This window comes from Halichoerus grypus, chromosome 3 (genome assembly GCF_964656455.1).
Source record: "Halichoerus grypus chromosome 3, mHalGry1.hap1.1, whole genome shotgun sequence".
NCBI classification, from domain to species: domain Eukaryota; kingdom Metazoa; phylum Chordata; class Mammalia; order Carnivora; family Phocidae; genus Halichoerus; species Halichoerus grypus.
The window spans coordinates 129,956,456-130,028,544 of NC_135714.1; the positions used below are offsets into that span (position 1 = coordinate 129,956,456).

The 72,089-nt window shown below is 43.7% G+C and overlaps 1 pseudogene; it reads right to left on the reverse strand.

The window, feature by feature from the left end:
• Positions 1-28,781: 28,781 nt before the first annotated feature.
• On the reverse strand, positions 28,782-29,304 carry LOC118535638 (small ribosomal subunit protein eS24 pseudogene; annotated as a pseudogene).
• Between the last annotated feature and the right edge of the window lie 42,785 nt (positions 29,305-72,089).

Sequence of the window (72,089 nt, forward strand, 5' to 3'; positions counted from 1 at the left end):
CATCCCATCCAGACTATAAAACAAATGAGTGCCATTTAAAGAAAGGGTTTCAAAATTCTCCAATCATATCGACTCATTTACTCCTCATTTCCAGGCTTGTTAAATAAAGCAGAATGCCATCTCATCACATTTGAAAGTAGTTTGGGCAAGATCTAAAGAAAAATATTTCCTGGACATTATTCTTTATATGATTTTTTTTTAAAGTGCCAAGGGGCAGAGAAAAATAGAAAAACCAGAGTGTATTAGTTGGCTGTCAGTCCCCTCCCTCATCCCTAGCTTTAGTCTTGCAAGTTTCATCCTGTATGGTTTAGGGACTTCCCTAAGAGATATAGTCTGGGCCAATGGGCCTCAGATGCAGAAACCTCAGGTCTCTGAGGTCAGAAAGATACTGATCTGCCCTTCCCAGACTTTGGTTTTCAAGCTTCTCATTTGGCACCCCTGTCCTTTTCCATGATAGGGCCCCTTCTTTCCTATGCTATTTTTCCAAGTCAAAGCCCCAAAAGCATGGATCCATAAAGCCAAGGACAAGGCTTGAGCCTGAGATGGATACATTAAATTCTCTCTGTGTCATGGGCACAGAGTGCACCATCTTGGAAATCCCATTATTTCAGAAATGATGGAGTGAGCACTTGGTGGGTGAATCAGAAAAAGTCACCTTCCTGCAAAGACTATTTATTTTTAAAATCAAGTCCAAATCCCCAAGTAGAATTGAAAAGACATACTATGATCTGGCTTTGGTCAATATTTCCAGCTTCATCTTTTATCACTCTCTCATGGACCCTGGGCTCTATCCTTGCTGATGCACTTGCAGTTGTCAGAACGTTCCATGCTCTTTCTTTTTCCTCTGACTTTTACATATGCTGTTTGTAGTTTCTGGGAATTCCTCAAGGAAGTGCAAATGTCTTTTCCTTTGGGAATCACGTACTAGGCAGCGTTAAGGGCTTCCACCTTTGTGCATCCATGGTACCTCAAAATACAGTTCTTTATACCATATCCTATTTTATGGAATTTTGTGTTCACATCTTTCTCCTCCACTAAATTGGGAGTTCCAAAGAGGGGACTGGGCTTGGCACAATACAAGTGTTCAACAAATGTTTATAAATGGAGGATTCAATTATTAGAGATACAAAGTTAAGTGCATTTCCTAAGGATAGTGGGCTAGAAATCTTATCTTTTTTGCATAATTTTATCCATGAGCCTTAGATGTTCATGCTATAGATCCTTCAACTGTTAAGTCTGAGAGTCTGCCAATGACTCTTTGGAATGATATGGACATAGTCTTATAAATTTAGTAGAGAAAAAAAACTGTTAAAATTTCCTATGGAAAAGTATTTCAAATTACTTTATATTTGTATATAGCAAATCATATTAGTAAAATTGTACACCATTTTGTTTCTGTCCATCAATGAGAGGTTCTGGGTGAGGGTGAAGTAAATTGATGCTACTACATATGGTTTTTTTAAGCTGAATATATGGAGGAAAGAATGTTCCTAGATGTGTTATTGCATGATTTATAATCTTCTCAGTCCTAAGAAGCAAATTAAGGTCTAGCAGATAGTTCTCTGAAACACTGTAATGCAGTTTGTCTGTAGCTATAGTTACATGTTTTAAGACTTAGAAACATCTTAGTAAATTGTTATTGAATTGTAGAGCTTCTCCAAGACATGGAAAGTCTTCTCCACCCAGAAGCACTGGCCAGAGAGGATGTGTGATTCGGAGGCAGCAACCTCTCCAGCTCATTTCCTGGCAAGTATTTTCCCAGATGCCTGAGGCTGTCCTTCCCAGGCAACTCTTGTCTCAAGGAACAAACCACGTAAGTAGTCTTTGTCCCATTTGGTGAATGAGGCTTGATGTGGCATAACAGATTCCCCTAGAGTGTAAATTCCATGAGAAGATAGGTTTTGGCCAGTTTTGTCCATAGAAGTACCCAGGCTCTAGAATAGTCTTGGTAGATAGTAGGCATGCGCTGTGAATTGGGCAAGACTGTTGAATCTCAGATCTGTTCCTCTGAAACAAATAATGCAATATATGTTAAGAAAAAAAAAAAAAGAAGAAGATAGCAGGAGGGGAAGAATGAAGGGGGGGAAATCAGAGGGGGAGACAAACCATGAGAGACGATGGACTCTGAAAAACAAACTGAGGGTTCTAGAGGGGAGGGGGGTGGGAGGATGGGTTAGCCTGGTGATGGGTATTAAAGAGGGCACGTTCTACATGGAGCACTGGGTGTTATGCACAAACAATGAATCATGGAACACTACATCTAAAACTAATGATGTAATGTATGGTGATTAACATAACAATAAAAAAGATAGTAGGCATGCAATAACTGTTTGTTGAATGAATGAATAAATGAATGAATAAAAGATTCTGATAGTCTGACCTCTTGGGGATGACTCTGTGTGACAATTGTGTTCCTGTAGGTTCCTTGAGCACTGAGAAATTTGTGTCAGGAGGGATGGAATCATTGAACCCCCGGGACTGAGTTCTATAGCGTACCCATCTGCTTTTCTTTCCCCACCCAGTGCTCAACTTGGTTCTTGCCTAGATCCCCATTCAAGTTTCATTCACTTGATGGACGTCCCTACACTCTTTTTAGCCCCCCAAGAAAACTGTTTGCTTCAGTATGGCTGGAGACAGCTGTTTTGTCTACTCAGTGAACTTCTATATTACACAATGTATACCTCCTCTGTGGGGTATAATGACAGGTCCTGGTCCTTCCTCAAAGCCCTGGCTCCCTGTGAATAAACAGCCATCCTTATTCAGTAAGCCCTGAGACATGATATGTTTTAAGAGAAATTATGAGCCCACTGATGCCCTGGCACTGAAGCAAATGAGGTCATCTGAAAGAATTATGGATGTGTCTATAATTGGACACTTGAGCTATATCTTCACATCCGTTGGTATATTTTTCTGATCCAGGCCTCCTTGCTTGAGACATAAAATCCCAAGCCCCAGAAGACTCCAACTTCTCTTTTTCAATGGTGCTTTTCAGACAGGACCCTTTAGAGATTACCAAGGGTCATTTTAATCAAAATGAAAGACATCTCTTATTATGATGGCTTTGCTGACAAATAATTAAGATGAATTACTAGCATATACTTGTCCCAGCTGCCTCATTGGTGTCCATTTGGAGTAAGCATATGAAGCTCATAGTCCATGCCTTAGCTCTTTAAAAGCAATTTATAACCTAACTCACCATCCTAACTACCTGAGAAGATTTTAATCCTAAACCTGTCACCACCCATTATTTTCACAGGGTCCTGACAGTTCTACATTAAAACAGTTTATAAGTAAAAGTTAACAAGGCCTAGAGAGAGTGATTTATGTTTCAGTATGTGAAACAGTCAACATTCTTTCCCTGGCCAAAGATAGCCCAGAGCTCTCTGTGGACTGAAAGAAAAAAATTATCTCAGAAGGATGAATGGCCCGTGCCTTTGGGCAGGTGGCTGATGTGTGGTCCTGGGCTTGAGGCCCAGGCATCAAGCAAAGCTTATGAATGTTAGGAACAAAGTACAGCACTCCCCTAACCACCTCCCCCCTTGCACACACACACATTCCTTTCTGGCATCACCATCCTCCTGGGGCCACGTCACTTTTCAGATATTTGGCAATATGAAAGAAGTGTAAGCTTTTGTCTTTATAAAATGATGACTCAGAAAGTACCCTTGCTTCATTAAAGCCAATAGTGAGGTGTCACAAAATCATCTTGTTTGCCACTGACAATGACAAATATGGATAGTTGAGTCAGAGGAGGTAGGAGAAGTGTTTATGAAGTCGACACCCCTGTCCCCCAGAAATCCCCCACACTTCAGGGATGGTAGAACAACTGAGGTTTTCTTCATCTTGACCTCCTTCCCCAATGTATTGACTAACACACCTTCTGAAAAGCTGTTCTCTCCATGAAAGGATGCCTCACTCCCACCCCAGATGGGTTGGTTGGCTAGGGCTACCATAACAAATTGCCACAGATTGGGTGGCTCACATGGAAGAAGTTGATTTTCTCACAGTTCCAGAGGCTAGAAGTCCAAGATCAAGGTGTTGGCAGGTTGGGTTTCCTCTGAGGTCTCTTTCTTCGGCTTGTAAATGCCCGCCCCCTTGCTATGGCCTCACATCATCTTCCCTCGATGCACACATCCCCCAGGTCTCTCTGTATGTTCTAATCTTCTTTCCTTATAAGGATACCAGTCAGACTGGATTAGGACCCACACTAGCGGACTCATTGTAACTTAGTCACTTATTTAAAGGCCCAATCTCTGAATAAAGTCACATTCTGAGCTACTGGGGGTGAGGGCTTCAACTTAACGATATTGCAGGGAGACACAATTCAACCCATAGCACCAGTCAATTGTAAGAGCACTCCAGCTGAAAATACCTCCAGAGGAAGTATATTGAGGTTTCTCTAATTCTCAATATGGCCAAGATAATCCCATTTTGAGGAATGAAGGACAACTCATCTTGCAAAAAAGAAAGGAAAAAAAAGAAATGCCATCTAAGGAAGCTATCAAAGCACTTACAAATGGCTCGGCCAAACAAACTCCTCCCAAAGACATTAATTATGTTTCCTTCCTTTGATGCATCATTGATCAAATCTCTCTCTTTTCTTTTTAAAGAAGAAGGGGGCATGTCCTTTCTCATTTTATTCAAGTATATCATTAAGCCGACATCCTCTCTTTGCCACAACTGCATTCCATTTTTGGTACCCAACTTTCTAAATGTGAACAGAAACTAATTTAGAGTCGTTCAGCCTGAAGCTGGTATGGTAGGTATTTCTCCATCCATTATTTCAAGTTATAATAAGCAGGCGTGATTGGAGCTACTCCCAGGATAAGCAGGGCCATAATATTTTCACTGTCACCATGATCACAGACTGAGATAAGAGGCAAACGTGCTATTTTTACTCCCTATTTTTTACTCCTGGTGTTAAATACAAGGAGAACAAGTAAAAAAACAAACTGCCTCACAACCCCTGCAACAGAATACAAAATATCCAACCTCTTCATTTTTCTCAGGCTGGCCCGATGTTCCCCAAGGATGACATAGATACTATTGAGGTGATCTGGTGCTGAGGAGATGCCTCTTAATTGTGTTTGCCGCTCAGAGCAGAAAGCATGCCCATTCGAGGTACTTGTTGTATCATTTTTAAATCAAGGCCATCTTTTTCTCAGTGGTAAACGTGAAATGTTTTTAAAGGCCAGACTTAGCATAAAATCTATTGGTTGCCATGGATACCACTTACCACACAGGACTGCGCTCTGTGTTCAACTGTGTGATTTTCTCTATTCAAAGGTTCAGCATTGTCAAAAAACAAATCACTTTTTCTGTTGTTTATCTCAAAGTTCATTATGGGGAAGGCAATAAATAAGAAGATATTCTCGTATGGAGGGGAGCGATGTGGGGAGTCACTTGGGTGCTACGCCTTAAAATTCAGTATTCCACAATAATTATAGCCAAATTGGCTATTGTTAGGAAATAAAATGCATTTTGATCTTTCTTTTTGTGTATGTGAATATAAAGTAAAGCAGGTACTTGGAAGTCTGCTCCCTACAAAATTACATGGTAATGAGGCTTTTCACACCTACACAGCACTTAGTAACCAAGCTCTGAAAGAGCGAGATTTAGCTCTGGTAGGTTTGAAACTTGGTACCTGAGGCTCGTGGCTTTCCTCTTTATGAGAGAAAACGTGGGTTCAGGACCTCGTGCTCGCTGAATTATTCATGCCGTCTTTCCACCACATATCTTTAGGGTTGAAACCTGTTGGAGGGCTATTACTGAGCACGCGGGTCCACCGGACTCCCAGACTCCTGCCCCTCTGCCGGCAGGTCACAGCGCCCTGCTAATTAGCTTGAATATTTGCATTTGGCAACTCCATCCAGGTCCCACCCCTTCTTCCATCCCACCTCCCTTCCTTAAGGAAAAGTGGGGGGGGAAAATAAGCCCCACAAAGTATTGACAGGAGGAGCGAGAGGGAGTTTCTCACATTACTGGAGGGTATTCAAAGATAATTTGGTGTCAGCAAGATCCCATTGGCTGAAGCCTGTAGCACTTTGCTATAACTCCCAATTAATCAAGGAATGCCCTGAACACTGACTTGCTACTTATTTAAGATGCTCTCCTGTCACCTCTCCACCACTTTTTAGACTCCTTGATTTGGGCTATTTGCATGACAATGAAGTAAAGGGGGAGACCTTAATGAAGGCATCTGTTTGTGAAAGTGCTTGTTGGTATTGGATGCGTGTAATCATAGCCTGAGGGAAGATAGAATTCTCATTTGGGTTCACCCGAGAGCAGTACACTGATGCCCGCTAAATATGCAAATTCCAACTTGTCACCAAAATGATGCAGAGCTGGTGGAGTTGTGGAGGGTGCAGAGCAATAGACAAATCGCTGCCCGGGCATCACCTACTTGCAAGATGCACTGGCAATGAATTTACATATTGCAAGCATAAAAACCAGGCAAAATAAAAGTGAGGGTGCCCACGGAGAGCACAAGCCGTGTTGATAATCTCCTCACCCGCACTCGCCCTTGTGGGAAACTCCGCTGAGTGCGACCCAGAGTTCCAGGCTGCCCAGGAGCAACTGAGGGAAAAGTCCTGAAAACCAGGAGGTTTGCTCTTAGGAAATCAGAGGAGGTGGCCATGAAGTAGAGCTCAGCGAGGGCACGATGTATCCCTGTGCCTAGAACATTGGCTGGCACCCAGTCGATGTGCAAGAAATCTTTGTCATTGGGTCAAACATTAGGTGATTGATAAGAGGTAGCTGTATCAGGTGTGTTTTTCTTGCAAGCAGGGACCACCAACTTTGGTTAGCCGAAGCAGAGTAGGTACTTACAGCAATGCCATGGGGAGAAGTGGAAAAGCCAGAGGAGAATTAGGGCAGTTCCAGGAGTCCACGTGGCAGAAATCAGTCGAGGATCTCTTCAAGATGCTGCCACTGGGATGGACCGGCTCCAACAATTTTCAGTCTTTTCGCCACTCTGTTCAAGATTCAAATTTCTAGGGAGCGTGTTTGTGGGAGAGGGTCCCTTACCTTAGTTAGCTTGGATTATGTGCTCACCTTTTGCCTAGAGCATGGCTGGAACACAAGGGGCCTAGCTAGAAACTCTAAGTTCCAGTCTCGCTTGCAACGAAGTATAGCTAAGTGACCAAGTTCATGCCAATGGAATATGACTTGAAGTGATATGTAGCCACTTATAGGACTGGCACTCCTCCATGCTTCCTTTCCATCATGCTGGGTGGAACTGGCAAAGATTGGAGCAATGTTGGAAACCAAGCATCGAGGATGACGGATCCACCCTGCTAAGCTAGGTCCCTGGATGATTGTGTGGAGCAGAGCCTGTTTCCTGGCTCTGGACTGTTGTATGAAAGAGAAATAACCTCGTGTCTTGTTTGAGACATTACATTTTGGAGTCTTTTTGTAAGTAAGCCTTCACTTTAATACTATGGGTGAGAAGAGCATCACCCCCTCCAAAGCACTCTGGAGGGAGACTTTCATCAGAAGAAGGAGAAATGGACCCTCGGAAGCAAAGACAACAAATGCCTATTACAATAGTTGGTATTATTGGCAATATGATCATCATGCACAAGCCATATGCAGTGCAAGTATTCACAGCTCCTGCTTACAGACCAGACTGTCTGGTTTGAAATTCCCAACCAGCGAGTGTCTCTCTCTTTGCTCCTCAAATGCAGGACACGTCCCAAGTGTACAGCTCCCCTCCACTTCCTGAAATGCCAATCACAGAATTCCTTGTTTCCGGGACTGACGAATTAAATCCGAACCCACTACAAAATGAAAAGAAATGAAGTCTTGGGCCTGCCATCTTGTCTCTGTAGCCGCCACTAGTGGGGGTACAGACTAATCTCTCACACTGATTAGCACATGCCCAGCCTCAGTAAACACGGTTTTGCACTAACAACCCCTAAGGAGAAGCTGTCGCTGGTGAAATAAACAACTCATTAGTCTAGGGAAAGAATGGTCAGCAGAGGCACGGACTTCTAATTTATATTTTTATTTTGTGATTTATTTTCAATCAATCAACAAGTACTCATTGATTGCTTACTATGTACCCACCACGGCTTTCATTTTGAGTAGAACAATGCATTGTTTTCAACATGAGTATTCTTATTGGTGTTTAACAACAACAAAAAAGTTCTTGACTTTTCTTCCTAGTTAAAATCCTCACACATACACACTCACACACTCACATCTAGTCATATATTTTACCTCTGGCTGCCTTGTTAAGGATAACTTTCCCATTTTACACTGAGAGTCAAAAGAAACGTGGGATTTATTTAAAATAATTCCATTCTGGAGTAAACTTTTTCTGAAGTGTGCTTATTTCATTGGTGAGGCCTCCCTCCCACCCTCCTCCAACCCTCCCCCCACCACCTTCTTCGATGTCCTCGTATCTCATTCCTGGGTCAATCTGTTCACCACATTCTGGCATGACACAGATTTGAGACCTTTCATCATTAACTGTGCTGGTTGTTTAACCGGTTCAGGGGTCTCCTCTTCAGATGAGAGAACTGAACTCACTGACCTCACTTGTTCACTTCCATCTCTCTCAGTCTGTACATCTTTAGTTATGGTCTTTCACGCTTTGCCCAAGAGCCTGGTTCTGATTAGCTCAGCTCTGATCATCAGTGTTGTACACAGAGTCTTCTAGACTGCCCACCTAAGTCCAACACTCCGATTCCTCCTCAGCCTTGACCTGTTGACCCCCATGGGAACTGGCTTGCTTCCTTGTCTCCGAAAGTAGAAGAGAATTCACTCCAGTGCTTCAGCATTCCAGCAGAGATGTGCAATTCTGATCAGAGATGGAGAGGTGGTCCTTTGTCGTAGGGAAAACCTTTGAACAAACTTTCCTTACATAGAGATGTGTGGAGCCTCAGCTAGGGAGAGGGTTTAGACAAAAAGAAATTGTGTTTTCTTGTGTGTATTATAAAGGAATGGGAATATGAGGAAAGGGAAGTCGGGAGCTAAGAGTCAGAGTAGAGTCTAGATCAGAACTTTCTGTAAGGATGGAATTGTTAGATTTCTCTGCTGTTCAGTTCAGTGGGCACTAACCAGAAGTGGCTCTTGACCACTTTTAATTTTATTTAATTTTAATTATTTTAAATTTGAATAGCCACACGTGTAGTTAGTGACAGTCCTACTGGACAGTGTAAGTCAAGATAGAGAAGCCTCAACAAATTCAAGCTAACGTCTCAGAAGAAAACAGCCAGTGAGAATTTGCCTCTGTTGAGGATGGCTGAAGGCCTTTGGTTTTCTGGCCTGGGTCATGACAGTCTACTATGCAGAGCTGAGAAGGGAAGCTAGGAGGACGTAGGATTTGTAGGACAATGGAAGAGGAAGGCAGGAGGTTGGTGCAGCCGATGAGAGGGTGAGCTGCGAGACCCAGGCCAGACATGTCTCCCCACATCCAGTCCCCCGGGCTTGCCTCCTCTCTCCAGGCCCCCCGATGCTTGGGAAGTGTCTGTGACCCATCAAGGCCCTTGGCTGGTGGGAGAATAGATGGGGCCGGGAAGGGAGGCTGGCATCCTTGGTGGCCCATGGCACACAAACAGCAATGACCGGATAGGGAGAATGGAGGTTGAGTTTGATCTGCTTTTTACGCACAGTCTGAGGACTCTGCTCCCAGCTAGCCCAGTGCTATCTGGGCAGGAAAAACAGTGGAAGAATGCAAACTTGCAGAGAATGCCAGCTTCACTCTGCTCTCTCTTCCTCTCCTTCAGCACATGTCCCAAATAGCCACCAGAGGTGAGACTCTGTGGGTTCTTCTTCCACTCCTGCCAGTCATCATCAAAGCCCATCTCAATGTGAACCCTCACACTCATAAACTCCCACTGGTTCTGAAGACACAGTGCATCAAATAAGTGGCACCAGGAGGTAGGGAAAAGTTGTAAGAAACAAGATTTATTTGCAAGTAGAGAGAAAGCTGTGTCTCCAACTTTTCCCAACTTTTTGTGTCATAAGCATTACCCTAGACTGGGAGCAATAGATGCAGCTTGAAGTTGGTGAGTCTAGATAAAGAAATAAGCATATTATTTATAGTGATTGTGGTGACCACAACAAGAATGAAAATCTTTTGCTCTAGGGTGGAATGGGAAGATGGAGGAGAGAGAATTCTCCTTTTCATTTTATATGTCTTTGTATAGTGTGACCCTGAATCATTTTCTCAAGAAGAGTCTGGCCATATTTACACTGTTGATATTGAGGAGAGGCAACAGGCCACAAGACAGTTCATTTTGGAAGGCTCTTTGGGTAAGAACAGATCACTGGAAGTCTAAGATGGTGTTTCTTGGGGGTATATGTCTAATAATGGGGGGATAATGTGCCCATGTTTTGATGAAACTGTGGACCTGAGTGTGAGGGGGGAATTGGGTAACAGAGGGCTGAGCTCTGTGCTGAGAACGTTGGGGTCTTGTTTAGGGACATTCTGCTTACAAGGTGCCACAGAGCCACCAAATAGGGTATCAGAAGAGGTACAAGAAGAGGATCTGAGTTCTTAACAGAAAGGCCCTCTGAATCTTAGTGTATGAAAGGGTATGAAATTAGATGAAACCAATTCAAACAAAGGACAGGGAAAATGAGATGTGGGCCCAGTAGGGACTCTGACCGTCTGATCTACAGGTTGAAGAGTCACCATTAGACACAAGAAGAGAGACTGGGCTTATATCCTAATGAAGTTTACAGGACAAAAGCCCCACACGCTGCAGTTCCACACCAAACTTTGGAGGATGTGGTAGGCAGAGGAGGACCTGCTGGACACCCACAGGGCAAAAGGGAGCACCTCCTCACCTCGTAGCCTACTTTGGGGGCAGAAATATTAACCCCCTGAGTGGCAAAAGCCAGAAGCGACCCTAGAAGAGGTCGGGAGGCTTTCCTTTCAGAAGCTGCCATGCTCTGCCATCACCCAGAAGGTTCTCTCCTCAAGCACTTTACTTTGCTTCATTTGTCCTCCTCTTGCTTCAATCCATTACATCCTGAACACTTACAGAGAGGAAATGAGCAGAATCCCTTAACGCCCACAGGAGGACGTGGTTGCCTGATAAATGTGGAGGTAGAGCAGCGTGAGTGTCCACTGATAAGGGACCTGAGGTGGGAAAGCAGCAGAGAGCAACACAAGCCTCCCAAGGTGCTCCCGACGGCTGAGCAAGCATGACTAGTCCACCCTTTGCAGGAGGCCAAGGGCTCTCTTGAGGAGGAAGTCCTCTGCTCCTCCTCCTGTCTGGAGGGTAATATCTTCTCTGGCTCTCCGTTCACGGGATGCTGGTCCCAAAGCGCCTACACAGCTTCAGTTCCTCCTGGCCCCTGCTGCTGAGCAGCAGACACTTCCATTTTCCCAGGCTGCCACTTCTGGCCCTCCCCCGAACATTACATTGGCTTAATTATTTTAATTTAAAAAATAGGCAACTAATGATTGCAGCTCTCTCAGCCAATACATAATGGAGCCCCAAAGCTAAAGGAGCTGAGGTCCGCTGTGAGTCTTTAAAAGCTTCCTGCCCCAGAATGGCTCTCACACTTGGCTTGGAGCAGGGGCTCCCACTCCCCTTGGGAGGGCTGATTAACGTAGTCAGTGTCAATTCATTCCTTCTGCCTTTTGTGGAAAACCCACCCCATAGCTCTGCCTGAGTCAAAAGGGTTCTGGGGTGCCTACGATTTCTTGCTCAAGAAAAAGAATAGCTTTTTGCATAATTCTGAGAGCAAGCAACATGACTTTTCACCACACCCTGGAAAATTCCGAGATACACAATGCATAAAATGAATAGAGGTCCCAGCACGCAAGCCGTGATAAGGAGGTGTGTGGCATTCCACAGTGAGTCTCCTGCCTGTGAAGCGACATAAAAGCCCAGTTAGTGCTGTGTAACAGCTGTATTTTTCTTGTCTACAAACTCCAGTTGTATGAAAGTGGAACACAACAAGGAAACACTGTGTCTGCCAATAATGGAAATTGCTTGAGATTTCCGAGGAATCGGTAAACGAGAGGGGGGTGGCAGAGGTGGCTTTGGGAGTTCATGTCTTGGCTTGAGATTTTGGACACAGGCGTGTGGCTCTGAACTTAGCAGCCCCTGAGAGGAGTGAGAGGAAAGTTGATAGGTATGTGGGGCAGGGGGGCTGGGGGGGAGGGGCATGGGACTTGAAGGTCTGTGGAGGCTACACTTGCAACAAGAGGAGAGATGAATGGGATGGAATTCATGCCCGACCAAGTATCAGGACCCTTCATCTCAGGTTCTCCCCGTGTCTGCAATTGCCACCACATCCTGAGTTATCCTGCTCAGGAGGCCTTAGAAGGGCCAGAGCAGGGACAAATAAGAAGCTTTTTGGCTCTGGATCAAGGTGTCCCCCATAAGGGGGCTCTCAATTGTTTTTCCACCTGTAGCTCTTATATCTTCTAGATCTCTGGTCTCCGGTGAGGAGAGACACAGGGCATGGAGTTCACAACTACCTATGAGGTGGGCACGGGTGGGTGTCATTATGTCCATTTTAACAGATGAAGAAATTCGGGCTTGCACGGTTTAAGTACCCACGTCTGTGTAGTTAGCACAGCATCCGCAGAACCAGCTTTCAAACCTGAGCCTCTTAAAATCCCTCTCAAGGCTCTTGATTACCTGCATGGCCTCTTCCATGGGTGTGCTGGTTTCTGACCAACCCACCCATTTGGCCCCTCCCTTGCTTTGCCCTTCGTTGTATCCATCTGGCTCCTAGAAGCCCTCTTGCCTCAGGCCCAGGGTCCACATGTGCTCCTCCCCTTTCTGCTTTCAGAAAGGGCTTCAGAGGGCTTGCTGGTGACTGCTGGTTTCCAAACTCCTGACGATCTGTCTGCCTGCTTTCTGACCCTGGCTTCAGCCTGAACCAGCTCTAACAGTCTCAGCATTTTGCTCCATCTCTGGGCTTCATTGGTCATGTTTGCTAGAGGACTGTCCATGAAGCCGGGTCATGTTTGCCGGGAGCTGGGCCAGACAGCAGGTCATTAGCCAATAACCGCTCCATTGAGATGTTGGACCAGATGGGAGAGGCAAAGTCCGAGCCAGGAAATGGAGCCAAAAGTGCATCAGGTGCAGGATCTGGAGAGAAGTGGCACCAGAACCCGTGCAAAGGTCAGTAGGGTAGAAGCCAAAGGGAGATGCCAGGCAAAGGCAGATAAAATAGGGGTAGTTCTGGAGTTAACTCTATGACCACTGAGCATCTACCCATGGGATGTTCCTTGAAAACACAGCCAAGCACATTTTACTCGTTTTTTTTTTGTTGTTAAAGATTTATTTATTTATTTTAGAGAGAGAGAGAAAAAGAGCGTGAGGGGGAGGGGCAGAGGGAGAAAGAATCAGAAGCAGACTCCCCACTGAGCGCAGAGCCCAATGCGGGTGTTGATCTCAGGACCCCGAGATCACCACCTGAGCTGAAACCAAGAGTCGGTCACTTAACCAACAGAGTCACCCAGGCGCCCATACTAGTGTTTTAACCATATTACCTCAGGTGAGATATAGTAAGTCCAGATGCAGACCAAGAGAGAGAAGCCAGAGAGTTTTATTTATAGTTATCCTCACAGTTTCCTGGAAAGAACACAGTGCACTATGCGGGACCATATGCGGAAGCACCAGGTTGGTCACAAGGCAGAAAGAGGAAGCAAAACTGTCGTGGGAAAGAAACTTTCTTGTGGTTTCTGTGGGAAGGAACATGGGAAACAAGTTAAACCAACTTAGGATTGGCTAGTTGAGTAATGGGGCTCTGGGGCTTAGGGCCTATCTCTGATCATGTGGTACTTGGCCCTGGGGTGATTAGCACAAGTGTATAGGGGTCTGGAGTGGAGAGCCTCATAAAGGAGGTGATTGGGGTTGTGGAATTAATTGTCTACCCAAGAAGGAGACCTGACCAGCCTCTACCCAGGGCCTCAAAACTGGGTCAAGACAGCCTCGGTACAAACCATTTTATAACTGTGTTGGGATGGACTCCTAAGGAGAGTCTTTGTGTATTTCTTTTATAATTATAAAAGTAGTACATGGAGGTTGAAAATTCAACAATACACTGAAAACGGATTTTAAAAGTGAGTCCCAAATATCAGAGAGAGATAAATTTAATAGATGAGTTATATAGCTAAATCTAATAGATAAAAATGTATTTTTCCAGAACTTTGGCTATGCCCATAGGAAATATGTGTTCGTGAACATACACTTTACTCACCCATATTCACATTGTTTTGTAGCTTATAATGAAGATAAAATGGGATCATGCTATGGTATAAATTTATTTTTTTAAGCACAATAATATAACATGGACCTTCTTCCGTACATAAGAACGCTGTTCTTTTTGAATGATTGCATAGTATTCCACAGTATAGATCAACCATAATGTATTCTAAATCATTCTACTATTAATTTTTATGTTGCCTTCAGATGTTTCCTAATACATTGATTCAGTAAACACTGTACATACTTGCATGACTTCTCTGAGGAATAAATTCCTATAAGTGAAATTTTTGGAACAAAAATTATATGCATTTTAAATTTAATTAGGAACTATTGAATTTCTCTCTGAAAATATTTCACCAGTTTATATTCCCACAACAGTTTATGACTAGACATTAGACATTATTGATCTTCATTTTTCCAATCTAATTGGTGAGAAATGTGTCTCTGTTTTGTTTTGTATGTATCTGATCACTAGGGAGGTTTGTAGGTCTTCTTAAATATTTATTGCTGTTTGAATATCCTCATCTATAAGATGAAATTTTCAGATCTTTTCCTGATTTTTAAACTTTTTTTGGTGTTTTGAGAATAGTAACTTTTCATTATGTAGATTATAAATATTTTTATTAGTTTATCATTTGCTTTTAATTTTGTTTACAGTGGTTTGTTCTGAATAAAAACTTTTCTGTTTTCTATAATAAATCTGTCTATATTTTCTTTTCTGGTGTCTGGGTTTCTTGTCTTGCTTAGGAAGTCTTTTCCATTAGGGGTAGACTTTTAAGGGGTCTCGTCTGGGCTAGGCAATATTTCTAGCACTGGTATACTTATGAGGAGCTGTTTCTGCTTTCCCAGAAGCCTCCTGATTGCTGGGGGGGCTGGTTAGGGATGCTGAAAGCATGAGTCACAGATTAAGTGATTCTTAACTCTTCATGTGCCATATACCTCTTTGGGATTCTGATAAAAGCTATGGACCCCCCACAATTTTGACTATGATTTCAGAGGTTTTATAGACCATCTAAATTCTGTCATGGAGCCCTACTGATTCCTCCTCAGATTAAAAATCCTCCTCTACTGCATTTATAAATATCTGATCAAGGTAAATGTTTCAAATGATTTCTGCCATCAAATTATAGTCCCGATTGTCCCTCCCTGTAAAATTTTGCTTGGGAAGCTCTTTTTTTTTTCTTCCAAATTTTTATTTAAATTCTAGTAAGTTAAGATCTAGTGTAATATTGGTTTCAGAAGTAGAATTTAGTGATTCATTGCTTACATATAACATCCAGTGCTCATCATAACAAGTGCCCTCCTTAATACCCATCACCCATTTAGCCCATCCCCCACCCACCTCCCTCCATCAACCCTCAGTTTGTTCTCTATTATTAAGAGTCTTTTATGGTTTGCCTTCCTCTCTCTTTTCTCCCCCCTTCCCATATGCTCCTCTGTTTTGTTTCTTAAATTCCACATATGAGTGAAAGTGTATGGTATTTGTCTTTCTCTGACTCACTTATTTCACTTAGCATAATACTCTCTAGCTATGTCCACATTGTTGCAAATAGCAAGATTTCATTCTTTTTGATGGCTGAGTATTATCCCCCTGTGTATATATACCACATCTTCTCTATCCATTCATCAGTCAATGGACATTTGGGTTCTTTCCATAGTTTGGCTATTGTTGATAATGCTGCTATAAACATCAGGGTGCATGTACCCCTTCGAATCTGTATTTTTGTATCCTTTGGGTAAATACCTAGTAGTGCAATTGCTGGGTCTTAGGGTAGCTCTAGTTTTAACTTTCTGAGGAAACTCCATACTGTTTTCCAGAGTGGCTGCACCAGTTTTCATTCCCACCAACAGTGTAAGAGGGTTCCCCTTTTTCGGCATCCTCACCAACATCAATATGTTTTCCATATTGTTAATTTTAGCCATTCTGACAGGTGTGAGGTGGTATCTCATACTTTTCTATTTTCCTTATGATGAGTGGTATTGAGCATCTTTTCATGTGTCTGTTAGCCATCTGGATGTCTTCTTTGGAAAAATGTCTATTCATGTCTTCTGCCCTTTTCTTAACTAGATTATTTATTTTGGGGGTGTCGAGTTTGGTGATTTCTTTATAGATTTTGGTACTAACCCTTTATCAGATATATCATTTGCAAATATCTTCTCCCATTTTGTAGGCTACCTTTTAAGTTTGTTGATTGTTTCCTTCGCTGTGCAGAAGCTAAAAAGCTTCTGAGACACATTTCTCACCAATTAGATTGGAAAAAGATAAAAATCTTGATGAAATCCCAATAGTTCACTTTTGCTTTTGTTTCCCTTGCCTCCGTGCCTGGGAAGCTCTTTTTGCAACACCACATTGTCTACCCTGGATAGTCATGGCTTTCTCATGGCCCCAAATGTAAGGTGAGTGTCACCTCAGCTCAGGATTAGCAAACCAGCCCCTTCCTAGCAGTGCAGCCTCCCCCACTACACCCATGTCATGTGTTCTCTTGGATCACTCTGACTTCACTCCTGAGTTCAGACCCAGGGAGATGATACTGGGGCTTTTACACACTACAGTGTGACTGAGGAGGGGAAAGGGGTTTGCAGAGAGAGATGCCAAGGGCTGCAAGAGAGTCGTCAGGGACATTAGAATCTACCTATCTTCAGAAAGCCTATAGTGAAGGACAATACATTTAGCAACGGGATGTTACAAAGGCTCTGGAGGGGAGAAGTGAGGAACTTGGAGGTTCAAGGTCTCTTCTGAGAAAACCAATAGACTGTCATTGAGGGGAAAGGTTCAAGGACCTCTCCAGAGTGTCGGGCTTCCCTAAGTGCCAGAAAGAGAGGCGATCCATTATGGGGACCTCAAGTCCTTGCACACCTAGGAACTTCAAAATTGATGCAAACATCCTCTGCAGTTCTCTCTCTGATAGAAAACTCCTGGGCAAAGCTACTCAGTACTTACACAGAAGCACGAAGGGGCTGCTCTCAGCTTGAGAAATGTCAGATTTAAAAGGTTCTGATTAGGGGCACCTGGGTGGCCCAGTCCTTAAGCATCTGCCTTCGGCTCCGGTCATGATCCCAGTGTCCTGGGATCGAGCCCCGCATTGGGCTCCCTGCTTGGCGGGAAGCCTGCTTCTCCCTCTCCCACTCCACCTGCTTGTGTTCCTGCTCTCGTTGTCTCTCTGTCAAATAAATAAATAAAATCTTTAAAAAAAAAAGGTTCTGATTGTTTTCCACAGGGCTTTAGTGGCCAAAGGCTCTGCTTAGAGCATGAAAACCAGCACATTCAACACTGGAATTTAGGAATATCCTCAAACCCCCCTCCCCCCCCAAAAAAAACAGGAATTGAAATCCCATCTGAAGCAGGCTCTAGCTCTCTACTGATCTGTTTCTCCTGGGCTTCCCTTCTCCACCTTGGGTTTCCATTGGTTATCTATATGCAATGAATAAAATGTTTGTTTGACTATTTGTGCCTCCAAACATACTCACTCTTGATCATAATCCTCCCAGAGAAATAATTAGGCAAGATTCAACTCTTAGAGAAATATGGAGAGTAAGCCACCAAACCCAAAGGAATGCAGATCAATCCAATTTTAGCCATAGGCTTTATGTCTCCCAATTGGCTATATTTGTTTAATCTTCCATTTCCCATAAAAAATTCAAGTGAAGAGGAGGACGATTACTACCCACAAAAGAGAACTAGATGAAGTGGAGAAGTCCCAGGCATAAACAGCTGGCTGTGGGTGAGAGAACATTTTTCTGAACCTGATTAGCATCCAGCCGATGCATGGTACCAGAGAAAAGCCTGAGCTGAGCATAATTCCTGTCCTCAAAGAACTTTCAGTTTAAGAAGTTTCTACCGACAGAAATACATGGGCAAAACAATGGCTAAGTGCCATCCAATGTGCTTCTAGATAAAGCATTTGCTTCATGCAACAATCTAACATGTAGCAGGCCCATATACAAATAAGCCCTGTTGGGAATGTGTTCTGGAAGGACTGCTCTTTTCCTATTTTCCTGCGTACTAAATCTTGACAGTGATAATGAAATAATATCTTAAGCTACATATTTATATTCAGTGCCTGAGGTGGTGGTGGTGGTTGTTTTAACTTGAGGTTTTACCCAAAGACAAAAAGACAACCCCTGAGCCCACATTCTAGAATGAGAACATTCTAGAAATATACCCAGTTACCCCAGTGTTTAATCACATACGGCTATGTATACCACATCTTGAAGATCTGATATCAGTCTCCAGTTATTCCTCCTCAGGGAACATACGTAGACCCGTAGTTGGTGAGTCAGAGAATAGTCTCTTTTCTGTCTGACCTACAGCCCTCTTCATGGAGATTTTGCCAGTCCCCCTTTCATACGTCCTATGATATGATTATCTCATAGACATCTCAGTTGGAGTATCTCTTTCTTGTTTCATTTGCAAGACATCTTTAGATTCACCTTACATTCACTATCAACTAATTTTAAAGCTTAGTCTTTCTAAAACCCCTACAGAATGCTGTTTGTCCATAGCTCACCTCTCTTTCTCTCCCTTGCTTGGTGTCTAGATTCTCTCTTCATTCCCTGCCGCAATCAGCATTCTCCACACTGTGAAGATGGAAGGGAAGTTTCACATTTTTATTTTTTTTGGTGGAAAAAGTCACTTCCTCCTTGGGGTATAAAATCAAAATTAATTTCCCCAACTTCCTCTTGGGGCAGAAATATAAATACCTGGGGATTCCCGTGTAACACAATTAAACACCGCCCCCCCAACATAAACACAGTTGCACAAAACCACAGTGCTCCAAGAATGGTTCCTCCTTAACATTTTATACAATATTATAAAAGCCAAAGGGCAAAGTTGGCTAAAGTGGGCAGTATTTTTGTTAATACAGATTCCTGAGCCCACCCTGAACCTGGATTTTGGGGGTAAGCCCCAAGAGACCTTATATCTAGGTAACTTTTGTGCTTTGCTTGGCTGGGGTGTAAAAACTGGGATAGGTTACAACAGCAAAAAGTGCACTGAGGGCATTGCATTTAAGAGAAATGCAAAGTAAGAGAAGCAGAGAAAGCCTCCCTTTCTTGAAATTGGGGTACAATGCATGGAGGAATGGGTATTTGAGACCAGCCTGAATGAAGAGGACTCATGGAGGAGTGGGGCATTAGAGGAAGAAATGAAGCCAGGGAGGAATTCAGAGGAGAGCACCTTTTTTTCCTGGGACAAATGAAGAGGCCAGACTGAATGGCTCCAGGATTTGCGATCCTTTGCTCCCCTGGGATTCTCAGCCTTTGATAAGGAAGTGCTTTCCTCCCCAAAGCCATGAACCTGGGCAGAGGGAAGGCTGTGTGATAGTGATGAGATTCCCAAGCAAACCAGGGGGAGGGCCCTACACCCCCCGCCCCGGGAGATCCTTGGCTGGAGCTGCACCTCCTGCCTGAGCAGCCCACACACCCTTGTTGTACATTAGAATCACCTGGGAGCATTTACAAATACCAGTGCCTGGCCCCTTCCCCAATGTTCTGATTTAATTGGTCTGGAGTGGAGCCCCAGCATAGGTATTTTGAGTTCCCAGGTTACTCTAATATGTAGCCAGAGCTGAGAACCATTCAACTGGCCAGTTGGAACCCACAGTTGGGAAGTCCCTGTTTGGCCCCTGGCCCCAATTTCCTCATCTGTGCTGAAGGATGTTGCAGAGGTGATGTGGGTCTACAGTGTGGTTACAGTTCTACAGTCCCTCACCCCTTCAGAGACATCCGGTTCCCTCTGAAATTCTCTGTGTTGCTCCCTAGGTTGTCTCCCTCCCATCTTTTCCCTTCATAGCCTCTGTTATGCTTTGGTTCCTCTGGGCCCTTGATCTCTGCTAAATGACAAAGACTGCTAATTGCTTAATCAGATGAACTAATTGCCATTAACACTACCTGGCTGAGCATTCTCCAAGCCAGTTAGAATTCGTTCCCTGAGGAGCAGTCCCTGTAAAGGGAATTTCAGCTAGGGCCAGTAGTAAACAACAGGGCTTCTCCGTCCCTCCAGTCCTGCCCTAGAGGGAGCAAATCTGCAGAGAGGAAAGAACAGAGCTCTGTCCTTCCTAGTTGTGTGATACTGGGCCATTATGTGGTCTCTCTGTGATTCAGGGGATAGCAGCACTCACCTTCTAGAATCATTGGAAGGGCCCATCAAAGGGTGTGGCATTTGTAGGTGTTCTATAAATATTAGCTTCGTTTTCCTTTCTGCCAAAGGCCAGATCCAATTATATCTTTTGATAGCCACATCTCACTTTCAACACACGGAGACTAAATCTGCAGCTAAGCCAGGTCTCTTTCATCCTGCACTTGTGCAGTTCGTTTTTAGATCTAAATATTGAATTTTATATCTTTACCTCTTAAATTGTCTCTTGTTATTTCCTGTCCAGCACTCCAATCTTTCCAGAGCTCTGGACCCTGATTCTATCTATTATCCTACATGGGAGCTAAACTTACTGATGCGTGCCATCAGCGGAGATAGACAGAGGGCTCTCAAAGTCTTCATCTGAATCCTGGATAACATTGCTGAACAGAACAGGGCAAAAGATAAAGCCCTTTTACACCCCAAGCTCCTAGCATGATGCCAACACATTAACCAGATCTCTTTAGTTTTAATATTAGTTGCAAACCAACCAAACCATACCTTCATTTAGTTTACATGTCCACATTTCTCCACTGTTACTTTTGTGGCAGAAACTAGTTTCCTACCCCGATATCCATCCCTCTCTTCCTCCTTAGTGACAGAATCCTGTATTTAGCTGCATTAATCCCAGCCTCTCTTGCAGCTAGATATGGCCATATGCCTCTGTTCTTTTTTTTTTTTTTTTTAGATTTACTTATTTATTTTAGAGAGAGAGAGAGAGAGAGGGAGAGAGAGAGAGAGAATGAGCAGGGGTCAGGGGAAGGAGGGGGAAGGGGCAGAGGGAGAGAGAGAATCTCAAGCAGACTCCCCACTGAGCATGGAGCTGCTTGGGGCTCGATCCCATGATCCTGAGGTCATGATCTGAGCTGAAATGAAATCAAGAGTTGGAGGCTTAACCGGCTGAGCCATCCAAGTGCCCCTGCCTTGGTTCTGGCCAATGAATTGTAAGTCAAATTTTTCTGTGGGACTTCAGACAAACCTCCCTAAAAGTGAGAGCTGGGAGGAGCTAGCTCTCTCTCCTTCCTGGGGTGTGAATGTGGATGTCCAGTTTGAATCACCAGCTATCTTGCAGTTATCTTGGATCATGAGGTGACCTTGAGGATGAAAGATGCTCCAGGAGCCTGGTCTTTGCTGAACATGAAACCATCATGGCAGTCCATGACTGCTTAAATATTTTCTTACAGGATAGAGAAATAAGCTATTATTTTGTTTAAACTTTTGACCCTAATCCTAATAAAAATGCACCTTGTTAAAATCTAAACACTCTATCTCTTTCTCAGGAAGAAGAAAGGCAAGCAGACAGAAAGAAAGGAGAAAGAGATTCTGTGTTTTCTGATGGGAATCTGGGATTTCTCCCATGTCTGGAAGAGTTCTATATACCCACAACCTTTTCAACCTTTGAAAAATAGCTTGGGAGGTCATTATAAAAAGGAGAAAAACAAAAAGGGAAATTTGTCAGCATGTTTTTGAGTAGATCTCCTAATGTTAGGAGCTAGAAAAGCCTTTCTTTGGAGACCTAGGCCATTTCTAACATTTTCTTTTGAAATCACTAATTATGCTCTAAAAGAGAAGGCATCATTGGAGCCAGAACCAGCAGCCAATTACCCACAAGAAATCGCTCACTGTGTGGGCTGCCTTCTCTCTCTGTTCGCATAATTTCAAAATGTAATTTCTAGAATCATGCTAAATACTTGTAAACAGAGATTGGTTTAATTGCAAGGAGGAACAATTTCAGGGGATAAAAATGAGAGTTGTTTCTCATTTTGTCGATAACAGATCAGTCCTCTTTGGGTCAGACTTGCAGCTCCCATCTGTCTTCCCACCCAAGTCAGGTTCTTCTGTAACTCCGATGAGAGGTGCTGACCTCTATGGGAGGTGGAGGTTGCTATGGAGTAGTGGAAAGAGTCAAGCACTAGGAGTCAGAAGACATGAGTTCAAATCCCAGCTCTGGCATTTACTAGGTTGTTGTCACTAGGAAGTTGTTTAGCCCTCTTGAGCCTCATTTTCCCCAGCTCAAAAATGGGAGTGCCACAGAAGGTCAAAAGGATGAAGTGGGTGATACATGTGTGTAAACAGTAAAGTGCTCTACTAGAAGGTAAGTCCCATGAGAATTGTGGCTGTTTTATTCCCTGCTGTCTTCTCCAATGTTCTCAACTGTTCCTGGAAGATTGCAGGGGTGTAGATCCATGACTGTTGCCACCAAATTGTGGCATAACAAACACTGGAAAATTATTACCACCAACATTTATTTTTCACAGGTCTGCTGGGTCTAGCTGATCTAGCCTGGGCTGGCTGGCTCATGCTTCTGCACTCGGCTGGGTCAACTTAGTTGGGATAGCACCACTCCATGGGTTTCTCATCTGCCTCTGGGGACTAAAGGCTAGGCTGGGCTCATCCTTCTCATGGTGATAACAGAAGCACAAGAGGGAACAAGACCAATATGCCTGCTCTTTGCCTACTAATATCCCATTGGTCAATGAAAAAAGATGCATGGCTAAACCCACGAGGGAAATTTCACTCTGCCTACAGAGCAGGAGGATGCTGCAAAGTTACATGGCAAAGGACATGGACAGAGGGAGGGGAAAAATTGGGCCGTTAATGCAATCTACCACAGGATGCAATGACCTATTTATTGCTGGCAAAAATATACCTGTTTTGTGAATGAATGAAGACAGATGTGAGAGAGCTGGGTTTCTTAAAGCAAGCCTTAACATTGCCCATCAAGTCTCTCCTTCCCATACCTGTAATCCTTTAACTAATGGTGAAAACGCAGTTACACGACCTGAGAAGGCCATGTAGTCAAAGAAATTCATCTACAGTTCCTTCTCTCTTCCCCCCTGGAATTCCCTCCTTCCCTGTAGCCTTCCCTGGGAGCCCCTCCCAGCACCTAGCCTAAGTGTTTTTAGCTCATTCTTAACTAATTGTTGCTAAAATTGCAATTGATTTCTAAGTGTTGCCTGAGATGTTGAGCCAATTTAAGAAGTACAGGGACAACCAAGGTGGAGAGGTACATCTCTGTCTCGTTTTCACATAGGCGATGGTTAGAGAGCTTCTTGAATTGAAATAAACAATACATGTAATTTCAAATTATAATGACTAACATAAAAACCCCAAACTGTTAATGGTGGCTCCCTTTGAGGAGTTAGTCTAGGGGTAAATAGATGAAGAAGATATTTCTTTTATATTTTATACCTTCCTGTGTTATTGGGGAAAAAATGTTTAACCACATGCATGCTATTTGTATAATATATTTTTTAAGGGATTAAATGTGCATTCTGTGAAACTCCGTGAGTGCGTGCGTGCGTGTGTGTGTGTGCGTGTGCATGCGTGTGTGCGTTCAAGCTCCTGAGAGACAAAGCTGTAAAAGGTGGCATGATAGCCATCGGCTGTAGGAAGCAAATCCTACCCAGTGAACAGTGGCTTGCTTACCCTATTCACAAGGCATCCATTTAAAAAGATAAAAAGAAAGCAATTCACCCTTCCTCATAATAATACATAGACGAGAGCATGAATGAAATTAACATTCTCATCCGCTCACCTAGAATAAAATGTCACTGAGTGAGTAAGAAAGCGATTACTTCCAAGGCTGAATGAGCAAACCATTTAGGCAGATGGGGGAAGTCTTGTTGTACTACTGATTTGGGGGTTATTTCCCTTGTCTTTCCATTTCTTCCTGCCTCCTCCAGGCTTCCTGTGGGCCTGCGTTTGCATAAAGAGTGTGTTTGGGGGAGCAGATCTTGGGAAAACAATGGCCTCTTTTTGGAATTTGCAATTTGGTTTTTAAATGTTGCCGTACAGCAGGAAGGCACAGTAGGAAAGGCTTATGAGATCAGATAGAGGTTTTGGAAAATGCTGTTCACAGCTCTCATCTGGCAAGGCTTGGATGGCTCTGGTCTTAAGGTTTATTTCTGCTGCAGAAGAATACAGGTGGAGAGCAACCTGTCTAGGGTCCTAGTAGATAGGGTCCTCTAGCTACCGAGTCCATCTCTGACATCAGGGCTGTTGAGAAATCTGCTCGTTTTCTCCTGGGCATAGACTTGGCCCAGCCTCCACGGAAATGAGGGGGAGCAGACTCAAATTCCCAACTTCCTTATTTATGGCTGAAACACAAAGTTGGTGTGTGTGCACGTGCTTGTGAGTGTGCGCTAGGGAGGAGAGGAGTGCTCAGGAGAAGAAAATCCTGGAGCAAAATGACTTTTCCAAAGAACATCATCCACCTCATACTTCTGTCATTCAGACCATGGAGAACAGAACCAACCATAAAAATGAAAGCCCCAGCCTCCGATAAACTAAGACAAATGACCACATGCCTCAAAGTCGCTCCAACCTTGAGACCAGTAAGAACAGGCCTGGAGTGCCCAAGGACCTTGGAACTCCCAGTTTGGCAAAAATCTTTCCGTGACAGGGAGCCACAGGTCATCCGTTCCTGGGTTGGTTGCAAGCGGGTAAGGATTTCCCTCCCAGACTTGGGTCCTGGAATAAGAAGAGGGTTTGGGTCAGCCCAGGTCACAGCCCCTGGGTCATCCCTCCCCATCCTCCCCCTTTGCTCTCTTTGCAGAGATTTTCAGAGTCTAGCAGCAACTCCCCATTAAAGGAAAGAGTGCTTTCCTGAGAGCACATCTTCGCTATTTCTGCAATTGTGCCATAGCCAGCTAATGTGTGATGCTGTAGTTTAATAGTCTATTAAAACGCAGCACTGCACATTAAAATCTCTACTGTATCACTGCAGATCTACTTAACAAAGACGAGGTCCCCAGAAAGCACTATTCACTTGCTGAGACTTGCTGCAACCGAATAGGGGAAGTTTCTTATGGCAGAAAAATTTAAAGGGGAAAGAAGGTGGTGAAGGGGTCAATCAACACCTCCCCTCAGGCCCCATCCCCACTCGAGCAGACCCTTTGCCTGTCTGGAAGGAAGAAAATCTGCTGGTGCTATGGATTGCATCTGGAAATTCTTCATGTTTAAGAACAAATCCCTTCAGATCAAATCTCATTACTCAGATCTTTATTTGGAAGCACTTCAGTTTCCCGTCTCTCCTTCTCCGAGAGAAACAGGGTTCAGGAAAGCTGCCCCCAGCCAGGAAAATGCTCAACGGGCTCCTCCCTCCAGAACAATTGCTATAGGGCGGAGGAATTCTTCAAACAGCTGTAAATCCTCCCACCAACTTCTCCCTCCTTTAGAAACTACAACACAGCCCCGCATCAAAGCCTCCTGTAGCTGCCAAGAGAAAGAATCAATAGTTTAACAGAAACAAGCAATGTGAATGCCGGGTATGGGGTATAAACACCTGTATTGCAAATAATCCAGGAATCACCTAAGAAACAGGGGAGACGCAGACTCCTGGTGCTGCGGCCTCTGAGGGTGCCCACAAGCGAGCAGTCAAAACACCAACAGGGGCTTTGCTGCAGAGCTAGGTCAGTGGGGGAAACAAAGGAAAGATGGAAAGCCCAGGATCGGAATTTGACGGGTTGGGCAGAGCCAAAGGCCCGAGTCAAGAAACGAGGTAGAGAAATGTGGGAGAGACACATATTGGAATGAGTGTCAAGAACCCTGCCCCTCTCCACGCTGCCTCCCAGTCCTCGTGATGGCTCAAGCCAGCAACCTGGGGATCTTCGTCCATATGAGAACAGTGAAGGAAACCAGCATATGTCACCCCCAAATATGCCTCTTTGACGCAGAAATTATTTTGAACTGAAGGCAATTTAGAAGCAGTAAATGCAGAAAAAGCTCCCCCTTTTCTTCCCAAAGGCAGGAAATAAATTCTCCTTTTACTGGAGACAGACTCTCATCTGCCCAGAGAAGACACTAGAGGAATCTGCAAACAAACCTTGTTAATCTCACCCGTATCTTCCTAGTTAAGGAAGGTAAGGAGGACCTAGCCCTGGTTGAACTACACCCCCCCAACCCCTGCACAAACCCCTCGGTCTTGCCAATTCTTCACACGTGTGTTGTTTCTTGGTCTTAAAGTATAAAAACCTCCTGCTCTGGCCATTTCTTGAGGTCCTCATTCTCTTGTGAAAGCTTCCACTGATGTGGACAAATTCCATAAAATGTGATGCTTCTCTCCTATTAATGTCTTTTTCAGTTTAATTTTCAGACTCAGCCAGGGACCCTAAGAGGGCCAAAGAAAACTTTGTCCTCCCTTACAATAGATATTTCTGGATTTTCCCCTCAGTTCTTCAAGCCCTTGGACTCCAAGTGAGCCCACACAGGGCATGAATGTGTGTGTAGGGGTGCCCGACTTTTGTCATCTTTGTTTTTGAACTCCAAGGTCAACTGGATAATTGTTTGTGGTTTAATTTATTGGGCTACCATGATGTCTACAGTGGTTCCATGTCATAAAGTCAGAGCTTGCTTGAATTGTAGTAGAACTGCATTTTCCAAGCGAAGCCCCAGGTTATCTTGACTTGGTGATTTACACCAGGAGTATCCACTCCCTAGATGTCCAACTCGTGATCCACCTCGGACAGAAGATGATCCAGAAGGCGGCTGTGATTTCACCGCCCCCTGACCCCACATGGAGACCTCTGTGGTCCCAATGCACTTTTCTCCCCATGGAAGAAAGAGGATGTTGCCAAGATCATCATTTTCAATGGTTTTCTTTTCCAAACCTTTCCCTGAAAGTGCCAGTTTGAGCAGGGAGTAGAGATCGGTGGGTTGTTGTCAACCTTCCAGCTCTTCTTAGAGCTGCTGACCTACCTGAGCTGCTTTTTTGTGCTGATTTCACTCCCAGCTTCCTCCTGTCCGTCCAGCCCCTCATCTTCCCAGTGTCCCAGTGTCCTTACTCGCTTACTTCAACTCAATCTAAATGTGTATCTTACTGTAGCGACACGTGTTGATTTGCTTGAAATCCCACTGGAAGGAGAGTGGTTACAAATACATGAATGAATAAGCTGAAAATTCCCTGACTTCGTTCTCTTCCAACTGTTTGTGCATGTGTGTAGGGGCAGGGCGTACAGGAAGAAGGGGAAAACAGAATCACCTCAGTGACTTGGGGTAGAGAAGAGGTGAAATTTTTACTTGGATTTTAAGTGAAATGTGTAACAGTAAAAAGAGGAAGTATAGAGTCTTCAGTGGGTATGACTGTTTTTAAGAGGAGAAATAAAGAACCATAAGGACAAAGTGATTTCCAAAGTGAAGGGTAATGTTCTTCTTTGGTTTTCAATTCAGGATGAAGGCACAGGGAACCTGCTCAAGAACCCTGTGTCAGGGAAGGGACCTAAGCTTCACTGAGTCCTTCAGGGGGCCAGTGACTTCCCCATGCACTATCTCACTGAGTCCTTACCATGACACTTCCAGATAGTATTATTTCACATTTTATAGGTGGAGAAACTGAGGCAGAAAGTAGTTAAGTAATGGACCCTAGACACACAGTATTTCAATACAGTTCCTCTGATCATCTCCTTATATTACATTATGGGGCCACTTAGCCCATTGAAAACCTGGGACTATAAAATAGTGAATAAGCCAGGGTCCTCTCCCTCAAGCCATGTAATATCTGGGAGATGAAGAAAGAAAGCGTAGGAATGCCTATTGTATAAAGAAGGGGCAAGAAAGGACCAAACAAATGTTTTCAGGAAGATGGCAACACCCCTGCTTGTTTGGTCTGAAGGACATCCAAGGGAAGAGGAAGGTCAGGAAGCAGGCCCCGTTCACTGCTCTGGGTCTACCACAGCCTCAAGTCCAGGAGTGACCCAGATCCTCAAAGAGGGCTTCCCTGCGCCCCAGGAATCACCACCCCCAAGTTCCCCCCCTGGCCTCAGCTCGCCCAGGCCAGGACCTGGAGGCAGCCTGGAGGAAATGGAGGGATCCTTGTGGTAAAGAGATAAACGGGCAGGCTGGGAGCTGGGCGGATTTCTCCTCCCCTCTCTCCACACTGGAGGCTGGTAATTGTACATGTTTGTCTTTGTGTGAAGGGCTCCCAAATTGAAAAAGTGAGTCTTATACTCACAAATCCAGGGGAAGGGCTTTAAGGGAGGAACGGCCGCACCCTTATCTCTGCCCCCAGCTGTGAGGCTGATTGATGCTATTAAAATTCCCAGGGAGCCTCTGCTGGCAGCACTTGGGGGAGGGGGGGGAAGTGTGGGGGGTGTGTGTGTGAGAGAGAGAGAGAGTGAGAGAGAGAGAGAGAGAGCGAGAGCGCGCATGAGACAGGGAGAAAGAAGCAGCCTGGGAAATGCTTGTTGATTTCCTTCTCGAACTAGTTTGGGTGGGAGGGGTGGTAGGTGAGGGCTGAAAACGCCCCTAGGGAGGATTTCATGGCTGTTACCCATGATAGTGTGGGGTAGGTGCCATCTAAAGACCAAGGCCTAAAAGACTTTCCATTGCCACCTTAGATGCAGGAATTTAGAACCATGTTTCTTTTTTTTAAAACATTCTTAGTTTATTAATCCTCTCATGAAAAATCTGCACAATCACCACAGATAAAGCCACTGCAGATGTTTACCCCTTCTGTTGTTCCATCTCCAGCTCACTTTTTGCCAGCACCAACATTGGTTTTTGCAGCCCCCCTGACTTTCTTCATTCTGTTCTTGCGTTCCTTTCACTGCTTTCTTGATGTCTTTTTCTTCTCATATAGGCCATGTCTTGTGAGTCTATGTTTGGGCTCATTTTTCTTTGCATAATCCAAGGAATCATAAATCGTGCCAAAGCCAGTTGTCTTGCCACCACCAAAATGGGTTCTGAATCCAAATACAAATATGACATCTGGTGTGGTCTTATACATTTTGGCTAGTTTTTCCTGAATTTCTGTCTTAGGTACTGTTGCCTTTCTGGGGTGAAGGACATCAATGGCCATCTGTTTCTGCTGAAGTAGTCGGTTGGTCATGAACTTCCTGGTCGGGATAGTTACTGTGTCATTCATGATGGCAGCCGAGCTTCAAGCAGCCGGGGAGGAAAAAAGATAGAACCGTGTTTCTAAATCAGAATAATCAAAATGCACAAGTCTCATCTCTCCGGCTCCGCTTTTAGGTTTCCAACACAGGATTGGAGGAGAATGTAGGAATAAGAGATCTGGGCTCAAGTCTTTATCAGCTGTGTGACTTTGGGAACACTTAACAACCTCTTGGGTCTAGATAGTTCATCATCAACTTCACAGTTTTGTTATTATAAAAAAGACAAAAGAAAGTAAAGGTGAAGACACTTCACACTCCGTGGAATGCTATACAAATAATATTATAACCAAAGTTTAGCTTTGGGAGGTCCAAAACATCATAGGCCTGTTCCAATGGATACCCCAATCTTGCCCAAGTTGCCTGTCTCCTCATAACTGACTTCACAGGGAGCCAGCACACAGTCCTGGAGGCTTGGATGCCTCCAGCAGCTTTCATGGGGCTCTGCCAGGAAAGAGGCAATGAACTTACCACCAAGAGAGCAACATGTGGCCAACAGAGGGACCCCAAAAACCTTGCCCCCCAAATGAGTGCTTTGTCAACAAGTCCCACTCAGGTGTGAGGACTGGAAAAGAGATTGCAGGGTATGCTCTTGTTCCTCTGGCCAGGCAAGTGGAATGGGCCATGGGACATCTTTACAGGGGGCCCTGAATCCCTCTCTGTCATGGAGAGGGGCCGGATCCTGCCCTCATCCAGGAAATAGGGATGCTCAGTTTGACATAGTCCATTCCCCCCCCCCCCCACAGATGCATGCACAATCTATCCTTAGGATCAGCTGGAGAGACAGTGAGTCATTCCGTACCATCTCTAGATCTCCCTGGGCCCTTTTTTGGACAGGTAGGGTGGGGTGTAGAGCAGCATTTCTCATCACCAGTCATTGTGATTGGTTTTATAAGCACTCTTCTCTATGAGCAAGTGCCTATGTGCCTCTCTGAGTACTTAATCCTCCACAATGCAGATCCTGGCTCCATGGTTCCCTCCGTCAACCTCCCTCACAGCTCTCTGCCCCTAGGTTGCTGAGATACAAAATGTACAGGCATAACCAGCCTTACTCCTTCAATCTCTTCCTTCTAGGGACACTCAATATATATCCTTCAGACCTTTGCTATGAACACCCCTCCCAGGCCCTCCATTGTGTTTTCCCTTCCACTTCTACTAAAACCTATCCCATGGGAAGAAAAGCATCTCACCCACTGTACCCATTCTACTGGGACAGAGACGTTATGTTCCTTCTCTGACTTCCTTAGCTAAAGCTACCACTCCCTCCTTTCCTTCACCTCCTCTTCCTCCCCCCCTCCTCCCCTTCCTCCTCTCTCTCTCTCCCTCTCAGTGCCCCACATATTCCACTTTGCCCCTCACTTTTGCAGTTGACTGAAACACCACCGTGGAAGGTGTGGCATTTGGTTCCTAAGATGAGGGTCTGAATGATATCATCTGGAAGTCTGGGGGAGTAGCTTCTTCTGAGGTGAGACTTGACAAATGGGAGGTGGGAGATAGGTGGGGAGCTCTATAGATTAATCTCTCTCCTTTCTCTCTCCTGTGCACCATTCTGAGGGACGAGATATGTTTCTCCTTGTACTCTTTCCCAAGAAGTCCCTTGTGTCAAGATCTTTGTTAAGCCCCTGGCTGTTTTTCTCAGCTGGCACCAGCCAGAGTAGAAGCCCATCCTATGGAATCACTTCTCACCTTGACTTACGTTACCTCCCTTCGACCTTCATGAACAACCGGCTTGTACCTCTCACTTGTTTTGTCTCAGTCTCTGCTTTTCTAGAGGACCAGGACCAAGACAGCCATTTTATTTTATTGTGAGATCAAGGCACACCTGCTTACTTCTCCTCACAGGTACTTCAGACATCCCTGACTGAGGCCTTTATATTTGTTATTCACTTAAGAAGGGATGTGAGGGAGGAAGGGAAACTCTGAGGCAAGGGAGGATAGACAGAGGGTCCCTCACTAGCTCCTAAAAGCCCATTCACAGACCCTCTTTTATCCTGGAGGGGGATTCTGCTATTTGTCTATATACAAAGTTCCAAGCTTTTTAGAAACAGATAGGCCTGGAGCATAGAAATCTTCATGGGGGTGGGATTTAGATAGAATAGTTTGACAAGCTTTTTCCAGGCTGGGAGGAGCTTGGAAAAAGGCTCTTTTCTGTCCATTGATGAAAAAACTTGCTCAGAGAGGAGAAGGCAGACACAGTGCAGCCACTGTGAAGGACTTCTGTTCTCTCTCTCAAGACAATATAATCAATGAAAGGATTTAGAAAAAAATGAGCGGCAGAGTGCATAAGGCATCTTGAGGTGGGTTTTTTATCTGCATTGCTTCTCTTAGGGTGGTTTAATTTTATTTGCCTTTTGAAAAATGGGGCTGTGTCAATAGCAGCCCATCATTCCATTAGCCGGGCTGACAGGCAGAACTCACAAAGGTAGATGGGGACGGAGCTAGGCGGTCTTTCCCCTCCTGCTCTTGGCTCTCTGGAATTCTCCATTTGGCACACATGCCTGCAATGGGCCGCAGAGAAGCAGTGATCCGCTCCGCAGCAGGGATCTGGGAAAGAAGAACATCTCCGACATGCAAATTGCAGAAACTGGCTTCTCCCTCTGCGTTTCCGCCAGCACGTGAAGACCGCACAGAGAGGAACGTTGAATGCATGAGGAATGTTTGTTTCTGTCTCACCGTCTCTAGGTGTTGTGTTTTGTGGATTCAGGGAAGACAGAAGGAGGGACCAGACTAGAATGGCTGGGTGTTGACGTGGTCCGGCCACAGGGGACAGGGAAGGCAATTTCAGCCACTAAACATCAAAAATGTCACCTGCACACCATGTGCTCCATGCTCCTGTGGACTTAAACCCCAACATGCCACAAACTGAGTTCATCCTCTTCCCTCCGAGGCCTGTTCCTTCTGTGGAGGCCCTTCTGTCTGAGGCACAGTCACCTACCCGTCTCAACCTCACCTCAGGAACTCAGGTCATCCTTCATGCCTCTCTTCTTTATTCCCACGTCCCATCGCCAGATCTCATTGGTTTCTTTCTCTAAGACTCCAAGATTATAGCATCTCTGGATCACCCACCTCCCCCATCTCCACTTTTCCATCATGGCCTCCCCTGAATGACTGCAATGGCATTCTCCCCACTATACTCCTACCCATTCCTGACACTGCAGAAAATTAAATTTTTTAATACAAATCCTTATATCCCTCCTGCTGTAAAGGCCTTAAATGTCTTTCCATTGCCCTTCAAGATCTTCAGTGCCCCGTAAGTTTGAGTTCGAGTCCCAAGGCCCCTAACCAAAGGCCTTTCTCACACCTTCCTGCTGCCCTTCCCTGCACATCCGGGCTCTCCACCTCTCTCTCCACTCCTGGGTCCTGTCATGTGCTCCATGCTGGCCCCGGAGCCTTGGAATACATTGTTCCCTCTGCCTGGGAAGATCTTTAGTACCCCCTTCACAGCACTCCACAAGCTTGCTCTTATTTATTCACCTAATTTTTGTATTTCTCTCTGCACACTCAGCATTTCCACCAGATCTCTTTGGGTTACCATTGGAATGTTTAAGAAGAAGGTAGAAGAACGTGGGACAGACCTTTGACCATCGCTCATGGATCTTTCCCTATCCCAACAGAATGCAGGCTGGTGAGATTGGAGAGAAGAAGGAAGGAGTCCCAGAGGGGGCACAACTTCGGGGTCCGGTTCATTGAAATCCAACTTATCGCCCAGGTACCGGAGAGGCCCTCCTTGCCCCCGACCTGCCCCAGCTGTTGGCGAGGCTGAAGATAAAGAGAACCAACAAGTGGCCAATGGTCCAAACCAGCCATCTGCTCGCCGTGGATACGGGTGCCCGTACAACTATCAGCGTCACCCCCGTCCTCCTAATGCTCCTTCACAAGATGGCAAAGAGACCAAGGCAGGTGAAGTGCCATCTGAGAACCCCACTCCAGCCACCGAGCAGAGCAATGCTGAGTAACACCAGGCTCCGCAGGCACCTTCACCATCACCAGGTGACCTAAAGAATTAATAACCATTAAAAAAAATAAAGCATAAAGCAGACCATGACTTTAACCAACACCAAAGAAATATCCAAGCTATAACATGGAAGACTAATAACCAAGATGTGGACATTAGAATGTTTATTATTATTCTTTATGAAACAGACAACTACAAAAGGAAAATGTCAGCCAATTTTTCTGGCAAGCTGAGATCCCAGGAATGCCTGCACAAGACAAGAGAGCAACCTCCCCAGTTTCAGCAACCACTAGGTTTATATTTTTTTCCTGGTTTTTACTGTTTTGGTAATATGAATTGAAAGAAGAAATACTAATATCACATGGGGAGAACCCCAACGAAAGAAATCTGAAGTATATAGTAAATGCTCTTTTTTTCCTTTTTTGTTCATTTTGGATGCTGGTGCTAAACTTCCAAGTGTTGTGATTTAAAAAAAAAAATTATGCTCTTCTTATTTATTTCTAGGATGAGGGGAGGATAACATTTTTGCTTTCTTATGTGACTCTTTAAAAATATGCAGTATGAAGTTCCTCAAAAATAAAATTTTTACCCTTGAAAGGAGAAAAAAAAAGAAGAAGGTAGAAGAAGAAGGTACCAAGTCTCTTTGGGTTACCATTGAATCTTACCACAAACACAGTGCCTGGCACCTAATAGATGCTCAGAAACATTATGTATATATAATTTTTACATATAAAAATACCACAAAGCCCAGGGAATACTGGTGATTTTTATTTCTGCTTCCTAGCTCAGAACAAGCAAGATAGAATATTCTATTATCATTTGGACTTAAGTGGAACTTATTTATATCTGTGTGTTAAGGCTTCAAGGCATTTGCATTTTAAGCTTTTTATTTATACCTGCAGAATGAAGGGATTTGTGCTTCTTTAAAGGAATTTCTGGCAATAGCCAGCAGGTAGGTTCATTAAGGAAGCAACAGAACACTCTCATCCCTATTTTTATTTCTTTGTCATAGTTTGGAAACCGAAAAACAGGCAAGCAGCTGAGGCCAAAGAAAGAAAGTGGGGGCTACACTCTGGCTTTGGAGTTCTTGTCTCATCCCCTTGAAAAGGATTGACCAGGTTCTCCACTGAAGATGAGGGGCAGCTGGCCTGCTGGGAAGGCAGCTTGATGGAGTAGGAAGCGCCAGGGCTGCCCTCGGGCATCCTGAGTTCAAAGCCTCTGTTAGTCCTGAGATTGAACAGCACTTTGTTTGTGCCTGAGTTTCTTCATTTGTACATCAGATTAAATCTCTGATCGCAGAATTATTGTGAAGATTAAAGGAGGCAACGTATCAGAAAAGCTGCAAATATCAAGTCAAGGTGATAGGATGATACCACTACACCAAATTCCCCAAACACAAAAGTAAGGTCTAGTGTGTCTTTACCTTGAGCTGCCCCACCGGTATAATTCCGTATGTGATCATGTGTCAGCAACTTGAAGACGAATGCTGAGTATTTGCATCTCTCCCTCTTCCAGTGGTCTGTAAACTCAAAGATGGGCCTGAATCATCTTACCTCCCTGGTAATCAACAATGTCCAACACGAAGGATGCTTTGAATAGATATGTACTGAATGAATATAAGGTGGGAAGCAAGGAGGAGAAAGGTATGAAAGTTAGTAGGGGAGGAGTGGGCCAGATCCCTAGAGAAGTTTGCATTTTCTTCGAAGTCAGGGAGAATAACTAGAGGAGCCAAAGTAACAAGGGTATGCCCTCCTAACTCCTATGGCTCATACCCCTAGTCCTAGAACTCTCCAGGACCTGGGCCAGCTTCAAGGATGGGGAGGGAAGGAGGTGCTCTTTGGGCGCAATTCAGCTGCAATGGCCTCTCTTTGGGGGGCCCTGCTGAGCTGCTGGGAGCAGTGGTATAAGAATGCCCAGATTTCTAGATTTGGGAGCCTTTCAAGAGACGCGCGCCCTGACCTCGTCTCCAAACAAAGCTGATAGAGCTAACATGCAAAGAAACGTGCCTTCCTGGGCCCCCCAATATCCCCCCATCCATTAAATACCTGCTAAGTCCTGCTGTGGGCTGCACTCGGTGTTGGAGTGACATAAAATGAATCATACCCTGTGCTGGTCTCAAGCAGGGGGAGCACCACTTCTCTTTCATGAGGAAAGCCCATGGTGGAGGAAGCAACGTCACAGACCCTGGCAGGGGAAGAATACAGCCCTGCCACCTGGCAGACGTGGTGCTGCCACCTATCTCTCCACCACTCTTGTGTCACCATTGGCCTGTGGGTGCCAAAGGTGCCTGGTGCCAGCAACTCAGGGGACTCCCGGGAGCCTTCCACCTTGCTGGGAAATTGTACATCACCAAATGGGGTGTTTGCCACGCAGAAAGCTTTGGAAATTACTCAAAATCTTTATGCAGCAGTCTTTTCTGGAGCCAACAAATAAGGCCATCATTCCTTTAGGATCACAAAGAATTTTTTTTTTTTTTAAAGGAAGTGGTTTTCCACTGTGAACTGAAACGAAGTCTCCCCTCTGTAGGGATGGAGCCCATTTGTCAGCACTCCCCGAGGCCTGGGAGGTGACGATCTAGGTATGTTCCTAGGGTCAGAGAAAAATGGTCTAAGAACCTGTCTTCCCCACTGGCTGCCTCCTGCATCCGCGGGTCAGGTGGTGCGGGTGGAGGCCAAGAGAGAATGGCCCCGCTCTGGATCACCAAGAGTCCTTCAGCGGATAGAAGATCACTTCAGGGGAGGTGAGGCAGCCACAGAAGGAGAAAATGGCAATTACTCAACTGGCCCTATGCTCCATATTGAATCTATCCGGCTCTTCGGCTTTTTCTACACACAAAGCAAGAGGCTCTTTGTCATTTGAAAAGATTGTACCAGAGCGTCCGTGTTGATGGAGCCTTCTCTGCTGGAGACACTTTCTCAACACATTTAATGAGCAGGGGCTGCCAAGGGCCCCCGGCCAGACTCACACAGGCCTGGGGACCCCTGAGTGAGGTTTTGCCACAATTCTGGCCAAGGCTCTTAAGCTCCATTTTTGGATGTGCTACCACTAACTAGCTTTCATCGAGGAGCCCCCTCCACTCCCAAAGCTGGTCCTTCGGGCAGCTTGACTGAGAGGCCTTTCTTTCCAGCCCTTGAGGAAAGAACCAAAGGAAGCTGCCTCCATTCATGCGTGCGGTGTTGCTGAACAAAGGGGCCTGTGTGCGCCGCAACAACAGTGTCTCTGGACCCAGAGCATGGGCATTGCTTGGTGCATCGGGCTGGAGCACGGGCAGCATGGCTGATGGTGTGTATTGGAATACAGATGGCCGCCAAGCCTTTGGGGCAGTGCCCGTCACGTGGTGGGGCCCGGCTTTGGCAGCCTGACATTCAGCTGTCAACAGCTTGCAGGCCTGTTTGCTGCATGGCCAACATCCTGCTTGGTGATTTGACAAGAGTCCCAGGCTCTCTTTGCATATCAGAACTCAGGTCTCGATGCACCCGGCATGGGATGACTGCATCTGGTCAACTGCGGTGTTCTCTGCCATTGATCCGTCACTCGTGAGCTCAGAAAATGCGGCTGGAGCCTCAGTTAGAGCCCTCTCCTTACTGCCCTTCATCCACAGACTCTCTCTGTAACGTGGGGATTCATTATTCATGGAAAAACACTGGTATCTGTTACAAGACACTGTCTTGAAAAGGGGCTGAAATGCTTCACCAGATTCTGATAAAGATAAAACAAGATCAGATGGTATCTTACTTTTTTTTCTAAACAATCCCCACCCCAAGAATAATAATTTGTGACCTCACTCTGGGACCCAGTCTAAAGAGCCAAGGTAACTGAGATGCATCTTATATAGTTTCCCCTTTGATCCAGGCTTCAATGTTTTTACATGAGCAACTGGCATAAGGGAGCATGGACTCGTACCTCTGAGGGTTTGCTTTCACTCGTATGCCACACTCAGTAAAACCGTAAGTATGGTAAGTGCATCCAGTCTGATCACATCTGTGTGTCCTTCCAGCTCTCTTGCATCCCTACTTCCACTGATACCTCCGTCTTCTCCCCATTCATCAGGCTTCTCCTGCCCTTTCTTCCTTCATCTCCTACCTGGACCCAGTGGCTCATAGTTCTCACCAGATGCCTCAGCCCCCCTCAACTCTGACCAAGCAAAATGCAGACTTGGATGCCCAGAAGCCCTCACTGTCATTGTCTTTGCCCTATCTTTGAGACTGAACACTCCTGGGGCAATGGACACTCCTGTCTAGGCCGGACCACCACAAGTTCACGGCCCCCAGCCTCCATGGGCCCTCATGCTGCCCATGTCGCCTTTCCCTGTCCTCAGAAAGCTCCCTTCTCTGTCCTCGGGTGACCACTCCAGGTCTTCCAACACTCTCACCAAGACTCCCACTCAACCTTTATTCTCTCATACTCAGCAGACTTAAAGGTCATCAGGCTCATTCTCCTGCTACTTCCAGCCAATCCCTACAAACACCTCCACATGCATGCCCATCTTCACCTTCAGTCTCAGAGGTGTGCCCCTCTTCCTGTGCCCTTTACTCTCTCCCTTGATGCCTACTGACACACTTCGGTAGTTATCCCCCGTTTCATCCTGATAAAATCTCTTCTATCTCACTTTAAGCCTCTAAATATACTCACGTTTCACACCCCATGTCTTCCCCCAGTCACTTCACAACTTTCCCTTCTTCCACTCTCTTCAGTCTTCTTTTTGTCTACACATCCATTCATCCTCAGCTCTTTGTCCTCTATTTTCTGTTCCCACCACTACAATAGTGTCGCTGAGGTGGTCAACAACTTCCCTGACAGAAAATTGAAAAGACTAGTTGCAGTCCTTTCCCTACTAGAACTTTCTGAGGCATTTAAGAATACGGATGACCTTTCTTTGAAGTGTCCTGATTCCTTAACCTCCACATGTTACATTCTCTGTTCTCCACCATTCCTTGGAAAGGCCTCCTCCTCGTCTTCTGCCTGTCACAGGCATGTGGGTGTTCTCTAGGATTCTGTTCTGACTCATGGCTCGTCTTGCTCTGCCACACACACTCCCTGGTGAAGCTCATTCTCTCTCATGGTATATGCAGAGAACTCCCAAATCTCTCTTTCTAACCAAGATTTTACCCCTAGTGTCTCCCACAGGCACCGCTAGTCCATTATTTCCAGAGTGGCAATTGGGGCAATTTTCCTGTGAAACCACCTCTTCCTCACCTTGCTGAAGGCACTGTGGTCTTCCTTGCAGGGCTGGGGATGTTGCTATCCTACTCCTTTAGCTCGGACACCTCAATCACCAAGTCCCCCCCACCCCCTGCCAGTATCCCTCAACCTTATCCCTTCTCTTCCTGATACCACTACTACCACTCTCTCACCTGGCCCAACACCACAACCTCCCAGATATTTGGCCCATTTGCAACCCTTACCATCTTCTACTGAGCTGCCAGAGCGACCTCTTTGAAAGGCAAAGCTAGACTTGTCAAGTTCCTACTTAAAACCCTTCCATCATTTGTCTCTGGTCTGGACTCTGCAGGTCATAAAGGTCCTCTGTGACCAGAGGGGTTCGTCCTTCTCTGCAGCCTTGTGCTCTCTGCTCCAGCACCAAATTGCAGTTTTCTTATGTGTCCTGTCCACCTCTTCTGCCCCTTCATCTCTTCACTTGGCTGACTCTTACTCATCCCTTAAGACCAACTAAGTTGCCTTCTCTTCATTCCTCCTCCATAGCCATGTTGTATGTGTTCCCATAATACCCTGAGCCTATCCCCACTGTTACAGGTTGAATTCTGTACCCCAAATTGATAGTTGAAGTCCTAAACCCCCAGTTCCTCAGAATGGGACCTTATTTATAAATAAGGTCATTACAGATGTGTTTAGTTAAGATGAGGTTATACTAGAGTAGGGTGGGCCCCTAATCCAATATCACTAGTGTCCTTATAAAATGGGGAAATTTGGGCAAAGACACACACACAGGGAGAATACTATGTGACGATGAAGGTAGAGATTGGGATGATGCTTCTACAGGCCAAGGGATGCCAAAGATTGCCAGCAAACCATCAGAAGCTAAGGGAGAAGTCTGGAACAGATTCTCCTTCACAGGCCTCAGAAGGAATCACCCTTGCTGACACCTTGATCTCACACTTTCAGCCTCCAGAACAGTGAGACAATAAATTTCTGTTGTTTAAGCCACCCAGTTTGTGGTACTTTGTTACGGCAAGTTACGGCAGCCCCGGGAAACAAATACACCCAACATTGCACTATTGTACTGTCTTGTCATTGCTTGCCTGTGTCCCTTACTCCCCGCTGTAAACTTCCTAAGGGAAGGAAATGTGTCTTATTCATCCTTATATCCCCAGTGCCCATAACAGTGTCTTACAACATCAAAAGACTCAAGTATTTGATAAATGAACTAATGAGAGCACAACATTCCCAAAAGGTCAGATGAGCTGCAGACTAAGAAGCTTAACTGATTTGTCACACCTCAGTTCCTTTACATTTATTTTTTTCCCAATGGATTCTTGTTGAGTGTCCATGTCTTCCTGCTCCTCATGGGTGAGTATGCTGGTGATTCTCTGGTCGGCCTTCTGAGGAATGTTGTGCCCTTTACTGCCCATTTCATGCTAATGGCTGCAGGTCCTGCTGTGCAGCCCTCTGCCCAACTTCCAGCTTTCATGGGTTCCGGCCACTCTGCTCTGTCCCCTCATCCCTTCAGGCCCAGAGACGGTTAGGACATCTCACTGTTGCTAGTCCCAGGGACTTCATTTCTTGTTGTCCCCTTAATTCTGCCCACTCCCCTGGAAAGAGTTTCTCCATTCAGCTCTGGTGAGCCATCTGTTTCCTGCTGGGACCCTGACGAATACCATCAGTAGGCAGGCGCATGAGGACTAAGGTGATAAACATGGTGCAAAAATAATTGCTCGGTTTTTAAAAAAAATAATCTTTTTAATCCCATTGATTAATTCCCTTCCAGTTCTGTTTTCAAAGCACCACATACCTAGCATTTTTACATAAAGCCTGCTATTTGATTGTATCTATGCATTTGACTAAATATAGAAACTATGTTTAGTTTAATTTGACATTTTATTGAATACCTGCAATTTTCTAGGCACGGTTATAGGCATTAGAAATCCAAAGTGGAAAAAGTCCTGTTTCTGCTCAAGAAGACCCAGAAATTAGTGGGGAAAACAGACATGTCATTGACAGAGCATGGGGCTGTGGAACCACCAAGGAGGACACTGCCTGGCATTGGGGCAAGTTCTCACATCTGCATTAATACTGAAATATGGATTATCTCCTTCCAATTTAGACATCTTAGAGTAAACTGGTCCTTTGACTTCAGTCATTTTTCATAAAATCATATTCAAATTATTTTCATCAGAGAGATGTCTTCAGATGGCCAAGTACACACAAGATGATCATTTAGCATGTTTTGGGATCAAACTTCTACCTTAAATTTTCTCTTTTCCCAACATTATAGGTTCCATGTTTTGGAAAGAACTTTAAATGATCACCTGGACCAGCAATTCCCAATTCTGGATGCTCATGAGAATGGCTCTTTAAAAACAGAAGTTCCCGAGCATCATAGCCATCTGCTGAAACAAAACCCCAAGGGAGAAGAGGAAGACAGGGGGAGAGGGACACCTGGAGACCAGGATTTTTTCTCTTAAAAACCCTTGTAATGATTCTGATGTTCAGTCTGATTGGGAACCATTGTTTTGGATTAGCTCTTATTTATAGCAACTGTGATTTAGACCAAGGTTTTTCCAAATGTGGTTCCTTGGTCATCCGAGTGTGTGGCACAGGCATACAAATAGACATATATATCAAAGAGCTATAATTGAGAGTCCAAAAATAAGCTTTTACATTTATCATCAATTGATTTTCTACAAGGATGTCAAGACCATCTAATGGTGAAAAGAATAGCCTTTTTAACAAATGGTGCTGGGACAATTGGAATGTACACATATAAAAGAATGAGGTTGGACCCTTACATCATACCACATATGAAAGTTAACTCAAATGGATTAATGATTTAAATGTAAGAGGTAATAAAACCCTAAGAAGAAAACATAGGCATAAATCTTTCTGACCTTGGACAGGCATTGTGATCTTGGATTAGATATGACATTGAATACTTAAGAAATACAGGAGAAATAGATAAATTGGACTTCATCAAATTAAAAGCTCTTACACATCGAAAGACTATCAAGAGAATGAAAAGATGACACATAGAATGAGAGAAAAAATTTGCAAATATATATCTGATAGAGACTAAGATCCAGAATATATAAAGAACTACCGCTCAACAACAACAAAAATATCCAAACAACCAATTTTAAAAATGAGCAAAGCACTCGAATAAACTTCTTCCCAAAGAAGATATATATATGTTCAATAAGCACATGGAAATATGTTCAACATCACTAGTCATTAGGGAAATGAAAATTAAAACCACAAAGAGCTATCACTTCACACTCACTAGAATAGCTATAACAAAAAAGATGGAAAATAACAAGTGTTGGTGTGGTTATGGGGAAACTGGAACCCTCATACATTGTTGATGGGGAATGTAAAATGGTTAGGCAGCTGTGAAAAACAGTTTTGGCATTTACTTATGACCCATGAGAATTAGGAACATGTGTCCATACAACAACCTGTACACAAGTGTTCAAAACATTATTCACAATAGCCAAAGAGTGCAAACAATCCAAATGATCATCAACTGATGAATGGATAAACAAAATGTGGTATATCCATACAAAGAAATATTATTCAGCCATAAAAAAAAATGTAGTATGGATACATGCTACAATATGGATGAACCTTGAAAACATTATGCTAAGTGAAAGAAGCCAGTAACAAAAGACCATATATTGTATGATTCAACTTATAGGAAATATTCAGACTAGGCAAATCCACAGAGACCAGAAAGTAGTTTAGTGATTGCCAAGGGCTGGAGAGAGAGGTAAATGGGGGGTGACAGCTAATAAATATGGTTTTCTTTCTAAGGTGATAAAAATGTTTTAGAATTAGATAGTGGTGATGGTTGCACAACTTTGTGACTATACTACAAAATAGCTGAATTATACAGTTTTAAAGGATGAATTTCATTATATATATATATATATATATATATATATATCAGTTTTTAAAAGTCAATTAATTAAAAAAAACCTACCTGGGCATTTGGGGCCCAGGAATTTGCATTTGAAACAAGTCTTCAAGATGATTCTTAGGCACACTGAGATTTGAAAACCAGAGTATCTCATTTGTATCTGAAAATCTGAAGGATTTAAAACTGTTAAAGACCAAAACAAAGAAAAAGCAAAAACCAGACAACCCAGGGCATAGAAAGTAATCGTTTATTGAACAAATATTTAGCTGCTGCCTACTGTGTAGCACGCTGGGCCCAACAAGCTAGTCATATAGGCGTTTAGAGTCCAGGAGGGCAGCAGATAAATTGGGCTTCCTCAAATTAAAAGCTCTTACACATCGAAAGACTATCAAGAGAATGAAAAGATGACACATAGAATGAGAGAAAAAATTTGCAAATATATATCTGATAGAGATTAAGATCCAGAATATATAAAGAACTACCGCTCAACAACAACAAAAATATCCAACTGAAACAGTTACAGTACAACAGGACAACTGAGACATCTGCTTTAATAGAGGTTTGTACAGAGTAGGGCAAGGTCAATAAGGAGCTCCAGAGTTGGCCTGGAGTTGTCAAAAGATGAGGCAGTATTTGAGTTTAAGCTCAAGCTCTGGGTGCCCAGAAAGGTGAAAGAGAGTATGAAAGAGGGACAGGAGGGCTTTCCAGGCAGAGGAATAGCATGTACAAATGTATAAAAATTTGGGAGAGTTTGTTATACTAAAGCAACTGTAAAAACAAAATGCCCAATAGACGAGGCAGGAGAGAAAGCAAAGAGTAGTTTATTGTGCAGGAAGAAGCTACTGGAGAATTTAGAAAAACAGGATACCAGTCCTAGTTGGGGAAGATCAATCTGATAGCAGGGTAGGAGATTGGACCAGAGGAAACAGGGGAGCTGGGAAGCAGGTGGGAGGAAGGCTTTGTCTGAAAGGCTGAAAGTCCAAACTAGGGCAGTAGAAAGGAGAGGTGAGAGATTAACTCTATACTTACTTAGGAAGGGGTACATATAGACCTTGGGGATTGATGAAATTCATTGTAGGATGTTTAGCAGCATCCCTGGCCTCTGCTCACTTGATGTTAGGAGTGCCTCCCCAGTTGTGAAAGACAAAAATATCTCCACCAATTGCCTGGAAGGCAAAATCTGAGAGCCAAAATCTGCTCCAGTTGAGAACAACTGGTCTAGGTTAACTGAATCCTGCAATGGGGTATAGTTGCATCTGCCTCAAGGTGAATTTTCCATGCAAGTGCCTAGATCGTAGGAAACGTTCCATCGAGTGCCTAGCTAGTAGGAACCTGGTCCTCCACTGAGCTTACACACCTGGTCGTGTGACCATTTTTGTGCTTTCGGCTAATAAATGCCTGGGAGGCGAATCTGTTCTAAGACATGCTCTGATTGTGAGGTTGTTGGGGGAAGGGACCTACAGCCCTTATCATCCTCTCTCATTTGAGAGATGCCGTTAGCTACTCAGTACAGAGTAATTGTGGCCAACCAACTGGACTTCGGTCAGTTTGCAACAGAGTTGTCAAAGATGGTTTTCTGTCTTCTGGTTGGATGGGTAAATGCCATTCCCTGAAATAGAGAATCCCCAAGAGAGTGTTCATGGCTCAGGGCAAGAAAGAAGATGCAGCAGAACTAGCTGCAGGACCAGGAACTTTTAAAATGCACAGAATGGATTTCTTCTGGGTTTCTCAAGTGATGGGTTTATAAGAATTCTCATGCAAACTCATGGGCCTGTGATCATCACAGTGTGACCCAAACATGGCTCTTCCTAGTTTTCATGCCAGGCAGATTTCCTCCACAAAGAGCTCCAGTTTGATAGCCCTGGCTCCCAGGTAACAGTCACAGAATGTCTGAGTGGAAAAGGACCTTAGAGACGTCTCATCTGTCATCGTTCGCAACGGTTCTATGCCCCATATCAGCTAGATCTGCAATCTGTCCACACCTGCCTGCCTCTATCACCACCCTGGCCCACGCCACCATCATCTTCTACCTCATACAAGCCTTGCTCCTCCATTGAACTGCTGAAATGGTGGCCTTCTTTTTGGTTTAAGGGCCTTTTGGCCCTTATATCTTTCCCATCTGAAGGCTTTGGACTTTGATGGTCTCTTTCCCAGGAATGCCTCTCTCCTGGTCTTTCCATGGCTTCCTCCTTCTCACCCATCAGGTTCAGCCCAGATGATGCACTCCCAGAGAGGCCTCCTTTGCCTTCTCTGTCTACAGAAGCTCCTTGTATCCTCACCCTCACTGTCACATCACTTTCTTACTCCTTTGCTACCACTTTCACTGTAGTAAATTACCTTGTTAATTGATTGCTTGCTCCTCCCTCTAAAATGCAATTTCCTTGAGAGCACAGGATTGTCCAGATCTTGGTCAGCATTTTAGCTCACATGGCCTGATGTATGCTAGGTGCTCAACTGATATTCAACTGATATTTGGGGAATAGATGAGTGAACTTTATGGTTTGTGCCAGAGTAAATCCGTTTGACTTGTTAGGTGCACATTGATGGCCAAAACAAGATCTCTCTGTATCCTCGTCTTCACTAGAAATCAAGAACTTCGTCTTTACTGACTATGTGAAGGCCTACTTGTCAGTGTCTAATCATTTTAGAGCACCCCACCCATTCCCCCACAGCACAAAAGAATGGAGATGTCCTTGTTTAAGGCAGTTCTTGGGACTTCCTGTTAGACTTCTCAAAATTATTGCTCCTGTTACTGTGGTTCTTCTCTTTCCCTCTCTTCCCCCCTCTCTCTCTGGCTTGTTCCTGAAAAGTTATGTGTTAACTGTATAGCTTAACATAGAATCCTTCTTCCTGTTAACTTCTAGAGTAATTTCAGAAGCCTTGTGATTCAGTTCTAAAGGCTCTGATTGGCTGCATTTGAGCTCTTGGCCCCTTTGTAAAATAATTAATGATCTGTAAACAAACGCTTACATAGGCTGGCTAAAGCACCTGCTATTTAGAGGCCCCTTGTGGTGAATCCTTTTTGTAAATGGAAGAACTATCAGCTTTATCTCCTCTGTAAATATGGATTTTCCTATTTTGGAAGCTGTGTTGGCTACACCTGCCCAATTTATATGAATCCAAAACATGCTGCTTCTACCTTTCTCTCTTTTACCTGATCATTCCATCCATTCAACATACTTTTATTGAGCACCTTCTATGTGCCACAGAGATTCACAAAACAGCCCCTGTTCTCTATGATGCTCCATCTATCAGGCGAAATGGACAAGATAATGATCACAATATAGTCTGATATAAGGTAAGAGCCCTGAGTTAAGCCCCAGGAGATCAGGGAGTACTTTCACGATAATCCTTGAGCTGTTTGGGGAAGATGAGTGGCAGGTAGCTAAGTAGATGAAAGTTGACGGGCAGGTAAGGCAAAGAAACTTCATGGTCAAAAGCATGGAGGTGTGAGAGAGTTTTTCAGAATAGCCCCAGCTGAGTGTGGGTGTGGAAAACTAAAGGGCTGAGGCTGGAGGAATAAGCAGCACCAGGTACCCACAGGAGGAGTTTGCTCTTAAGGCAATGGAGGACTATCAACGGGTGTTACAGGGGACACATAAGAGGCCATGGACAAACCTGCATTGTTAAAAGATTACTTAGGCAGCTCTTGTGGAGAGTGGATCAAAAGAAGGGTAGGATTGGTGGCAGGGAGACCTGTCAAAGGACATTGTTTCAGTCCATTTGGGCTGCTGTAACAGAATACCACAAATGGGATGACTTATAAATAATAAACATTTATTTCTCACAGGTCTGGAGGCTGGGATGTCCAAGATCAAGGTGCCAGCAGATTTGGTGTCTGAGGAAAGCTTGCTCTGTCACTGACCACTGTCTTCTCCTTGTAACCTCACATGGAGGAAGAGGTGAGCTAGCTTTCCAGAATCTCTTTCATAAGTCACTAATCCCATTCATGTGGGCTCTGCTCTTATGACCTAATCACCACCCAAAGTTTACCTTCTAATACAGTCACACTGGAAGGTGGGATTTCAACATATGCATTTTCTGGTGGGGGTGAGGCACAAACATTCAGAGCCTAGCACACTTCACAGTTATTTAGGTAAGAAATAAGGAATCTTTGAGCCAGAGATTTTTATCCTTGGACATAGTGGCACCTGGGGAAGGAGGTCCACACTGGGCTTTGGAAAATCTAGAGATGCTTTCATGAAGACTATGGTGTTCCCATGTGCATTTTCCTGAGAAGATGAACCATAGCTTTTATCAAATTTACAAAGGGATCCATGACACTGAAAACAAGGTCACAGCAGTGAGGATAGAGACTTAGGAAGATACACTAAGAAGCATGAATGGTGGGATGTGGGTGGAGAGAAGAGGTAGGGGATAGGCCAAAGGCCAAGCTTCTGGCTTGGGCTATGATTGGGAAAATCATGCACTTTTTACCTAGAATCCTGGAGAAAACACAGTTTGGGGGCAGGGGGTAGGAGAGGGGAAGGAGGTAAATTAATCATTCATTCATCAGTTATATATTGAGTTCTTTGTCTCAAGTACTATTCTAGGTGCCGGGATTCAGCTAAATAAAGAAACTTATATTCTAGTGAACAGGGTAAACAGACAATAAACACTTTCGTGTAATGTGGTAACTGCTTTGAAAGAAAATAGAGCAGGGTAAGGGGAATGAGAGTGATAAGGATGTTATTTGACAGGCTGGTAGGAGAGGCTTCTGTGAGCAGCTGGTATTTCAGTAGAAACCTGAGTGAGGTGAGGAAGAGAGTTTTGTGGCTATCCGATCTGGGGCAACAACATTTCAGGCAGAGGGAGTAACCAGGACAAATGCTCTGTGATAAGTGCATTCTTGGCTTATTGGGGGATCTTCAAGTTTGGGTTGAGTAGAGTGAGTCATGAGAAAAGTCTAGATGATGAGGTGGACAAGGGAGCTAGAGGTTATTAGACCATTTAGACCTGGAAGGCCATGGTAATAATTATGGATTTTTTTTTTTTCTAAGTGCAATGGAAAACCACTGAAGAACACTGAGTAGGGAGAAAGATCCAACTTCAGTTTGGGACATGTTGTGTGTGAAAGGCTCTGCGTGACATCCAGGTGAAAGGATGCAGTAGGCATTGGATATGAAGCTGCAAAGGGTTGAGGATTTAGGATATATTGGTGAGAATCATCATCATACAGATGGTAGTGGGAACCATGGGCGTGGATGGCTTTGCCCTGGAATGTTGTAGAATGTGATGAAAGAGGGAGGAACTTGAAGACATCAGCAGTTAAGGGGTAGAGAGAAGAGAAAGAATTTATGAAGAAGCTTAAAAAGGAGTGGCAAGAGAGGATGCAAAAAACTAGGGAAATGGGAGTCATCGAAGTAATGGGGAGAGATTTTGAAGGTTGATAGTCTCGGATGCTGCAGAGAGAGTAAAATAAGGCCCAAAGAATATGCTTTGCATTTCTCAGTCTTTATAACAGTGCAGAGAGATTAGAAGTAGGAGGATTACAGTGGGCTGAAGAATAAATAAACAGTCATAATTCAGTGTGGACATCAACCCCAGTTGATGGGCCTGGCCCAGACACTTTAATGTTTACACTTTCTTGGCCATGCCAATTGGTCTGATGACCAAGCTGCAGGGTTGTTTATCAGGAGGACAGAACCAAAATATCTCATGCTAAGTGGTGGACTGGTAGACAGATCAGGAGGTTGTAGTCATGGAGTCTGTGTAGATTGGGGAAGAGGCAAGACCAGAAAGATTCTGATAAAGAAGAGTCAATGGAAGAGTCAGGGTCTACAACTCCTGATTAAGCTCGAAGTGTAGGTAAAGCAGGTGTAACAGCATAGGGGGCTAGAAGAACAGTTAGGGGGCTGAGGTCAAGGAGATACAGGAATTACAGATTTGAAAGGTGACAAAGGGAAAAGCTGAGGGTGTGGTTTAAGGAGAATATGGGAAAAGTGGAGCAGAGATGAAGTTCATTGGCCTCAAGGAGAGAAAAAATAATCCCACTAATGTAGGCTGATGACTGCAGGCTAGTAGATTACAAACATGACAATCTATGGAAGACAGTTTGTCTAAATAATTTAGTGGTCCCAAGGAGCAATTTTTTAATGGATTGAAATAGAATTAAACAGAAATTATCGGAGTGCATCATTCTTAATAAAATAAGAATGTTTCAAGAAACTTTTGTTTTAAGTGTCTATGTGTGGCCTGGGTCAAAATATAAAATGTATTTATTACTGTGGGTCATGATAAAATAAAATTGAAGCTGAGATGATATGAGATCCAAAGCAGAGGTTTTGCAGGAAGGTGGAAGGGTGTGGAAGATGAGACAGGAAGTCTCAGCCTGAGCTCCTTGTGGCCTGAGCCAGAGCCACATAGAGTCCAGGAGAATGGGCAGTGATCCAGAGGTAGACCTATATGAGTAGTGTGTACTTGTTTTAGACATGCCAATAAAGGAAGCCATTTCTCTAAGGTCTGGAAGCCCTAAGAACTGAACTCTCCAGAACAAGGTGTGATCATTACAGATGGTATTATTTGAGTTACAATATCCAGGAATCATAAGCAATCCATCAAATGCTCTCATTTTGAGAAAGACTCAAGTTCTAGCTTAAATTTAACTCTGTCAAAACACAGAAAAATCTGCTGATGCAGCTCTGTGAATGCTGCCTTGGTTTCTTAGAGGCTTCACCTTCAGAGTCTTGTATAAGCAGAGAAGGTGAATGTTGATTTTTCCTTCTTATTGTAAATTTCATTTGACTTTTCCCTCTCAGAGACTTTATTATCTACCACCCTCTGTTTTATTCTCCTATCTATTTTGTCCCTGTGCTATGTGAAATTTGCCTGTAGTACTATGAACCTGGGACTAAAGGACTAAATACTTGAGTTGAGTTGCAAGAATGAAAACAGGAAAGAATGGGTCTTAGATTTCCCAAACATGGAATCCCTGGTGTTTGCAGGTGCCCTGCGTAGCAGGAACTGATTGCTATTCTAAAAACCCATTTCCAGTTCCTGCTGAACAGAGAGATTATTTTCCCAGCCTCCTTTGCCATTAAGTATGACCATGTGACTAAATTTTAGCCAATGGAATGTGGAGGCAGAGTTGAGACGTGTGCCTTCCTGCTTCTCCCATCTGTAGGCTGGATGTCCATGCCAGGGCAGACTTGGGAGCCTCATGATGAAGATGGTAGAGGCTCAGCCAGCCTGAGCCTGGAAGCACGACTTTCACATCCCTCCCAACCCCAGTTTGTTTGACTTCACAGGAATAAGGAAGAAACATCTTCTTCGGGGGTTTATCTGTTATAGCAGCTTGTATTATCAGAACGACTCCACCTGGCTCTAGAGCATACTTAGATGATCAACCCTGGTCAAAACTGGATATCCACGTTCATTTATAGTTTGCCTTTGGAGCTGAAACAAATTGTTGAGTTCATTTTCTCTCTACACAGAGGCTTAACCTAGTGTTTTGAAAATAAGCTTTCTTAGTTCAGTTTTCACTTTAATTTGAGTTTTTATTTTCTCACTGTCATGGAAAAAGCAAGCAGTATTCCTTGCTTCCCCACCCCCACTGAAGTCCAGAGCAGATACTCAGTAAATGTTGCTCAGCTGATTGTTGAATTTTGCTTTAAGACATTATTTTTCTTCACTTTTGGAAATCCTCAGCGTAATTTACAACTGAGACAAGCCAAGGGTTAGTGGATATCCCCAGTGATTATAAATAATAATGGCAGTTACCCAAAATTGGGCAAAACAAGATGGCAGACACTGCGCTAGACATTTTGCCCCCATTATCATGAATCTCATAACCCTGCAAGGTGGATATTAGTACATCGTTTAGTGATTTTGAAACAGACCCTGAGAATAACTACAGGACTTACCAACGTCACACAGCCTGTGATTGTTTGGAGCCAAGAGTCTGAAACAGACATGACTGGCTCCAAAGCCCAATCTTGATGTATTTGCTTTCCAAGTATGTGCTTTTCAGTGGCTCACCTTAAATGTCTGCTCCTTCCGTTCTTCTCCTTTCCTTGGATACCGATTTACCTGGCTCTGCTCATTGACTGGTTGACACAGTGTACCCTGAATTCAGCCAGGGTCACTTAATTTTAACAGAGGAAATAGAACTCGGGCCATTCAGTGCAGGGAACTTCAGGCCTGCCTTGATGGGTATTAGGACATATAAATGTTTGTGTAATTCCTCTGGCAAACATAGGAGCACACACTGCTCATTGTTCAAGAGTAACAGCAATAGGCATGGCCTCTCGGGCTCCTCCACATCTGTCTGGTAAAGTAAGACTGCTGATGTACTTGAAGCTTCTTGAGGTCATGTACCACATTGGAGAAGAACTTTGCACCCCCTCCTCACCTCCTGCTTTGCAAAGGCCTGAAACCTGCCATGTGTTTGTTGAATGAATATTGAGTGAGTCCCCAAGCTTACATCTGATCATGGTTTCTATTAAAAATGGGGAGCCATGCTGAGTAAGGGTGGGGTAAGGTGACCCAGAGGCACACTTGGGTGGGAGCAAGGAGGGGCTGATTGACTGCTTTTCTGAGGTGGTCCTTTCAAGGCTTACTGGATTGTTACAAAATGGCCTTGGTCATGTTTCAGGACTACAGACATCTGGCTTTCAGGCGAATTCCCCTTCTTATGTCAGGCAAGTTGCTTAACTCTCTGGGAATAACATTCTGCCTTTGGGTGAGTTGGCGCTGTGAGTCCCCTCCAGGGCTAAGATGCAGGAGGGGAGAGGACTGGCTCTGAAGTCCTACAGTCCAGGCTATAAAGCCCTGGCCCAGTTGCCAGCTAGCTATATGTTTGGGGCACGAGACTCAGTCCTCTGGAGCCTCCTATTCCTCAGCTTAGAAATAAGACTGATGCTATTGCGTGGACCGCAGGCATACCTTAGGGGCTAAATTGCCCCTGTAAATCCTTTAGCATAGCGCTCGGCACCCAGGAAACACTCAGGGAATTGAGCTGCTGCTCATGCCCATGTTTATTAAACTGGGCTTTTCATCCTGTGCCCTCACTGAAGCTTTCACTCATCCAGTGAAGGAAGGGTTCTGCACTGGCTGCTAGGATTGGCACAATCCCAGGGCTGGGAGTTTATCTTCAGGATTTAAATAGGAAGAATTACAAGACCTTGAGCAAGTGACTTGACCTCTTCATGCCCAAGCTTCCACGCATGGAAGGAAAGAGTGGATGGGAAGGAATTTTCTACCCCAATGTGTCCATGAGCCTTGATGTTGGCTGGAGCTCAGGTACAGACAGAGGAAAGAATGATTAGTCACCACCCTGGTAAACATTGGAAGGTTATCTCCTTGTTTTATTAATAGACTCGGCTACACAAGCCATAAAAATAGGGTAGCTTCAGAGCTTAAGTTCTTCGAATTTTAGTTTTTGTTGCATCTGATGAAATGTGAAAAGAGAATCGTGTTATGTATGGACTTTGTATAATGGTCTTCTATCTCACACTGCAAATCAATTACTTATTAGCTTTTATTGTCAAGGAAAGAAAAATATATGACTATTCTTTTTAGCCTTTTCCTTATCGATTCTAAGAGTATACTACTAGTTCTTTAAGAAAAATGGTCATATTCATTGTTCTGTTACAAAAGACTTATAACACATTACATAAAATTAAAATGGGAAAAAGCAGAAAGAAAAAAAGCTTATCACACTATTCAGCCACTGTTAGTATTTAAACATTCTACTGCCATTTTTCTTCTGCATATTTTTACACTGAGTATTACAGTTTTCACGAAACACCATATAATGAGCATTTACCATGTTACTACATAAAGTTCATAATGATTTTTAATTGTGAAATAATATCCCAGGAGATATGTCCTGGTTTATTTTACTATTTCCCTATTCTTGTCAGAAGGCAGTAAAGAAGGAGCATGAGATTCGGAGCCAGGGCTGGGTTGAGATGTGGCTCCGAGCCTTCCTGGCAATGTGACCTTGGTCAAGACACTTAATCTCTCTGGGCCTCTATGTCCTATGAAAATACGGGCTGGGCTAGTACCAGTCTCAGCAGGTTGTTGTGCGGACAGGATGACATCACGTCTGCAGAAGGTTCGCTGGGATCTGGAACGTAGTAGGGTTCACGGATGTCAGTGGTTGCTGGGGCGTTCGCCTGCATTCCAGATGAACGATCTGATTTTTGTAAACATCCCACAAGAAAATGCACATCAAATATCAGGCCATGTCACTTCATCTCTCCGGGCCCGGCTCCTCATTTGCAGAGGGAAGTGGTCAGACTATAAAGTGTGACCTCGAAGGCCCCTTCCATGAGGAACGCTCGGTGGTGCCTCGTCATTACTAGAGAAGGCTATAACCACTGCAGGGAAATGACCTGTGGAAATGTTCAGCCTTGCTCAAGAAGAAAGAAGCCTGCAAGGGCCTGAGGGCTTGTGCACATCAGTTTCTCTCTTTGTCCAGATAAACATTTGACATTTGTTCCGTTGCCTTCCTTCTAAAGGCTCCTTCTGGTTCAGTCTGTGTGCTCCTTAGATCTCCATTTCTCAAGTGGGTTCAGCAGCCAGAGCGCTCACCAACGTTTTATTTATCCATTTCACATTTCTAATGTCGCTTTGCCGCTGTGATCATTTTCCTATGTGGTCATTTAAGGAAGATAAATTGGACTACAAATCTCAGTAGAACAGGCATTGCTCTTAGTCCCCAAGGGACAAAGAAGAATTTTCCCCCCACTCTTCACACCACCTGCTTGTGCTCTCCCTATAAAACCTCCTGAAAAGAATTTTTAATTAAAAAAAGAAAATTTTGACACCAGAGTAGTTGGATGGGCTCCCTCCCTGCTACGTGTGCTGTTAGCTCTAAAATTCAGACTGCTCAGATTCCCAAAACCAAGTGCCAAGAGGAATGGGACCCACCTCACGTGGGTATCAGAGCTGCCACTGCAAGGAAACGTGTCGTTAGCGGACAGCTGCCACCTGCCACCTGCCACCTCTGACCTCGGGTGCCCCGGGTCTTCCGGCCTTCCTGCCCACTCCCCCCGCTGTGCTCCCTGGGCGGGCACACGATTGCAACAGAAAGGAAACATGGGATGGAGAAGAGACCCGGCCCACATGGGCACCAACTGGGAGACAGAGCATGGCACAAGGTCAAGCACACAGGCTCCGGATCCAGACTGCCTGGGTTTGAATCCCTGCACTGTCCTTACTGTGTGACCTGAGGTGGGCTATTTAACCTCTCTGGGTCTCAGTTTCCAAAATAAGAATAATAGAAGAGCTTCTCATAAGGCATGAGAGAACTAAAAGAGTTAACGTATGTAAAGAACGTGGAATGTACCAGCAGCTTATACCCTGGGGGACCATAGATTCTGTACCTACATGAATCTGATCATCATTTTAAGGGACAGTCAGTAATAGTGGAAAGTGAAAAGAGTAAGGGAAAGGGTTTTACAGGCAGACTTGAGATTGAATCCCACCTTTGACTTGTATTTAACCTGTGATAAATTGCTGGACTTCTGGTACCCTCAACGTTTTCATCTGTTAAATGGGAACACTTTATCTTGGAGGCTGACCATATGGACTAAATGAGAGAATGTATGTTAAGTGCTTAACCCGGTGCCTGGCATGTAATCGTGATACTGTGAGCTCCTGACGTGGCCCAGCCAGATGGGAGCTAGACTCCCGCCAAGGTTTTTGGAGGCAAGCACAGTTTCAGTTGTTCCTGGCATTGGCTTTGCTGTTGCCAGCCTAGTCTTGGCATTCCTGGAACTTGGGTCATCAAAGCCATTTTGAAAGTCTATTTTCCTGCAGCATCTCCCTCCTGGTGGGGGGATGCCTGCCACACACCAGAGCAGCCTACGTGATTCTAGATTGCTCTATAGTTGCCTAGAGCCTGGGCTGCTTTGTCCTTCTACAGACCAACCACCAGGAGCCCTTCTGGGTAAGCCCTCATGCCTTCCTTGCTCTCAGGTGCAATGGGGCATCCCCCCAGTACTGAGAGACACAATGTGCCTTGAAAGCCAACAGGGTCCTCTTTCCTAGCCTCACCTGGCTCACCTCTATGGAGGGTTGGGACCATGGAACACTCATCCCTTCCTGGGACTATTTCTTCTAGTAGCTACTCCTCCTATTGCTATTTTGTTGCCTCCTCTTTTTTCTGTACCTGGCCATCTTCCCCACCCAGCATGCTCTCCCTGCAACCTCATATCCCACTCCCACCTCCTCAGGTGAGACTTCAGGGCCCAGCTAAAACCCTACCTTTCCCACAGAGATTTCCAGACTTCTCCAGGTGCCAGGGAGTTCTCTCAACTTCCAAAAGAATCATCCTTCATATTGCTCATAAGTCCTTGGGAGAATGGATGCTGCATGAGCTTTCCTATGAGTGGTGCTTCTCCAGTCCTCTGGTTTGCAAGACCCTTGAGGACAGACACAGTACCTTCTGCAAGAGTGGAGCTCTGTCAATATTGGTTTTGGTCAATATACTATGAATAGTTCCCATTTGTTGAGTGAGGCCAGGGTATGTATGTATGTATGTATATCTATTAACCTATCATTTACTTATCTCTCTATCTCTATCTACCATCTATCTTATTTGGTCATCACAATATCCCCTGAAGTGGCTATGACTATGTTGTTCGTTTTACACTTGAAGAAATTGACGTTGAGAGAGAAAAGAGAACTTTACCAAGGCCAACCAGCCAGAAAGGAAGAGAGCTCAGGATCAGAATTCAAGCATGTTTCCCGGAGATACACATTAAATAAGTAGTCTCTAAACTTTCTATATTGGATATATGTGTTTCTTTGTCATTTATAAATTTTATCTCTCTACCACAGTATTAATATATTATGTAAATTAGAATTTTAAAAAAAGGATAATCTAACCCTAAGTACAGATTGTGGTCTTTAGATACCATCTCCCACTAAAAGGAACCAGGTCCTTGGAGAAGTCTGGGAAATACACTTGGAACAACTTGTCGTACCAGAAAGCAAGGAAGCTATCAATTATTATTGGGGTCATGTCAAAAGGACTCAGGAGCCAACTTGAATAGGTTTCCATTGGCCAAAAATGAGGACACTTTAGCTACCACAATGGGTTAAACCACATTATGTATGTGCAAATTCGTATGTTTGTAACTACTTTAAAAATACCTGGTAATCAAAAAAAAAAAAAAATACCTGGTAATCACTTTTGAAGAACACTAGGTGATGAACTTATTATTTTGAAAACTGGTAAAGGAAAAGAATCATTTGTCCTGCCTTTCTTATAAGAACTGTGCCTCAGGGTTAGCAAAAAGCTAATGAGAAGATTCTCCTTACAGAAGTAGTCCAGCTAATAAATGAGGACAGATAGAGAGAATGCCACATTTTGTAATCCCTAGTGAATTACAGGATTTGGCAATGATCATCACAGATTGCTGATATCACAAAAAAAAAGAAACAACCAAATATTATGTTCTCCCGATAGATATCCATAGCACCATCAACAAAGTGTTCTTGCCAGAAATATTTAATTTGAACCTGAGGGAGCCTCTTGATTTTTCATTTATAGGAAATACAAGGGATAAAAGCACATGATAAATGATACCATGGGAATATAATCAGCAAAATCCAACCTGTAAAAGATTAACCAGGAAAAATAATCCAAGCTTTTCAAAAAAATTTGCAAAAATAGAGTAAGAGGTTTAGAGGGGGGCCAATAGATTAAAAGGGATTTAAGGGACATATTTATCTGTCACAATGTATGGACTTTGTTTGGATCCCAATTCAAGCTATAAAAAGAATAGGACAATTGAGGAAATGTAAGCACTAATTAGATATTTAATTATATAGAGGGATTATTATTGATGCAAAATATAATGATGGTATTATAGTTACGTTTTTAAAGAGGGACGAGCTGTTGTTTAGATTGATATGTTGAAATATTTACTGCCATAATGATAGAGTATACAGCAAAACACAGAGCACCAGTTATCAATTCCAGGGAGCAGAATACTGTGCACTGGTTACGAATCCAGGGTTGAACTCCAAACTCTTCTGCCCTTTTTATTGTGGTGTTGGAATCACCAAGGAAAATACAAGATGGAACAGTTTACTTACATAGAGAAGAAACAAAGTAATATCAGCTTCAATAGGGGGCATTGGTCCCTCATGGCTATTGGGTCTCTCCCAGCAGCCAACACAGGGCAGTTGACCTACATGCAGGTCCTCTCAGAGTGGAAGGACCCCAACATCTCGTTGAGCCTAAAATAGGGAAAGATATTCCCACATAAGGCAATAAAACCCAGCACAGGCTGTGTGGGCGTTTTATCTCTTGGTAAGAAAGTGTTCTGGGGGGTGGTGAGGGGTGTCCAATGACTGTATGAACAAGACTGTCTTTTCCAACCTATAGGGCTTCAAATAATGTGGGAGGAGAAGGGGCAGAGCAAGTAAGTGGATGAACCGTGGAAAACAGACTAGCCACAAATTGATGATTTTTGAAGTCGGATGATCGTTAGTTACACGGGTACATGGGAAGTTCATTATGTTATTCTACTTTTATATATATTTAAACTTTTAATAGCAAAAAATGGTTTTGTATTGATAACATAAAAGTAAAGATAAAAAATTCAATACTTTCTTCACTTCGAATGGATTGCTTGCGGATAGCACCCTCTGGGTGTGACACCCCACCTTGGAGACCACTGCTCTAGTCTGCTCTGCGGCATCACCTCTCCACCCAGGGTCCAACAGGGACATGATCCTCAAAGGATCTCTTCCCCCTAGGACCCAAGGTCTGCATTCCATGTAAAGGAAAACCTCAGTGACACCCACCTTGCCAAATGAGCAGTACTTAAAACCTTGTCATCAGGAATTCCTTCATTCGGAGCAACCTGCATCCCTTTTATAACAATGGAAGGAATCTGCTCTTCAAGATCCCTTCAGAAGGAAAGATTTGCATTGATGAAAGGGGAAAAAAAATCTGATGTTTAAGAAAAAAGAAAGACGGGGCGCCTGGGTGGCTCAGTCATTAAGCGTCTGCCTTCGGCTCAGGTCATGATTCCAGGTCCTGGGATCGAGCCCCGCATCGGGCTCCCTGCTCGGCGGGAAGCCTGCTTCTCCCGCTCCCCCTGCCTGTGTTCCCTCTCTCGCTGCGTCTCTCTGTCAAATAAATAAATAAAATCTTTAAAAAAAAAAAAAAAAAAAAAAAGAAAAAAGAAAGAGACAAAGCTCTCCTTCAAGATGTAACAACCCTGCCAGCTTACTCTGGGTGTGAAATAATGACATTGGCAATGAGATTGGGGTGTTCTATCACAGTCTCAATAAACTTTCTCTCCCCTGGGTAGTATTTCATAGTTACTGCTTCTATGCCCCATTGGCACAGGCATAATTTATTATTTGTTTACATATTCCATATACTCTGCTAAGGTGGAAGCCTAGTGATGCATTATTACCGAGAGCATCAGTGTGTGTGTGTGCGCGCACGCACCTACATGCACACACATTGAAAGATTCGAGATCTGATGGGTTCTGAAAGTGGGAGCCATCTACTTTTCATAACACACATGGCCTCCCCAGGGTTAAAGGAGCCTCCCTGGGCTTTTGGCTTAGATCAAGTATATACTATGTCCCCTTGTCCTTTCTTGTTCTCTGAGAAGGAGCAGGGCCATCCCACGAAGATGCAGGCTTGCCATGTCTGTCCAAGGTCCCTACTCCTTCCTTTCACTTACCTTCCTCTATGAAGATCAGATTCCTCCGACTTCTGGGCAGAGTGTGAGTTTGCATGGCGCTTTCCTGGAGACAACCATGTGAACAAAAGAAAGCAGGTATTAGGATCTGCCCTGTGTCTCCATACGAGACCCAGCAAGGTCAAGAGTGTGTGGGAGTTCAAACAGCCAGAGAGAACTCCAGCCTGGGCAAGCTCTGGTGGGACAAGAATGACCGTGCTTGTCACTTACTGGCTCTCAGACCTAGGGGCAGGTCACTAACGCTCGGGTTCTTCCATGTTAAAAGATGGAAATGATAGTATTTCTTGCACAGGATTGTTCTGAAATGCTAGATTATTTTAATTGCTCAGCTGAATGACTGGCATGCCATAAATGTGCAATAAATGTTATCAACACTTGTGATCTTTGCAAAGCATTGTTGGCTGTAAAAGCTCCCGGATTCGTAATAGTAACAACAGTAATAGGTAACTCATGGAACAAGAAAAGAGTAAGAATAAGAATAAGAATAAGAATAAGAATAAGAATAAGAATAATAAGAATAAGAGGAGCACCTGGGTAGCTCAGTCGTTAAGCGTCTGCCTTCGGCTCAGGTCATGATCCCAGGGTCCTGGGATCAAGCCCTGCATCGGGCTCCCTGCTCGGCGGGAAGCCTGCTTCTCCCTCTCCCACTCCCCCTGCTTGTGTTCCCTCTCTCGATGTCTCTCTCTCTGTGTCAAATAAATAAAATCTTAAAAAAAAAAAAGGAATAAGAATAAGAATAGGTGTCTTAGTATATACTAGGCACCATTTGAAGCCCTTTTAATGAATTGACCCATTTATTCATCACCATGGACCTATCTGGTAGGTACTATTATTACTCCCATATTATGGATGAGGAACACACAGGGCTGTTAGGTTTCAGTAACCTGACAATATCCTTGCCTTTCCAAAGAATTAGCCCATATTTGAAGTGTTTCCTTGCTCTGGCATCTTTTCTGTTACCCTTCAATGTGCATGGACCTGAGCCTGCTATTGTGGTCTCCAAACTCCCCCTCCGCACCTGCTGAGAACTCTCCCCTCTGTGGTGTCCACTCCCCAGCTGCCACACGGTAGTGATAGTAGCCGTTTCATGGGCCAGGGGTTCTTTTGGTGAGGAAACCAAAGCTCAGAGGGGAGCGGTGACTTGCCCAAATCCATTCTGTGAGCCCCGAGTGTCAAAGCCGCATTCTTGGCCTACGCCCGAGTCCCTGCTAGGCTGTAAGAGCAGAGGGTTGAGCTGTCAGCAGCCCCCAGGCCTTCCTTCAGCAGCCCTGGACTGCTGCGAGGAGACTCTGCAGGCCTCAGAACCACAGGGACGGAAACACTCAGTAGGGGGCACCTGAGAGCACACATGGCCCCTGAGCCAGGCGAAAAGCGCCTGGCTCCCTTCCTTCAGGCCGGCTGGCCAGCCGACAGGGAAGGGCTTGGAATTTAATCCTCTGCATTCCATCCAGGGTTCCTGTGACATAATAAAGCCCAAGGAGGGATCTCGAGTGACTTGTCAGCAGAACCCCCAGAGGGATTTTCTATAGATAGCCTGGGCGTGTCTCGAGCTCCATCCCTCTCTGCGGGAGGAAAGTTCTTTTATACTTGGGCTGGGCAGTGCCCGGTGCAGCAGGTGGGTGGGGCGCGGGACCAGCCAGGCACTGGGGCCCGGAGGACTTTGTAAGGCTAAGGGATGTGCGATAGCAAAGGGAGGGGGGCGACAAGAGGGAGGGAGCCCAGGCCAGGAGAGGGAATTCCAACTATGGCGTTTTGGAGAAAACTATGTAGTTATTTGCCCTCGCTAACCTCACCCCACTTTGGGACTTCGGCTGCAAAGAGATGTCCCAAATACTGGGCCTCACACAGCCTTTGATGCTGGCTCTAAAAAGATTCCATGGCATGTGCCAGGCTCTCTTTGGGGAGAGAGGCGTGTTTGGAATGTTGGTGTGCCGGTGCTCTGATTGGAGGTTTGGTGTTTCAGAGTTCCTTCATTTGCATGGCCATGCTGCAGGGTTATCACTTTCCACAATAGAGGGTTGGAATCCGAAACTCTGTTTACCTTCCAGATTCCAAACAAGCAAGAATCCTATCAATAATGGCACATAAATACCAGCATGATAGCATAGAATCCTATCATTGCTAATATTTTTTTCATCCTGTCTGCTGGTGGAGAGGAATTCTCAGAAGCCATGCATATATTTTACATAAAATAATAGCTAAGCTGCCAAGGACTTTAACGATATAATTGCATCATGGGATTCTGGGCTCTTCAGTTTATGCTGCCATCAGAACCCCAAGACAGAATTAATTCATGTAACTGGGACAAACCCAAGTGCTCTTTTTCCATTCCCCTCATAAGTGAACTCAAACTATCCCAATTGCTCAAGCCTTTGGTGGGTAGGGTATGAGATGGAGAAAGGCCTGTCTGATATATTCGTTAACTTCACAATAAATTCATTGGCAGCAATGTACTGTTGTTAAAAACATGAACATTCAGGACAAGCACCCTGGGCTTGAATCCCAACTTGGTCTTAAAGCTGTGAAAACTTGAGCAAGTTCTTGGGGGCACCTGGGTGGCTCAGTGGGTTAAGTGTCTGCCTTCAACTCAGGTCATGATCCCACGGTCCTGGGATCGAGCCCTGCATCGCATCGGGCTCCCTGCTTCTCCCTCTCTCCCTCCCCCTGCTTGTGCTCACTCTCTCTCTCTGTCAAATAAGTGAATAAAATCTTAAAAAAAAAAACCCAACAAACTTGAGCGAGTTCTTGCTGATCTCTGAGCCTCCATTTATTCAACTGTAGTATGTGCTGGCTAATATGTACCTCTGCTGTCAGGATTGATGGAATGGGTGCGTAAAAGGTCCTTCGTACGGTGTCTGGAACACAGTAACAGTCAATACATGGCTGCTCCATTATTAGCTCCACAGCAAAAGCAAAACATCCCTGAAAGTCTTCCCCAACACCACGAAGGTCCAGGAATCTTAGCCACTTGCAGCCAGGAGCTTCTCTTTTTAGCCCCTAAATTCTCCAGATGCTCCACATTTGTGAATTGTATTATTCCCAGCCAGAGAGAGCAGGGTGGCAGCCCCCACCCCGTCTGGAATCCCAGAGCACCTCCGAGATTCTGACCAAGCACAGCTGCCTGTTGCAAATAATTTAGGAAACACGAACAGAACACACTGCAGTTTCGCAGACAGGTCTGAAGAGCGAACTTTGTGTGTCTGTCACGGACCTGATTTTTTCTGCAGAGGAGCCAAAGCAGGGCTCTGCCCTCTTGCCCCACAAGGCGGGAAGCAGCAAGTCAAGTGCAAAAGATGAGGTCCACGACGGTCCCATTTCTCCCTATGTTCTGTTACAATGTGACTTGGTCCACAGTGCTGGAGGAGCTTCTTGGGAGATATAAACACAATTCCTGCCTATTAAGTAAACCTTAGCTTGGTGATAAAAAATGATGGCTTCCCACCTTGCCTCCACTATGTATTTATTAGCTGTGCGACCTTGGGCAAGGAACTTAATATTTCTGAACTTGTTTATTCTTAATAGCTGCAAGAATAAGGGAACGGTTAGCCCCTCACTGAGTGGTTGGGTGGATTAAGTGGCTTATTACATTTAAAATGCCCAGCACAGCTCCTGGCACATGGCGGCTCTCCCATGAAACTTCTTTCCCTTCCAAATAGCCAGGACCAAAAGAGAGAGGCTCACCCGTGTCCCTTTCCTCATCTCAGGATGGTATATAAACCTCCCTTGCCAGGCTGTCCTGGCTTCTCATATCTTTGTGGGGAGGATGTATGTATGTATGTAATTAAATTCATTTTTCTGGGACGCCTGGGTAGCTCAGTCAGTTAAGCATCTGACTCTTGGTTTCAGCTCAGGTCATGATCTCAGGGTCATGAGATCAAGCCCCAAGTCGGGCTCCACCCTCAGAGCGGAGTCTGCTTGAGATATTTTCCCCCTCCCTCTCCCTCTGTCCCTACCCCGGCTTGTGCTCTCTCTCTCTCAAATAAATAAATAAAATCTTTAAAAAATAAATTCATTTTTCTCCCGTTAATCTGTCTTTTTATTATAGGGGGCCTCAGCCAAGAATAAAGAATGGTAGAGGAAAAATTATTTTTGAAATTATTTTTTCTTCCCCCACAATGTCACCTGCCAGCTTCGTTAGGTGGTGGGAACATGAAAGGTAGCTGAGATGCACTATCTTGCAGCCCAAACCCGAACAAGCGACAGGACTTTTGCCACCCCAAGTAGCCTAGTTACCGATACCACTCTGTCCAGAGGCCTCTCTGAGTACACCAGCCTAAATGACCCGAGGGAAAGTATTTTAGAAATCCAGATACTGCTACTAATTGTCAAAATGAAAGGAATTTTATCTTAAAAAATGTGTTTTGGTCACCCTATTTCCTAGCTGTGACCTCCGGAACTGGGAGTCCCAGTTCATTGGTAGTAGAGTTCAGAGTCTACCTACTTTCCTTGTCAAGCAATGACAGCACATAGCCATAAATGGAGAGGGGGAGTGAGGTGCTCCACGGGGGCAGGGTCCCATGGCAGGGTCCCATGGCAGGGTCCCACGGCAGGGTCCCATGTAGGATGCACGTTGAGATTTTTCTTCATAAATGGAGTGACTGCTACCTCCTAACAGCCAAGAGTCTGTGTTGGATTCATGCAATCTCAAGCCTTTTCTACTTGTTTTATGTAACTTTTTCTTATGTACCTCTGCTCTCTCTGAAAATATTTTCTTCTCACCTCTGTGAGTGAACTGGTCACAGTCATTTTTAGGAACCATGAATGTAGTTGAATTTATTTGCAGGTCAATTCTGCAGCCGCTGAGTACCCAGAATAGATCTTTGGAGAGAAAGAACCCTAGCTACAGAGGAAAATAAATGTAGACTTGCTTGTTTTTGCCTCTAAAGTAGGTACCATGCCTGGTAAGTCCTGTGTGTTTCCCCGAAGCACCTAGAATAGTTCTCTCTAGTGGTTGGCATTCCATAAATAACACAGTCGAGTTTCAGGTTTAGGAGGGGACTCAGGGGCAAATGGAGTGGGGGAGGGGGCTGCACAAAATGGAGTCCCCTCCTTTTAGTGCCCCGTTGTTTGGGACTGACTTCGCTATACATCCTGAGGGGGCTAAGTATATAGTGTGTAGTAAACCTTCTGAGAAAGTGTCAACATAAAAGATGCTACATAAAATTTCCACTGGACACTCTTTTAGATTATAATCACTAAAGAGGCTGAGCCTCTGCTTGGTGTGCTTTGAATCATGTCCAGCATCACATTACTTACAAATGGGCTCAAAAATAAATGCTATTAGAAATTGGCAGTGATGTTGGACAGATCACTGGGCTGGGATTGCCTCCATATTTGCAATGAACCAACATGTCTCTTTGGTAAGTCTCTTGGCTCTTCTGGGTCTTGGTTATAGTTGTGAAATAACCAGATCATTGCTTCCCAAACTTTTTAATAATCAAACAAATGATTTTTTGGAACACCCTCCCCAGTCCTGCCACCTCAATCATTTACGTATCAAATATTTACTGAGCACTTACTATGTGCCAGGCATTCGCTAGGAGTTAGAAATACAATTTGTGAGAAAAACAGATGCATTCTTTGCCCTCATGAAGTATATAATCTAGTGGGAGAGACTACATAAAATAAATGGCCATGAAGATAAAAAGACAATTAGAAATTGTGTTAAGTGCTTTAAAAGAAAGCACAGAAATGGGAGTATGACATGGAAACCTAATGAGGAGCTGGGGGAGCACAGAAATGGCCTGTGATTGTATTTTTAATGTCCTTGTGAAACCACATACTGTAAAAAGTTACTGTCAACTGAATAATGCTTTAAAATTAGATGTATTTAAAAATAAATAAAACTATTTGTATTTTACGAATCACAACAGCATGTATATGCATGTGGGAAAAGGTAGTTTGTATGTCTAAGATGGTTCGAATCCATGCCTGCTTTGCATATGAATGTGTACATTGACACCTGGCATCCTGCAAACTCTGCAGCCTCCCAGAGGACTGAGGACCACTTAACCGGAATACCCTTTGCCTCCCATTGCATCTGTTGGCAACACGCAAGGCTCCTCAGGAGAGATCTTAAAGAAAAACAGATGGTTTCCCAATCAGGATTCACATCAACACTCAGTGAAGGCCAGGTCAGCTCCCTCCTACCCAGAGCCCCAAACACCCACCTGCTGTTGACCAGAAGTGTGACCATGTCCCCGCCACCTGGCAAAGCTTATTTATCTCCAGGCTGGTCTGATCTACATGGAACTCAAGCTTCAAAAACTACACCAAGTCCTTTCAACATTCAGGAAAGAGGCTCCCTCCCTCCAAACCCCAACGTTGTCAGTCTATATTTTATTTCTCAGGGCTCAACTAGGTGATTGTATGTTACCTCCTAGGAACTTGTATTTCTTCCCTAACAGCCTCGTAGCTATGTAAACACATATTTATGTTTCTAGATTATAGTCTTTAGGGCTTTCTGTCAAGCTCCCGATTGGAAGTGGAAGTTCTCAATATTCTAATCCTTCTTGCTTAACCAGGAGGCGATGAATGCAGATGAGAAGCTGGGTCCAGGATGGGAATGATCCCTTTTAATAGGCACAACCACCAAAGGATGGATGAGGAATTCAAATTCTACTTGTGACTGACCATCTCTCTTTTCCAGGAGGAAGAGGGAGACAAGAGGTTTGGTGTGTGCAAGACTCAGGACTGAGCTTGGAGGCTTACCTGGAGCAGATGTGTAGAGAAGGAAGGTCCTTGTAGGATAGGTAAATCCCTGGATAGCAGAGATGCCATCTTGGTCATATAGACCAAGAGGTGGCTAGCTCGTGGGCATAGAGTCACTTTTGTTCGAATTCCAGCTCTTCTGTTTATCAGTCACAGGGCAGTGGGAGATAGGCTAAATCACTCAACCTGTCTGAGTTTCTCTGCTTTCTTTCACTTTACTGTGCCTATTTCCTTTAGTTTGTAATCCATTTTAGTATGGGGTCTCCAGGACTTAAATTCAAATTTTATCAGAATGCTTTATGCACATGATTAAAATATCAAATGGTCCAAAAGGTTTTGTAATGTGAAGACACAGTACCCTGACCCACATCTCCTCACCCTCATTCCACTTCTCAAAGATGACAGCCTTTAACCAGTTTCTGTTTTTAGTTCTGCTTGTGGTTTCTTCTGCATCTTCAAATAAAATGTTTACACTGCTATGTCTTGATCAACAACCTCAGTAGACATTATCTATCCACTTCCTTCTAGGGCAGATAAGGTTTTAATTTGTGTCCCCCCCACTCCCGGCTGTTTTGAAAGTTTTAGCTATTTTAGTTCTCCGTTACTGTTTAACTATAGACAAACCTCTAATTCTTGTTCCATCAACAGTCAATGATACCTTTGACTGCTCATTCGGTAAGATGAAGATAGAAGCCAAATGTCTCTTTCTTCCACCTCCCTACCCCCTTCTACCTCCCAAATTCTATCTATTCTGTAACCACAATTAAGTTTCTCCTGCTTTGTTTATAGGTTGATTCTAAAAATTGAAACCAGAAAATAGTGCTTACAACGTGGCTATGTAAATATTGTTACAGAGCTAAGTAGAGCACCATGATTACATTTCTTTTCTATGGTTCCAATGTCATGACCCCACTATCACTCAAAGAAAAATGTTTTAAGAACAAATAGAGTCTTCTTTCTCACACTCATCCAATTGTTCAAAATAATGCTATGTCTTAGTTTAGTTCCTATTTTGTATAATTTTTGTTTTTTTCTGATTGTCCTTTTCTCTTGTTGGTAGAAGAAACAGACACCTTCTTTATCATATTCAGCCTTTACTCACCCACCCTGCTTTTTTTTGCTTTTTTTTTTTCTTTTAGAATCCATTCCATTCTTCTTCAAAACACTTTTCTTAGAGTCCACTGATACTCTTTTAATTTGGACTAATTGCTTGCTAGGTCACTGAAAATTGGTATCCAAGAAGGTTTTTTTAGTAAATTCTATTATTTCTTCTATTTAAAAACTTTCCATTTTCTGGGATTTTTGCTTTAGTTTTGCTGGAGTTGATGCACTCAAGTAACCTCTTCAGTAGGCATATACGCGAGTAAACTTCTTTCATTCTTGGCCTTCCCAGCCAGTTCAGGCCCAGACTACATTAGACACTCACACTTAAATATTTGGTTTGATATAGAATTCTAGTTTTAAAATAATTTGCTCTGAGAACTTTAAAAGGTTTTATTCTACTGCATTTTGGCATGTGGGTTTTGGATTAGAAACCTGCTGCCAGTTAGATTGGAAAAATAAGGGACTTTTTTTTTTTTCTCTTTGGGACCTCTTAGAACTTTCTAGCCTTTGGTGTTCTGAAATTTCATAGTGAGTATGTAAAAACAGAGACATTCTTTTTTTATTATTGTTGGGCAGTTGGTAGCCCTTGAGTTTGGAAAATTCTGAGCCATTTCTTCTATTATTTCCTTTATTATTATCCCTTTGTCTTTTCACCGTTCTGTTTTGAACTCTTAAATAAAAGCAGGTGTCAGAACTCTGGAACTTATCTTCTGTGCCTTTTCTTCATATTTTCCATATTATTCTCTTTTCCCTCTATGTTCTAGGAAATTTTCTCAACTTTATATTCTGTCATTTCTATTGAACTTTAAAATTTTACAATCAAATGTTTTAATTTCTGAGAATTCTATCTTGGTTTCTGATTGTTCCTTTTTCTTAGCATCCTGTTCTCATTTACATATGCTATACTTATTTGGATCTTTCAGGAGTAGGGTGATAGCATTAGTCAAACTACAGACTAGTTGGCTTAAACAACATTCATTTCTCACAGTTCTGGAGGCTGGAGAGTCCAAGATCAAGGTGCTAGCAGACTCAGTGTCTGGTGAGACCTCCACCCTCAAGACCTAATCACCTTCCAAAGGGCCCACCTCCTAGTAGCATCACATTGCTGGATAGGATTTCAACATATGAATTTTGAGGGGACGTAACTATTCAGTCCATAACAGCAATCATATATCTTGGTTTGTTGAGGGTAGTCATGGTTTATATCTGTTTGTCCTGGCATAAACCTTAATAGTTCACCATATTGCTCTCTATATTGTCCCAGCTTGAGTGATAAATAACATGATTACTCTGAAGATATTGATGAGAATTTTTTTGAAGTTCTTTTGTGTTTTTGAATTATTTTTGTTTCATCAGGGTGCTATTTTCAGGTAGTTGTTTTTTGTAACCTTGATTGTCCATTGATAATGAAGAATGAGGAAGTAATAATTAGTAGCTCTGGGTATGTAGGGCTTGTTGACTGGTGGGCTTTGCTCTAGTGGGGGAGATAGGGAACTGACTTCTGTTCTGGAGACTTCTGAAAGAAAGAATAAGAAGGATTGTATTCTGTGCTACCAATAACCACACCAGCTAAATTCTTCTCATACCATTTTTTAAATTTCTTTTTTCTTTTTTCTTTTTTTGAAGATTTTATTTATTTATTTGACAGAGAGAAGCACAATGAGAGAGGGAACACAAGCAGAGGGAGTAGGAGAGGGAGAAGCAGGCTCTCTGCTGAGCAGGGAGCCCAACGCGGGGCTTGATCCCAGGACCCTGAGATCATGACCTGAGCCGAAGGCAGACACTTAACAACTGAGCCACCCAGGCGTCCCCCATTTTTAAAATTTCTATAGGATATATAAATCTTTTTTTTTTAAAGTGGTGATCATATCATTTCCTGGCTGTTATGCCTTCTATGTATGGGTATTGGAAACAGGGGTGGGTGGGAGTGGAGAGCAATTGTTTCACATATGAACAGCTCCCTGGAACTGTCCTTAAGAGATAGGAAGTGCCTTTGGCACTGTCTTGAGCCATGAGTTGAGGCTACATAAAGAGCTTAGTTTCTGGCACCAGGGAGCCCAGTACTAGTCCTGGACCACTCATCTAGACTTTTATGGGACAGAAAAATTTTGTTTTGCTGAAGGCATTGCTATTTTTAAGTTTTTTTTCACAAACTAATACAACCTTAAAAATTATCTGTGAGGTAAAAAAAAAAAAAATGATGATGAATGTGAAAGTGATTTGTAAACTGTAGAGGACTACTGTGATGTCAGATACTATTATTATATCTTACACTAAACTATATTTTAAACTCCTCCTCTGGATTATTATATCTTACACTAAACTATATTTTAAACCCCTCTCCTTTGTCTTACTCATTTTTCTCATCAATAGCTGGCATCGAGTAGAATTCATTATCTTTATTTATTAAATAAAATTTTTATTTAATTTTATTATGTTATGTTAATCACCATACATTACATCATTAGTTTTTGATGTAGTGTTCCATGATTCACTGTTGTGTATAACACCCAGTGCTCCATGCAGAACGTGCCCTCTTTAATACCCATCACCAGGCTAACCCATCCCCCCACTAGAACCCTCAGTTTGTTTCTCAGAGTCCATAGTCTCTCATGGTTCACCTCCCCCTCCAATTTCCCCCCATTCATATTTCCCTTCCTACTATCTTTTTTTATTTAACATATAATGTATTATTTGTTTCAGAGGTACAGGTCTGTGATTCATCAGTCTTACACAATTCACAGAGCTCACCATAGCACATAGCCTCCCCAATGTCTATCACCCAGCCACCCATCCCTCCCACCCCCCACCACTCCAGCAACCCTCAGTTTGTTTCCTGAGATTAAGAATTCGTCATATCAGTGAGATCATATGATACATGACTTTCCCTGATTGACTTATTTCGCTCAGCATAACACCCCCTAGTTCCAGCCACGTCATTGCAAATGGCAAGATTTCGTTTTTTTTTTCCTTTTTTTTTTGATGGCTGCATAATATTCCATTATGTATATATACCACATCTTCTTTATCCATTCATCTGTTGATGGACATCTTGGCTCTTTCATAGTTTGGGTATTGTGGACATTGCTGCTATAAACATTGGGGTGCATGTACCCCTTCGGATCACTACATTTGTATCTTAGGGGTAAATACCCATTAGTGCAATTGCTGGGTCATACAGTAGCTCTACTTTCAACTTTTTGAGGAACCTCCATACAGTTTCCCAGAGTGGCTGCACTAGCTTGCATTCCCACCAACAGTGTAGGAGGGTTCCCCTTTCTCCGCATCCTCGCCAACATCTGTCATTTCCTGACTTGTTAATTCTAGCCATTCTGACTGGTGTGAGGTGGTATCTCATTGAGGTTTTGATTTGGATTTCCCTGATGCTGAGCGATGTTGAGCACTTTTTCATGTGTCTGTTGGCCATTTGGATGTCTTCTTTGGAAAAATGTCTGTTCATGTCTTCTGCCCATTTCTTGATTGGATTCTTTGTTCTTTGGGTGTTGAGTTTGATAAGTTCTTTATAGATTTTGGATACTAGCCCTTTATCTGATATGTCATTTGCAAATCTCTTCTCCCATTCTGTCAGTTGTCTTTTGGTTTTGTTGACTGTTTCCTTTGCTGTGCAAAAGCTTTTTATCTTGATGAAGTCCCAATAGTTCATTTTTGCCCTTGCTTTCCTTGCTTTTGGCAATGTTTCTAGGAAGAAGTTACTGTGGCTGAGGTCAAAGACGTTGCTGCTTGTGTTCTCCTCTAGGCTTTTGATGGATTCCTGTCTCACATTGAGGTCTTTCATCCATTTTGAGTCTATTTTTGTGTGTGGTGTAAGGAAATGGTCCAGTTTCATTCTTCTGCATGTGGCTGTCCAATTTTCCCAACACCATTTGTTGAAGAGGCTGTCTTTTTTCCATTGGACATTCTTTCCTGCTTTGTCAAAGATTAGTTGACCATAGAGTTGAGGGTCCATTTCTGGGCTCTCTATTCTGTTCCATTGATCTATGTGTCTGTTTTTGTGCCAGTACCATACTGTCTTGATGATGACAGCTTTGTAATAAAGCTTGAAGTCTGGAATTGTGATCCACCAGCTTTGCTTTTCTTTTTCAACATTCCTCAGGCTATTTGGGGTCTTTTCTGGTTCCATTCAAATTTTAGGATTATTTGTTCCATTTCTTTGAAAAAAGTTGATGGTATTTTGATGGGGATTGCATTGAATGTGTAGATTGCTCTAGGTAGCATTGACATCTTCACAATATTTGTTCTTCCAATCCATGAGCATGGAACGTTTTTCCCTTTCTTTGTGTCTTCCTCAATTTCTTTCATGAGTATTTTATAGTTTTCTGAGTACAGGTTCTTTGCCTCTTTGGTTAGATTTATTCCTAGGTATCTTATGGTTTTGGGTGCAATTGTAAATGGGATCGACTCCTTAATTTCTCTTTCTTCTGTCTTATTGTTGGTGTATAGGAATGCCACTGATTTCTGTGCATTGATTTTATCTCCTGCCATTTTACTGAATTCCTGTATGAGTTCTAGCAGTTTTGGGGCGGAGTCTTTTGGGTTTTCCACATAAAGTATCATATCATCTGCAAAGAGTGAGAGTTTGACTTCTTCTTTGCCAATTTGGATGCTTTTTATTTCTTTTTATTGTCTGATTGCTGTGGCTAGGACTTCTAGTACTATGTTGAATAGCAGGGGTGATAGTGGACATCCCTGCCGTGTTCCTGACCTTAGTGGCAAGATCTCAGTTTTTCTCCATTGAGAATGATATTCATTGTGGGTTTTTCATAGATGGCTTTTATGATATTGAGGTATGTACCCTCTATCCCTACACTCTGAAGAGTTTTAATCAAGAAAGGATGCTGTATTTTGTCAAATGCTTTCTCTGCATCTATTGAGAGGATCATATGGTTCTTGTTCCTTCTTTTATTAATGTATTGTATCGCATTGATTGATTTGCGGATGTTGAACCAAACTTGCAGCCCAGGAATAAATCCCACTTGGTCATGGTGAATAATCCTTTAAATGTACTGTTTGATCCTATTGGCTAGTATTTTGGTGAGAATTTTTTTTTTTTTAATTTTACTTATTTATTCAACAGCGAGAGAGACAGCCAGACAGGGAACACAAGCAGGGAGAGTGGGAGAGGGAGAAGCAGGCTTCCCATGGAGCAGAGAGCCTGATGGGGGGCTCGATCCCAGGACCCCAGGATCATGACCTGAGCCAAAGGCAGACGCTTAATGACTGAGCCACCCAGGTGCCCCTTTTGGTGAGAATTCTTGCATCCATGTTCATCAGGGATATTGGTCTGTAATTCTCCTTTTTGATGGGGTCTTTGTCTGATTTTGGGATCAAGGTAATGCTGGCCTCATAAAATGAGTTTGGAAGTTTTCCTTCCATTTCTATTTTTTGGAACAGTTTCAGAAGAATAGGTATTAATTCTTCTTTAAATGTTTGGTAGAATTCCCCTGGGAAGACATCTGGCCCTGGGCTCTTGTTTTTTGGGAGATTTTTGATTACTGCTTCAATTTCCTTAGTGGTTATGGGTCTGTTCAGGTTTTCTATTTCTTCCTAGTTCAGTTTTGGTAGTTTATAAATGTCTAGGAATGCATCCATTTCTTCCAGATTATCTAATTTGCTGGCATAGAGTTGCTCATAATATGTTCTTATAATTGTTTGCATTTCTTTGGTGTTGGTTGTGATCTCTCCTCCTTCATTCATGATTTTATTTATTTGGATCGTTTCTCTTTTCTTTTTGATAAGTCTGGCCAGGGGTTTATCAATCTTATTAATTCTTTCAAAGAACCAGCTCCTAGAGTTGTTGATCTGTTCTACTGTTCTTTTGGTTTCTATTTCATTGATTTCTGCTCTGATCTTTATTATTTCTCTTCTCCTGATGGGTTTAGGCTTTATTTGCTGTTCTTTCTCCAGCTCCTTTATGTGTAGCATTAGGTTGTGTATTTGAGACCTTTCTTGTTTCTTGAGAAAGGCTTGTATTGCTATATACATTCCTCTTAGGACTGCCTTTGCTGCATCCCAAAGATTTTGAACAGTTGTGTCTTCATTTTCATTTGTTTCCATGAATTTTTTTAATTCTTCTTTAATTTCCTGGTTGACCCATTCATTCTTCAGTAGGATGCTCTTTAGCCTCCATGTATTTGAGTTCTTTCTGACTTTCCTCTTGTGATCGAGTTCTAGTTTCAAAGCATTGTGGTCTGAAAATATGCAGGGTATGATCCCAATCTTTTGGTGCCAGTTGAGACCTGATTTGTGGCCTAGGATGTGATCTATTCTGGAGGATGTTCCATGGGCACTAGAGAAGAATGTGTATTTTGTTGCTTTGG